This window comes from Vicia villosa, unplaced genomic scaffold (genome assembly GCF_029867415.1).
Source record: "Vicia villosa cultivar HV-30 ecotype Madison, WI unplaced genomic scaffold, Vvil1.0 ctg.000011F_1_1, whole genome shotgun sequence".
Taxonomy (NCBI): domain Eukaryota; kingdom Viridiplantae; phylum Streptophyta; class Magnoliopsida; order Fabales; family Fabaceae; genus Vicia; species Vicia villosa.
The window spans coordinates 1,959,879-2,031,967 of NW_026704941.1; the positions used below are offsets into that span (position 1 = coordinate 1,959,879).

A 72,089-nucleotide genomic window follows, 5' to 3' on the forward strand; every position below is an offset into this window, starting at 1 on the left:
GAAGACTTCTAGAACAAAAATCTTGGAATTTTGAAATGCAAAAGATTGATTTGGATGGTGATACAAAACACGGAGAATCGTGCTGTCAGCGGGTTTGACTGTTAACTGGCTGTCCGGGCATTAACGTTACAGTTAAAGTGAAAATTCAACAGTTAAAGTTAATTTTTTCTTTTTGTTTTTTTTTGTTGTGTTAATGGTGAAATTTTATTTACCCGAGCTGTTAGAAAAACACAAACATAATAAATAAATAGAATATACTGTACGCGAACGAAATTACCGATAATAACCTTGAAAAATATTTAATGCACAGAAAAATAAATATTTAACTAGCAGAAAACACACATAATATTATCTTAATAATTAAACGACAGTACAACAGATAGTACGACATTTAATACTGACAGTACAAATATTACATAATATAATGAACAATACGACAAATAAAATAAACGGTACATTATTTGAAAGCGAAAGATACGACAAACTTTAAAAATGACGATTAAAAACCCATGCTATAAATAACAACATATAGATGAACGGTAGTGTAAGCAACCCATGTCCACATTTTTCAAGACTATGCAGACAGAAAAAGGACATGATCACCACTAAAACAGTGATGACCATAAGAAAAAACGTATCCATCCACTTTGCCATTTTTGCCGGGGAAGAAGAGAAAATAATTATGAGGTAGAAGTTTGAGAAATGAGTGAAATTTGATGTGAGAATTTATGGAAAAAATGAGGGGTATTTATAGAGTGAAAAGAAGGATAGAGACGTTGGGGAATGAAGTGATACCGTACAAAAAAGGAAAATTTGAGTGGTAGTAGGATTTGAAAGAAAGTGTATGGTAGGGTTTGAAAAAGAGAGATGTATGGAATAAAGTTATGATTTGATTTGAAAGAAAGAGATTTGAAAAGAAAGGAAGAGATTTTGAAAATAATAGAAGAGATTTTGAAAATAATAATATAGTACAAAAATTATTGGGAAACAAAAACTAATAATAATTTACTTGTTACCAGTACAGTCTGAATCCCCTGACTCTGCGCCTGCAAAATTTAATTCTGTACCAATTGCGTTAGTACTATTTATCTGCAAATAAATCTCAAATAAATAGCGTGTGTGAAGTGATAAACAGTATTTGGCATTTGTGTAAGAATAAATTCAACAGCGAACCAAAATACCGTATAAGAAATATTCTAAAAACCGAGTATTCATAAAATCATGATATTTATGAAATAAAATCCAAGATTATATGAAACTCCCAATTTTTAGACAGAAGTCTGTTGCCTTCTTTTTTGAAAAAGATGCGGACAAATTTTGGGGTATAACAGGTTCGAAGGGAAGAAGATCTAGAAATCAGATAGCACATATTTATACAAATAGTTGAATGAAAAAACCTTCAAACTAAAATTGATGATGCACTGATTAGGTTTTGGGAGATGAGAAGACATCATTGAAGAAATTGCATCGTGAATGCAATCTATTGAGCTGTGTTGTGAAAACCGATACCAATAACAAAGTATAATAGGGAATTAGAGAGGATAAGAAGAACACAAGAATTGGTTATAACTGCTATTCTTTCACTTTCTCTTAGAACAAGATTACAAGTTTACAAGAATAACAAATAACCTCTCTCACCCTAAATTAGGATTTGCAGCTTAGCAATGATGAGAGACTAGTATGCTATTTATAATAAGACCTAACATACTAACTAATGGGCTTTTTCAGCAAGGCCCATTACACAAGCCAACTTAATAAACAAGCTAACTTAACAAATTAGGGTTTAAACACTAAAACCTAATTTAACATGCTAACAACCCTAGCATCTTCGACATCTGCATGCTAGACCCATCTTCGACTACAACATGCACACTTCGACACCAGCATGTGAACAATCCTTTGACTTCATGCTTAACTCTGTCGAACTGTCGAACCAAGAAGCTACCCTTCGACAATACTAGAGTTCGATCCAATATCTCACAAATCTCCACCTTGGACCTAACTCTACAACGTCAAGGAACAGACTAGCTTTCTTCACGCAGCTTTATCAACTGCATACAGTGGAAAAACTTGCAACTCGGCAATGTCTTGGTGATCATATCAGCAGCATTGTCTTCAGTCGAAACCTTCAGCACTTGGACTTCTCCACGCTCGATTACTCCTCTGACGAAATGCAGCCTCACATCAATGTGCTTAGTTCGCTCATGATAGGATGAATTCTTTGACAGGTGTATTGCACTTTGACTATCACATTTAACAGTGATACCTCGACCTTGAAGTTTCAGCTCCTTCGCAAAGCCTTCAAGCCACAATGCTTCTTTCACAGCTTCAGTGAGAGCAATATATTCCGCTTCAGTGGTTGATAGAGCAACAACCTTCTGAAGAGTTGCTTTCCAACTAATTGCTGTGCCAAACATAGTGAAAACATATCCAGAAATAGACTTTCTAGAATCCATACAACCTGCATAATCAGAGTCGACATATCCTTCTATTGCTGCTTTACTATCTTCACCCAAGGCTCCACCATAAATTAAGACTCTGTTTAGAGATCCATTTATGTACCTTAGAATCCACTTCAATGCTTGCCAGTGAGCCTTTCCAGGATTCGCCATGTACCTGCTTACAAGACTTACTGAGTATGCTATGTCGGGTCTAGTACAGACCATAGCATACATCAAAGAACCAACTATATTAGCATATGGGATGCTATTCATATAGGCTCTTTCGACATCAGTACTGGGACACTGATCAATACTCAGCTTGAATTGAGGGTTTGTTGGAGTCACAACTGGCTTCGAATTCGACATACCAAACTTTTCAAGAATCTTCCGTAGATATGCCTCTTGAGATAGACATAACTTCGACTTCTTTCTATCTCTTCGAATGTCAATTCCAAGAATCCTGGAAGCAGCTCCCAGATCCTTCATATCGAACTCCTTATTGAGTTCAGCCTTCACCCTCATCACATCTTCAACATTGTTGCTTGCTATGAGAATATCATCCACATAAAGCAACAAAATAACAAATGAATTACCAGGTCGAAATCTGAAGTAAACGCAGTGGTCGAACTGACTTCTAATGAAACTTATGCGTGCCATGAACTTGTCGAATCTCCTATTCCACTGTCGAGGAGATTATTTCAGCCCATACAAAGATCTCTTTAAATTGCACACATAATCTTCCTTCCCCTTTTCGACATACCCTTCAGGTTGCCTCATCAGGATCGTTTCATCTAGATCACCATACAAGAACGCAGTCTTCACATCCATTTGTTCCAGTTCAAGATCGAACTGTGCCACCATGGCAAGCAACATTCGAATGGACCTATGATTCACAACAGGAGAAAACACATCATTGAAGTCGACACCTTCTTTCTGAGTGAAACCCCTTGCAACTAACCTTGCCTTGTATCTTTTCGACGTCACTCTTTCAATTCCTTCCTTAACTTTGAAAATCCATTTACAGCTGACTAACCTTGCCCCAATAGGTTTCTTGATCAGTTCCCAAGTATGATTATCATGAAGAGATTTCATCTCATCATCCATGGCCTTCAGCCATTCAGTCTTATTTCGACTCCTCATAACTTCCTTATAGTCTCTAGGTTCTTCGTCTAGAACCTCACTTGCAGAGATTAAGGCATAAGCTATAAGATCTGCATATCCAAGTCTCTGAGGTGGCTTGATGACTCTTCTCGACCTATCTCTCGACAATAGGTAGTCATCGTCAGTTTCCTCAACTTCAGCATCTTCTGCTTCTTCTTCGACTTCATCTGGGATATGCAATTCAGCATCAACATGCTCCACCTCAACAGGAATCTCTACCTGTTCCAGCTCTTCGTCAGATGTTTCTGTACTTCGACCAACATCATTAGTTTTCTTAAAAGCCATTTCAGCTTCATTGAAAACTACATCTCGACTGGTGATACACCTCCTGTGACCTGGCTCTAGGCACCATAGCCTATAAGCTTTGACTCCTTCAGGGTATCCCATGAACATGCATTTCAGAGCTCTAGGTTCGACCTTGTCTTGCCTAATGTGAGCATAGGCTACGCAGGCAAATACTCTCAGTTTGTCGAGATCTGGTGGATGTCCCGACCAAACTTCTTCAGGTGTCTTCATATCTAACGCTGTCGAAGGACATCTGTTTATCAGATATGTTGCTGTCGAAACAGCCTCAGCCCAGAACACCTTTGTTAACCCCGCACTAGTCAACATGCATCTGACTCTCTCCAAAATAGTTCGATTAAACCTTTCAGCCAAACCATTTTGCTGTGGAGTACCTGCAGTAGTTCTATGCCTTGCAATACCAGAGGCAGCACAAAAACTGTCGAATGCCTCATTGCAAAATTCAAGGCCATTGTCGGTTCTCAACCTCTTGACCTTTCTGCCAGTCTGATTTTCAACCAGAGTCTTCCAACTTTTGAAATTCTCAAAAGTTTCATCCTTAGTCTTCTGGATGAATACCCATAATTTTCTGGAATAATCATCTACTATGGATAGAAAATACCTTGCTCCTGAATGTGATGGACACCTTGCAGGCCCCCAAAGATCAGCATGGATGTAATCAAGGGATCCATGTGTTCTTTGTTTGCCTTTGTTGAACTTCACTCTGCAAGATTTTCCAAGTACACAGGGTTCACAAAACTTCAGCTTTTCGACTTTGTCTCCACCAAGCAGATTTTGTTTCCCTAATTCGACCAGACCCCTTTCACTGACATGGCCCAATCTCATGTGCCAGATTTCTGTTTTCGACAAAGGTTTCGTGGATGCAACATATGTCGAACCACTTACAACTTCAGCCTCAAGGGTATACAAGCCTTGTTTCTTCACGCCTCTCAAGACTTCCTTCGAACCCTTCATGACTCTTAGGATACTTTTCTCTCCTTGGAAAACATATCCTTTCTTGTCGAATTCACCAAGAGAAAGCAGATTTCTCTTCAAATCAGGAACATACCTGACTTCAGTCAACAACCTTATTGACTCATCATGGAGCTTGAATCTCACAGATCCAACACCTGCAATCTTGCAAGCCTTGTTGTTTCCCAGCAATACTGATCCACCATCTTGATCACATAATTCCTCGAACAAGTCTTTGTTTGGAGTCATGTGCCAAGTGCAACCTGAATCCATAATCCACTCCTTCTTAGAGTCACTGCTTGAAACCACAAGAACATCAGATGATTTGAAATCATCTTGAACAATGGAAGCGTTGCCATTATCCTTACCTCCATGATATTTCAAGCGTTCAGGGCACACCTTTCTTGTGTGACCCTCCTTCTTACAATGGTAGCATCGAATGCCAGATGCTTCGCCACTGTAAGTCTTCGACTGGCTTTTGCCTTTCTTCTTGTCGAACTTACCATCCTTTCGTAAGAGTTTTCCTTTAACGACCAAACCTTCGCCAACAGTCGAAGGTTTATGCTCCTTTCGTTCATTCAAGTCCTTAGAGTACAAGGCTGATTGAACTTCCTCAAACGTCAGGGACTCCCTTCCATACAAGAGAGTTTCTTTGAAGTGAGCATGTGATCGAGGCAAAGAACACAATAGTAACAGCGCTTGATCTTCATCATCGATCTTCACATCAATATTTTCAAGATCAAGAATCAGCTTGTTGAACATATCCAACTGCTCAGCTCATACTTTGTCTTCAATCATCTTGAATGAATACAAAGCTTGCTTCAGGTAGAGTCGATTTACCAGCGATTTGGTCATATACAAACTTTCAAGTTTCACCCATAACCCTGATGCCGTCGTCTCCTTTGATACCTGCCGGAGAACCTTATCACCAAGGCTCAACAAAATTGCGCAGTGTGCTTTCTCGATCATATTCGTCTTCTCCGCTGCCGTCAATTCTGCATTCATGGCTGCCTCTCCCTTCAACGCTTCCAAACAACCCTGCTGAACCAGTAGAGCTTTCATCTTCAAGCGCCACAGACCGAAATCATTCACTCCGGTGAACTTTTCAATCTCATACTTTGTTGAAGGCATCTTCTCCACGCTCACCGCACCAATTTGTTGTGAAAACCGATACCAATAACAAAGTATAATAGGGAATTAGAGAGGATAAGAAGAACACAAGAATTGGTTATAACTGCTATTCTTTCACTTTCTCTTAGAACAAGATTACAAGTTTACAAGAATAACAAATAACCTCTCTCACCCTAAATTAGGATTTGCAGCTTAGCAATGATGAGAGACTAGTATGCTATTTATAATAAGACCTAACATACTAACTAATGGGCTTTTTCAGCAAGGCCCATTACACAAGCCAACTTAATAAACAAGCTAACTTAACAAATTAGGGTTTAAACACTAAAACCTAATTTAACATGCTAACAACCCTAGCATCTTCGACATCTGCATGCTAGACCCATCTTCGACTACAGCATGCACACTTCGACACCAGCATGTGAACAATCCTTTGACTTCATGCTTAACTCTGTCGAACTGTCGAACCAAGAAGCTACCCTTCGACAATACTAGAGTTCGATCCAATATCTCACAAGCTGAATCGTCGCAGAATAATGGCTGTTGAAAATAATGATAAACCTAAATTCAAATTATAAAGTTATTGTGAAAAAAATCAAGAAAATCCTATAAATGTTGGCTGCTGGTGTGCGTGGAAAAAGGAAAAGATGGAAAATGGAGAATGTATCCCAATCAATTTTGGTTGTTGTTGTTTCACGTGGAAAGGTAATAAAATTAAAAATATATAAATAACAAATAAAAAGTATTAAAAAAAAATCTATCAAATAAGAAGAGTCTACCATTTCCTTATCTCTAACATATGCCACATCAGCCTCTCATCCCACAAAAATCCACATCAGCATTGTCAAAATTAACTTCTTCTTTCATGCAGTTACATCCTTCTATTCTTCAATTTCCACTATTCTCATAACTGTCCTTAATCCCACACTCTTCCAAATTCCAAAACTGTAAAAAAGGTTAGTGCAACGCATTCTTCTTCTTTCACGTCATTTTCCCATATTGTGGGCTGCTACATTTTAATTTTGTAACTGTTAATATTCAACGCACGTCTCTATTTACGACAATTTCTCTTCCAACTTCAAGAACCGTCCCTCACTGTTTCTCTTCCATCTTCAACTTCCTCTCTTATTACTATGCATCTTCTTTTTTATTAGATTTTCTTTTTTAAAACCAATCACTTATCTTCGTGGATCTGTTGTGTTGTTCATATAATTCTGCAGCTAATTTACTGTTCTATTTTAAAAGGGATCGATGACGCGGTTGTGATCCGGATTGATGACGCGGTTTCTTCGTTTGTTGCAAAGTTGCTGATTCCATTTGCTGCCGAGTATGATGGCGATGGTTCTAAATTTGCAAGTTGTTGTGAGTTATTGAAAAAGGTATGTGTAACAGTTTTTTTTCTGCAAATGTTGAAATTTCGAGATCGCGTCGGAGTCAGTGATGTGCGATTTGATGTTGTTATTTGAAGATGCTGTTAATTAATACAGATCTGCAGATTTGGAAAGTTGATGATATGGATTAACACGTTGATGGCTGTGCGGTTGAAGCTGAAGGCGTTATCGAGTTCTATTGATTCTGTGTTGCTGTGTTGAACGAACTTGCTGCGGTGATGATGATACTTGCTGCGGTTAACTATAAAAAAAAATTTAATGCTTATTTGTGTTATTCTTCTTTCAAACTAATGAACAATACTAATTTTGTATTAACTTAAGAGTTTTGGTATTATTTTGTTACATTTAATCTACCAGGCCTTGAACAATCTTGGAAGTGTTTTTGTCGATCATGGGAAACTGGACCAAACAGCCGATTGCTCTATCAAAACATGAACTCGAAGGTCGCAACTTTTAATCGTTCATGAATTCTACTTCTTTATATTTTGATTTCTAACAAATTAGGATATCTAAATAGTGGTCTTCCACAAGACAGAGCAACACATTGTAGCTTCTCTTAGGTAATATTAATCAAAATGTTCATGTTCATGTTTATATCATTCCTTATGATTATGGACATGAAGCCGTGATTCATAGAGATATTATAGCTTCTCCTTCTTTTTTGTTTCGTTTTTCTCTCATAGAGATGGCAAACTTTTTTGTTTATTTGATTTTGTAGCTCAAGCTATTGGAATTCCACTTTTGAGTCCATATCTACCATCAATAGGATCTGATTTTCAACATGGAGCAAACTATGCTACATTGGCATCCACGGTCCTTCTTCCTAATACTCCTTTGTTTGTCTCTGGAATCAGCCATTTCTTCCTCGCTATTCAGTTCAATCAAATAAAACAATTTGTCACCAAACTCTTATGTGGAAGTCCTCCAAAAGATGGTGCAAGGTTGGTAGTCTTATAGGATTTAATCATCTTTTCAAGTTTCTATTATTGTGAATTAAATGGTTTGGATTGAATTTTATTAATTTTTTTGTGTTGAATTGAATGGTTTGAACGTAATTGAATTATTTTTATCAGTATAGCTTTATCACTGTTGATAGGGGTGTTCATGGGTCGGTTTGGGTTGAATTTAGCCAAAACCATAACCCAACCCGTATATGGTACACTGGTTTGGGTGAGAAAAAATAACCACCCACAATATCATTGGGTTGATTTGGGTAAAACCACAAATTTGTGGGTTGGATTGGGTTGGGTAATGGGTTACCCAATATTATTTTTCCTTATATAATTATTAATGATATGTTACATTTTTTCTTAATAAATAGTTTAACATTACTGCTATTTTTTTAAACATCAAATGTCATAATGTATAATGAAATTTATTATAAACATATATTTGTAAGAACCAAAGTTACATTACAGTAAAACCTATAATTACATAAAATACTTGCAATTTATTAAAATTAGCATCAAAATAATCAAAATGTGGCATCCTAAATAAGTTAAAATCATTACTTACTAAATAAAAGATGTTCAAAAAGTTGAAATTGAAGCAAGCAAAATTAAAAACATCAAAATCATCACTTGTCAAATTATAAAAAAAAAAAAAATATATATATATATATATATATATATATATATATATATATATATATATATATATATATATATATATATATATATATATATATATATATATATATATAGTCACTCAATAACCCGTGGGTTGGGTGTGGGTTTACCCATAACCCAATTATTTTGAATGGGTTTTCATTTTTGAAAACCGTTATCACCCAATAACCCGACCCAACCCACTTTTTTGAATCGGTTTGGGTGGGTTTTACTGGGTTTATTGGGTTTACCCAACCCATGAACACCCCTAACTGTTGATGTTTTGGCTTATTAGTATATTAGTTAAAGTTTCAAACATTGATCGCAGAACAACTAGATAAGTTTTTGCTAAAACTTTTCTTTGTGTATGTTTCAGGAGTAACTCTTCTTTATGGTAATTGTAACTCAAGTAGAAGCAGCGGAAGAAACAGAAATCATTTTCCTTTTTGTGGCCTTTTGGCTCTTTTATCTTTAGAATTGCATATATTGTTTGGTAAATTTAATATTAATTAATTTTTTTATAATTGTAACTCAAGTAAAAACACCTAAAACGTTTTCCTTTTTGTGACCTTTTGACTCTTTTATCTTTAGAAGTACATATATTGTTTGGTAAATTTAATATTAATTAGAGTTTTTAATATAATTTATGCTACTTTATGACTGAAGAGTACACTCAAATCCTATACTTTATGAATATTGATTAAAAAATTAATTTAAATATAATTTATGTTATTTAATGACAAAATAGTATAAATAAATCCTCAACTTTAAATTTTTAATACTATTAATTTATTTTTAAAATATAAAACTTTAAAAATTAATTATATTTTAAAATATCAATAAATAATATAAATATAATAAATTTATTGATACTTACTTTTTTTAATTATGTAAAAAAAATTAAGTGATGTATATAAAATAATCTTTATATACATCACTTAATCTTTATATACATCACTTACTTTTGCCTCAAAACCGATCGAGACGATTAACAAGTAAGAAGAATGATGATTCAGGCAGGTAAATTTTACTTGAGAATCGTATCTTATGCGGTAAACATTTTCAGTCTTTTCTTAAGAATTAAGACTAGGTTTGTGACATTGGCTGCTGCGTTCAATTTATTTTGTAATTCGATTATTATGTAAAATTTAAAGTTTTAAAATTTATATTTTGACCAACTAAAAATAGATTCAGTGGATTTTATTGAATTCGTATTAGCATGATCAAAACTTTTGGTTGTTTATATGTGTTAAACAACTATATTTTGGCCAACTAAAAATATTTGTTTGTTTTGATTTGGTCAATCAATTTTTTGGTGAAGTCATTATAATATTTGAGATTTCAATTTTTTTTATTAAATGTTTTTATTGACCAAATCAAAAAAAAAAATAGCATACTCATGATTTTAGACTGAAATAAAATTTCACCTTTAGGTTATGTTTGGATACAATAAACGGAACGGAGCGGGTTATAATGGAGCGGAACGGAGCGGAATGGAATAAATACGTCTTTCCATTGTTTGGGAACTTTACGATGGAATAGAGTAATTTTTTTATTCCACCCAAATCGGAGGGTATAAAAAAGTTGGAAAATGATGGAATGTGATGAAATGCATTCCATCCGATACCACTCCATTCCATCCGTTTTTAATCAACTCAAACGATGTAACATAAACTTATTATATTTCATTCTGCTACATTCCATTCTATTCCATCAATCCAAACATACCTAATTAACTATTTATTATTGTTTGATTTGGTGAAAATGTTAAATATTAATGATAAAAAAAAGAAATAAATCCAATTTTAAGATTCCAAACAAATACCAAAATTGATATGATTTGTTTCTTTTTAATGAAACGAGAATTTATCATATCACCCCTATAGAGCTTGATCCAGCACCCCAACATTTCTTATGCATCTATCATATTAACCCTATCAAATATGAAAATTTCATTTCATAAATTCATTATAATATTATGAAGTTTGTGAAAACCTCTAAACTTTAACGGATTTTTCGGAGCAAATTACTGCATTTATGACCAATAAATATTAATTTTTATCAATTTTTTTCATTCATACAGTTTTTTTTTTTGAAAAATACGCATTTTTATCACATATTGTATTTCAATAAAAACGGTAAAAACTCATGTTTTTTTTATGATTCTATGGATATTCGAAATAACAAGTAAAAATGCTTACATTCTTTTGGATATTTTTAAATAACCAATAAAAAGGCATATATTTATTCGGATTTTTTGAAAAAAAACAAATAAAATGCATGGTTGTTTTTTCAAAAAATTTTGTGGTGGAATAATTGAGATATCACTCCATTAAGATGATGACTTTCTCTTTCCCATTAGAGATCAAACTCTTTCAACTTCAATTTTGGGCTTTAAACAAAACACAAAAATTCATGGCATTTCCCTATTAGTTCTCCAAATTACAAAAAGCTCTGACTTCTCCTGGGGATATGTAGGCATGAGATTCACAAGGAATCTTTGCGAGCAAACAAACAAAAAACAAAAAAAAACAGTCAGTTTCCCTGTCTTTTCATCAATTCACTCTCTCCTATCACAAAGGAGAAATTTTCCCAATAAACAATAAACACAACCAAACCCCGGATAAAAATACATAAGGGTTCCCGTAGAGTACTACGGGTACTTAGGATGCTAATACCTTCTCTTTGTATAACCGACCTGCCGATCCTTAGAATCTCTCATAGGTGCTCCCCACACCTAACCAACTTAGGGTTTATTAAGATCTTTTTCCTCTCCCTCTTCGTAGGATAGATTAAAATTTTACACGTTCTTTTCTCAAAACAAAAAGAAATCTCATAGGAACCACTGGACACTCCTTTTCTTTTTGGAAAGGGTGTCGTTTCCGCGCGCGACACGGTCCAAAGTAGAAATAGAAAAAGCCACCCTCTGCATCTTGAGAGGGAAACGAGCCCACCATTCTGCCTTCCTCGAAAGCTTCCATAATAACATCCTCTTCACTGTCATTGGAAGAAATGCGGCACTTCTCCCGTAGTTTTCCTATTTCGTTAAGGGTCACCGAACTTCTCTTGTTCGCACCCTACACAAAGTCCACGCATGATCCTCAGTAAAGGATCCATCTCTCACAAAGACGGGTTAGGGGTACGGAAACATTCCCACCCCACACTAAAGTACGCTCTTCCAAAGAATGAATGTTTCATGGCAAATAAGAAAAGCAAGTAAAAAGGTGATAAGAATTTACCTGGAGAATGAACAATGAAGGAGGAGAAAGGTTTCGTTTGTGAGAAAGACTTCGCCTGAGAACAATTATGATGGTTGGTGAGGAAGAGGGAAGAGTTTGCAACGTTTAGAATCTCTAAACTAAGGTTTAAAGAAGTTAATAAAGGTATGGAACTGATGCACGTTTCCCAATAAAAACCATCATTACTAAACACGTGTCGGAAAGACAAACCCTTCAATGGTCTTGAAAATCCACAAACGCACGCCAACTCAATTTCGACTCTTGAGTAAGGACGATTCTCCGATTTGCTATGGCGACCCAAAACCAACCTTTAGGGAACCAAAATATCCGTCCCTACGAAACTCTAGATTGGGAGGCTTGTACATATTTGAGGAGTTTTGGGTCGGCTCAGCAAGTCGGTACTTAATGAATAAAAGCAGAGCGGTCCCAAGGGGACTATTGGCCCAACTCGGCAAAAGCACATGGCCGGAGCGGACGCTTAACTCGGATGTGGACTTCTTGTCCAGTCGTAGACGGAACCTGCAAGTCGGCACGTAAGGCGTTACGGATGGACCTTTAATATCCCATTCAGGCCGGTCCTAACCATCGAGCGCAGACCAAAAGGCCCCGCCGTTATGGGGGTTGCGACTCTTTAAAACAAAAATGACAGGAGTTACAACAGTTCGCTCATTATGGAGGGAATCCAATGTCCCTCCATCAATGAGAGCAATCATGGCTCCAACAGTTATAAATAGGGCTCCCAATCGAGGAATAAGCAAGACGCATATTTTCTTGAGCTCGCATCAGCTGTGCTGCTCAAATCCCTAAAGCAATTCACTACAAACTCCAATGTGGCCTCGCCGGGATCTTCTTCCGGGAGGTAATCAAAAGTGTTCTACTAGAACAATTTTTAAAAACAAGTGATAGGTTATCAATTTTTTTTGTGAAAAATGTGTATATTGCCGCGGTTAAAAACACCACATTTTACTGTTTTTTAAAGATAAATAGTGAAAGATTGTGTGAGTTAAAAACTGTCGTTAATTACAAAACAAAACCGACACTATGTACTTTGTATATTACGAGGTTTGTGTGGTTGTTAGTATCCTTTTATTTGGGGTAGGTTAGCCCTCTTTAAGGTGGTGGTCTTATTTTGGCAGCTTTTGCTGGACAAGCTCCCTTCTAGACAGAACATGTTCAAGCGGAAGGTCATAGTTGACCCTAAGGATATTTTGTATCTTATGCGGGGGTTAGGTTGGAATCTGCTTCTTGTTTTTTTATTACTTGTAATTTAATTTCTAGAGCATAATATAGAATCCTTAAGTGGTTAGGGGTACAATGGGCTCTTCCGAGTGAGTATGCGATTTTTTTTGAGTTTTTCTTATCTTTAGAAGTTAAAGTCAAATTTAAGGGGGGATTTGGTTATGATTTAGATGCAATGGTTTGGACCGTCTAATTTGTGTGTAATGATAAGTTGTTTTCTAATTTGTCAACAAACAAACGTGAAGGTGATAGGAAAACATCTTTTTGGCTTTACATTATTTTATCAGCAGGCCAACCTTGAACTCATTCTTCTTCTCTAAATGGTTTCAGAACTCTATCATGTGTCTAAACCTTTAGCGAATCAATTTTTCTGATCTGATCCAATGTAGTTTAGTGGTTTTGATAGTGGGTATGACGGTTTGAGCTCTAGTCGGGTTATCGGTTATATGATGTTATGTAGAATAGAGCGGGTGTTTTGATAGAAATGTCTTTCTTTCATTGTTTTCTAGGAGCAGGCCTTCGGTGCCTTTTAATTTTGAGAATTTCTTAACTCATCCCATGCTTTTCTAGAGCACCACACGAAATTTCAAAAATACTCTTAAAAATTAAAAATGCATTATTGGAATGCACCCATACATATACAATTTTTGTTTTTGTTTTTTAGATACACCCTGTTTTACGACTTAATTTATTTTAAAAATGGATTTTTGAAAATTTTCAGAAATACATTTCCGAGCAAATGTTTAACAAGAGACCACCAAATCTATATGAAACTTCAAAACTTGACTATGACTCACGTATTTGGTAGTGTAGAGGTTTTAAAATTAACAGACCTCCCATTAAGTAATTCACCATATAAATGACCCCTGAAATTAAAGTTGGACTAAATGCCCTAGCTTTTATCGTCAAATTTATTTATTTTTTAAAAAAGAAATTAAAATAGTTTTATCTTCATTTTCAGAGAAAAATTGTAAAAAAAAAAAATATTAATTTCATATTTTTTAAATAAAACTAGTTTTTAATTTTAAAAAATATATATATTTTCATCATACAAAAATTCTAACTAATTTATTTCTAAACAACAAATTATTTCTAGATAATTGAGTTTTGAATCACTTACCCCACACAAAAAGTAAAATAAGTTGCAAAACATTTACTGAATATATAAAACTAGAAATTGAAAATGCATTTTTAGAAAAATAGAACTTATTTCAAACATAAAAAAGTTGTATGTGAGAGAGGGTGCCAATCAAAAATATATTTCCTATTTTCTTAATGATATTTTTCAAATTGCATAAGATATTTTTAAACTGATGGGATGAGTTAAGAAACCTCAACTTTTAATTTTTGAAAATTTCGTTTTACACTCATATACTCTCTTACAAATCTGCGATGAAATTTCTAAAATAATCTAATTTTTAGTCTTGGAATTCTTGGATAGGCATATCCGAAAAAACTTAATAATTTTTAAAATAAAATTAAAAAAAAGAAATATTATCCGAAACTTTTAAAATTAGAATATAAATATGCATCTCCTATTTTAGAATTTTTCAGAGATACTTTTTACCTAATTTTCTAATTTTTTCTCTTTTGTATGTTTAGCTTGGTTGTTTTTCTTAAAAAAAAAAAAATACTCATTTTGCCATTAGATCTATCTAACGCGCACACTAATATCATACACTTACTACACATTATCTTTATCTCACTTCCCATACCTCAACCGCTCCACCATCAGCTCCGCCGCGAACGGCATTGTTCCCACCGCCGCTGTTCAAATTACACGCTTTTGCATCGATTACTACACCTTGCCTCAAATCCCCCTCCGCCGCCGCCAAACCCCTTCTCCGACGACCTACTTTCATATAGTTCCTCCTTCTACAGGTCCTTCTCAAATTCATGATAAGGGTAAATTGCTTAATCATCACACTATTTCAAAAGCTTTTAGATTAAACCATGAAAATTATGCATAATCCTAAAGTTCTTTTTTTTTTTTTTTGCTGATTTTTTGATGCAGAAACTCTTCTGCAAACCTTATAAACATGATTACATTAGAAAGCATTCTAAAAGTGCAAGTACCTACCATTACCAACCACTAGATTCATTAAGCAGAATGAGTAGACTAATGGAAAAGCCAACCGAGTATGTTCTCTGTAATGCACTTAGTTCTTGTGCAAAAACCACGAATTGGCATTTCGGCGTACAAATCCACTCGTATATAATTCGATCCGGATATGAAGATAATCTGTTCCTTAGTACCGCACTTGTTGATTTCTACGCAAAATGTTGTTGCATTGTGGATGCAAGTAAGATATTTAGAGCCATGAAAGTACATGATCAAGTATCATGGACTTCACTTATTGTTGGATTTTCAGCAAACAAATTAGGAAGAGAGGCATTCTTGTTGTTCAAAGAGATGTTAGGAACTCGTATTAGGCCTAATTGTTTTACCTTGACTAGTGTTGTTAATGCGTGTGTGGGGGAAAATGGAGTCGCTGATTGTTGTCCAAGTCTTCATGTTCATGTCATCAAAGGAGGATTTGATAGGAGCAATTTTGTGATTAGCTCGTTGGTTGATTGTTATGCGAGCTGTGGGCGGATTGACGATGCTGTGTTATTATTTAATGAAACTAGTGAGAAGGATACTGTTATATACAATACAATGATATCTGGATATTGTCAAAATCTGTACAGCGAAGATGCGCTGAAACTATTTGTGGAAATGCGGGGGGAGAATATGAGTCCTACTGATCATACTGTGTCTTCCATTTTAAGTGCTTGCAGCCGTCTTGCGGTGCTTGTAGAAGGAAAACAAGTGCACTCTCTGGTTGTTAAAATGGGTTTTGAGAATGTGTTTGTGGACAGTGCTCTTATTGATATGTATTCAAAGGGTGGCGACATTGATGAGGCTCGACGTGTGTTAGACCAGACTTCCCAGACGAACACTGTATTGTTGACATCCATGATCATGGGTTATGCTCAATGTGGAAGAAGTTTAGAGGCTTTGGAATTTTTTGATTATTTATTAACTGAGCAAAAGTTGATTCCTGATCAAGTCTGCTTTAGTGCTGTCTTAACAGCTTGTAGTCATGCAGGATTTATTGACAAAGGGGAGGAATACTTCAACAAAATGAGAACAGATTATGGGCTGTCTCCTGATATAGATCAATATACTTGCTTGATTGATCTTTATGCTAGAAATGGAGATCTAAGGAAGGCGAGGGATTTAATGGAAGAAATGCCTTATGATCCTAGTTGTATAATATGGAGTTCCATTTTGAGTGCCTGTAAGAATTATGGAGATGTAGAGCTTGGAAAAGAGGCTGCTTATCAGCTCATTAAGATGGAACAGTGTAATGCAGCTCCATATTTAACTCTGGCACATATCTATGCAAGAAAAGGTTTATGGAACGAAGTATCTGAAGTTAGAAGCCTTATGCAACAAAGGGTTAAGGGAAAGTCTGCATGGAGTTGGGTATAGGTAGAGAAAGATGTTAGAATATTATAAAATATATTAGGATAATAGGATCATATTTTATATATTTTATATACCATATTATTATCATGATTTGTTCATGATTTTAGTTATATATGGCCTTAATGGCCCTGCAATTTCAATTGCTTAACATGGATCTCTTTTGCACTGAGTAACAGTTTTCCCAAAAACTAGTATTTATATTCATATGTTATGAATGGCAAGCTTTCCCTCTAATAGAGAGTCTTCTTTCCATTTACTTTCTATGCAGGTTAATAGTTTAAAAGGAAATATTATAAGCCTCGCTATAGATGATGGAGCTGATTGGTAGCAGTTCAAGTTCCCTTCAGGATGACAGTTTAGAGGGCTCACATGGTTGCAGCAAAAACAATTTGACTGGGAAAAAAGCCTTTGTCAACCATGATATGTCCTTTTCTGGCATCTATTTTAGTATAGTTATATTTAGCAAAATAAGAATTAGCTCGCCTTAGCAAACAAAATCTCTTTCATGCTTCGAGCCACTTGAAGTGTCTCTGATATGCAGAAACTTTAATATATATTGTGATTTTGCATATGGTCGTATACTATTGTCAACTTATTAACAAAGACTGGGAGATAGGTGTTTGGAGAGGATATTGCAGTACTCTGCACTCCCAATTTGTTTGACAGTCATATGGTCTTGTGTTAGGGAACATCTCAAATGGAAGCAGTGGGTATTTGGTTGTTGAAGCAGAAATGTTACTGTGCAAAGAATCAATCCAAGTGAGCCTAGGATTTACATGTGATTGCATTTTATATGCAGGGCTAAACATCATGCTATCAGGAAGGTTTTTTTTTCTGTTATGGGTGGTAGAGACTAAAAATTGTACTTTCAGGGAGGCTTTTGCTAAAGAAGAGAGTATTGCTTTGAGTAGTAAAAGTAATGGGACTAAATGGCACAAGTGTTCAAATGCAAGGTTCAAGGATATTTTCTTGTTGGACATGTTGAAATTTCTTCTTGTTGTGCATTCAAGATGTTTGATTCAGGGAAAGTTGTGTTTAATGGCCCCACATCATCTTCCATGTCTTGGGCAGAAGTAGGGTTAATTTGCACGTCATACCGTTTCTTGCTATGCTTCGAAGATTCTTGATCCTTCTTTGCTCGAGATTTCCTTTTTAAAGGAACCTCAACATGTTTTTCATCCTATTGAGGTAAATTTTGTGATGAAAAAAATAGTTTGGAGTATTATGATGGTAGGGAAAGAAAAAGATGTGGTTATACCTCTTCAATGAATTTTTCTAGTCTTGTTGGTGGATTTCCATGCGTCTTCTTTTTCTTATTTGAAATGCATTCGGTGTTGCTCTCTATTTTTCTAGGTTTATCGGTATGATTAAATTCTAATTCTATTGCTGTATTTTTTAATATATTGCCTTTTTTTTAATGTATAAGGTTAAGGATTGAGAAAAATGTTATAAAAAATCATAGTATTAAACGGATTATTAGTTTAAATAATAAATATTAATAAATTTCATTTATTCAGTACTAATTGGATATGCTTAATGCTGTATTTATTGAGTAAGCAGCAGAGTGAGAGTTGCAAGCAATAAGCTCTTGTATTAGTAATCATATGTTTACTTATTGAGTGATGATGATGATGATGATGATGATGATGATGATGATGATGATGATGATGATGATGATGATGATGATGATGATGATGATTAGTGGTTTTTCTATAAACTTTAAGATAGTTTAGAATTTGAAGATATTTTGGATGAATATCCTCTATGTGATGTATAACTGTTTTCTTTGTATGGAATGGACCAATTGTTCATTTGTGTAGTTTGGTTGCATTGCTACCAGAGAGTGGAGAAGAACATAACATATCAGGTTGCCCTATGTTTGACTGAATAACTTTTGACCAATCAATGTGGTGTGGGGGTTCTCCTAGTTCAGCCATGAAATGAAATTTTTGGAGGTAATCAATGCTGTTAAAGTAATGTCAATATACTTATAAAATTATGGTGTAGATTGTGCCAACAACTTGTAGCATTGTAGAGTCAACCTAGCTTTTATTCTTGGATTATCTCATGCCATTGCTCTTCCTTCTTTCTAAATTCTGAAAATGAGAAGTTAAGTGGAGCCAGCACCGCCGATGAATTGAAACGATACATATAATGCTTGACATTCATTGTTCAGTTGTTTGCTCTGAGCAGAAACGACAGACTCCTCCTGGTAGAAGAAGCACTTCTAGCACAGACACTGGAACCCTATTCGAGACGATTGAGATGGAACTTGATCAATGGAGACCAAAAGCATGGTATTTTGATTATATTTTCTGTTTCTTCACACACTGTGCTTGAATTCTGTTATTTTGTAAAACACTGTCACTTGGTATTATTAGCTAGGCTATTTTTCGTTTTTTAGTTAAGATTGTCGAGTTGTCATCGAAATTATACTTTATATTTTCTCTTTTGTTTAGAAGTAAATTGAACTCACGAGTATATTCTGAAAAGCAATAACAATGATCAAATTAATATGCGGTATCATTTTAATATATTGTAAAAGGAAAATTGAACTGTGTATGCATGGTATCATTTATTCACACTGCGTATAGAATCATCAAATCCAATATATGTGTTGTGTTGCTAGGTAGCTTAGCATCTAAGATTATCACCAGGTGCAACACCTAATTGACTACAATATTGCCTGTAGTAATCAACACGAGCCGTAACTGCCACCGAGTTTACACCATCACATTCAGATGGACCATTAATGGCCCTAATGGTTGCACCAAAGCCTTGGCCTATCATGACAGAGTGAACATGATTCATCCAATACCATAATGCTGTCTTGAAGGACACTGTAGGATCATTAGCCACTGTTTCAGGAGAGTTCAATCCATCAAAGCCATTGTCCTCTCCTGCTGGTCCGTAGTTGTAGTTCCAAGTTAATTGAAGCGGTCCACGACCGTAGTACCTTTGTTAGGGACACAAGGGTACTCTGTGTTGGTTTCATCACAGTAGTCCTTTGACGCACCATCAATCTCTTCTATATTGCAAAAAACTGGATCAACATTTTACATGTTATGTGTGTTTATAAGCATAACCCAAGAAAAAAGAGATTATGTGATTAAGAAATGGGAGCTTCTACGGTGAAGTCACACAATTGACGTGAGAAATATTTCCAATGAGCGCACACTTCCAAACCAACACTTTGATACTCCGAACAACGTCTCGGGTATTCCACGCAAAACTCTTGAAAATGATTCTGTTCCTAAACAATCACGCAAAACTCTTGAAAATTATTCTGTTCCTAAACAATCACAAACTCCAAACAATTGCCAACCAAACATACCCGATCTTTTCTCATTTAACTTTCTTATAATTACAAAAGGAACTCCATCTCCTAAAACTTTCTTTAAAGTCGCTCGCTTTATAAGCTGACACCTATCCACATATTGTTAGATAAGGTGAGTTATTATCACTGCTATTTGTAATTTAAAAAAAAAAAAAAACTATTTAAGTCTTCTTTGAATAATGGGGTGTCACTCTCTTGCTATGTGTGAGTAGGATTTTTAAATGAGGCGCCCACTTTTTTGTTTTATTTTAATTTTTGCAAAGTTACATGCTGAAGAGGATCCGTTAAAACTTGAAGTAATTGTTGGAAAAAGAAAGATCCTTGCTGCCCTACGGGATAATATATTATTATATTTAGTGAATGATATTTGCCATTCCACGGGATAATACATTATTGGACTTCCACTAGAAAATTCTTATCATCCTACATGGAAATACATTGTTGGACTTCCACTTAAACATTATTGTCGCCCTACGGGGTAATTATGTCGATGGACCTTCACTGAAAAATCCTTTCTACCTCAATAGGCACTCATTTAACACCAACGGGGAATCATTCCCACCATGACATGCGACCTCACCTAAACTATGAATAACGGAAAAGCCACTAAGCCTTTTGTAACAAATCACCAAAAGGCACAAAGATGTGCATTAAAGAGAAACCCTTAGGAGGCGTGGATACAAACCGACCTACAAAAGACGTGAATATAAATAATGTGCAGGATACAAAGAGAAAACTGAACTCGCCTAAAAAAAATGCTTGAGAGACTCGTCCTCTAAAGGACTTAACTTTTCAAGTTTCGTTTAAGAGGCGCCCATGCATAAATTTCACAAGGTAACGACTAAGGCCACCCTAAAAGGCAATACAATTTAGGGATCTTTAATAAAAAGATCCTTGTTGTCTTATCAGGCAACTTGCTACTTGAATCCTTGCCAAAGCATATTCAAATTTCTTTATGCGATATCGAGGAATACACCTCAAATAATAAAATAATATTATAAAGAAATTTGAAATAAGTTTAATCGCCACAAATTATGAGTCTTTTCATCAATAAACATATTGTCAAAGTCGTGAATAGTATCGTTAAGGAACTTTGAGAAACGACGTTATAGAAACCCTCATATAGGGAGGGGAAACAGATAGCGCAAAGGCAAAGGTATAAGAGTAAGATATACTTAAACAACTTAAAGTATCGATTGAGGGACTCAACCTAAAGTCTCCCTTGAGGGACTCAGCTTAAAATCTCGCTTGAGCGAATTAACTTAAAGTCTTACTAGAGAGACTCAACTTAAAATTCTTGCTAAAGGAACTCAACTTAAAGTCTCGCTCGAGTAACTTAACTTTAAGTCTCTATAGAGGGACTCAACTTAAAGTCTCGCTTGAGGGACTCAAAGTTAAGTCTAAGGTACTTAACTTAGAATTTCCCCCAAGAATAAATTACCCTTTTCTTATATAAAATTACTTCATCCTCTTCGAGCCCTCGAGCTTGAGGGATTATATATTAGTATAATTTTATTGGGGTCCTTAAAGATGATAGTCCATCAAAAGGGTAATAAATACCAACACACTCGCGGGGGAAAGTTGTCCTACAAAGTCTTAGGCCGCCCAAATTGAGCCATGAAGTCATGTGGGTATCCATATTGGGCCATCCGATTGAGCTTCACCTATTTGACTTACTTTTCTCACTCATTTATCCACATATGTGGGGTATGACGTGTCTCGCTACAACGATTCCAAAGAGGAAGTCAATAAAGATAATAACCTCTTCCATAATCCAAGGAATGACAAATTCCTTCCTCCAGAGGTATTTATTCAAAAGAGTGTGGGTAATTTCTCTCTGGCCCAGGCCCAAGGAAACCTTAATAAATACCACAACCTAAGAGCTGGGGAGAATAACCAATAACACAAAGAAACACACTTATATAGTAGTTTCTCACCTCACATGAGCTAGCTCTCAATACCCTAACTAGCTTAAAGTCTCTAACATCATGTCTCCATTAGGGATTGTCGCGCTCATTGTACAACATTTTAAATTGCAAATATATTCATGAAATTCAAAGCAAATATTTCATTTAAAATAATATTATATTCATGAATATTATTTTAAATTTGTATATATTTTATACATAATTTTTTTCTATTATATATTTGTTAAAAAAATTGAGAGATACTTAAAAAAATGTTTCATATCATATATTTATTAAAAAATTGAGAAAATCATTTAAATATTTACTTTTCTAAATTATCTATATTTTAAATAATGTATAAATAAATTTAAATAACATATTTAAGCATTTTGAATATCATTAAAATGAATAGTGTTAGATTTCTCAATTTTTATTTTTGTAAGTTTTAATTAATTAATTTCTAAAAAATTTAATAAATATATAACAGAGAGAAAATATGAAGAAACAAATATAATATAGCAAAGTGAAGTTGTAATAAATATTAACATGGAGGCTTTAATCATAAGAGAATCATAGCTCATGTATGTGATAGTGATGCAACACAACAAAAATATTCGAGCAAGTAATCGCTCGAAGGCAATGAAGTCGTCATCGAAGTTTATTTTTTAAAAGGGAAAACATCGATAAAAATCTTAAAGAATAAAAATATGATCATCGCAATCAAATTCAGGTTCAGGAATTGGTTATGCATGGTAAAAATATTAGCATTCCACGACATTTTTTGTAAACAAAAGTTACCTTTAATTAATTTTGGGAATAAAAGTGTTAGTCTAAGGTGTTCAAGTTCTCTTAATTACTATGAGATCTTAATTACTATGAGATATTTACAGGAAAGGAAAAGAAAAAATGAAAAAAAAAGTTTTTTATTATGATGTTTGACGTGATGTGAATCTTGCTCATATGTATCGCTCAGTTGAAGAATTTAATTGAACCGGATAGATATAAATTATAGCATATTACTATATTGATCAATATTTAAGAATAATAAGAGAAATGTATCTTTTAAGATTTCAGATATTGTCTTCGGAGAGAGTGAGTATGAGGGAATTACTACATCATTGTTGTTTAGGATTTTCACTGTATGTTAATGTTTAACGGGGCAACGCTTAAATAACTAAACGATTTAGGATAGAGACATCTTATTGGGCTTAACTGAATGGTCCAACCCATTATGGTGATGTTCATGGGACCTTAAATCCTAAAACACTCAAATGTGTTGCTTACAATCACGGTCCTGGAACCGTTAGTATACTGGAAAGCGCGCGATATCACAATGTTAGTTAACTCAACCGTTGTGATATACCTAAAGGTCTCAGGTTCGGTTCTTAGCATCGATATTTTTGAGTTTATATTATTCTAGAGTTCAATATAAAGCCACAATTAGTTTTTATAACCGTTGTCAAAATATATGTCGTTTTAAAAAAAGGAATTCTCTGCTTTTAAAAAAATACACTCATTTGGAAATTAAATATCAAAACTGGTATTACATCAATGACACAATTCCATTAGGAACCAATCAAGCTACAATGTACACAATTCTATTACATAAAATTATGCATAAGAAGGAGTTGAAGGAATATCAAAGAAGGAAAAAAGAAATTTGAAAAAACAAAGAGATGTAATTATTCAACAGCACGATGTAGCTAGTCATAAGAAGATCTTTCCAACTTTCAAGAGAAGAAAACGTGGAGATTTAAAGAAGTAATAATTAGAAGAAAACTTGACATGCATGTAAATCTTTTGGCTTTTAGACTTTCAAAGATTAAAGAAAAGGAAGAATCAGAAGAACCAATATAAAAGCTGAAAACCTCTTTGAACCAAAACACAAAAGGAACTTCATCCAAAGAAATCAGAGAAGAAGAATCAAAATGAGTACTTCTGCTGAAACTCCATCCAAAGAAATAAGAGAAGAGGAACAACCAAAACACATAATGAGTACTTCATCCAATTCGAGAAAACAAAAGTTGATGTGGCTGTAGAGGTCCAAGTCGTTGAAAGAGAACCTGCTACCAAACTTTTAAGACTCAAGAGAGCTCTCAAGAAGAGGAATTCAATAAGAAGAATGGTAAAAAAGCTAGTCATCATCAATTCTGATGATGATGAAGCATATTATACTTAGTCAAACATTCTCTCCGCCAAATAATTTAGATATGATTAATAAAAAATTATTTAATGAAATTTTTTATTAGTTTTTACATGGTCAAACTTTTTGTAAGTTTATTTAATGAAATTTTTATTCTACAGTTTTTTATTTTTTCAGCTTTAGGTTACATCTAATCCAGGACTTTCTTAAATGATTAAGGATTCTTATATGAATAATCTATCAGGTTTCATCCTATGTTACTAAATTCGAATAAAACCAAAACACAGTTGCAACAAAACGAAAAATAAAGGAAATGCTTCATACACAAAATTTAAAACATAAACAATATAGATTCATAAGAACATAAACATTCTGAATACCTTGTTCTCTAGGCATGTCTTGTCTCTCGGTGTCTGTGGCCATTAACTTTCATTTAACAACACTAAAACCTAAAACAACCCAATAATGAATTTGTAACTACACAAAGTTATTGTCACAAAATCTGCATAAGAACAACCCAATACACATCACAATGTTATTATGTGAAAAAATAAATCCTAGCGAAGAACTTTCAGAAAACATTACTATTACACAACGAGAGCGAACAAGAAGTAAACAACAAACACATAATGGTAATGTATCATAAGTCGAAGAGGATGAAGATTTTACTATCGACGTCGTCTCGTTTTCTAGGACATTCTTTTGTGTTATGAACGAAATAAATTGTGTGTTATGTTTTTATTAAGTGAAAAGTATTTCACAACGGTTAAAAGAAACAATTGTAGTGAAAACTTAAGGTAAAAAAGCAAATGTACGCCTTTACCTTAAAGGAATAAAATATTTGAGGGTGATGAGGTTCGAACCCGTGAAAGCTTGATTGTATCACCACGGTTTATAGAAGAACTGTTATTATATCCTAACAATTTTTAGCGCCTTAGTTTAAAGATGTCACCACAGTGTTTAGAAGAACCGTAGTGAGTTGAGTGTTGTTGTATGCGCGTTTTGGAGCATTGAATCAACAACATGGGCTAGGGCCACAAGTTAGGATATCAGAGGGTGTGGAACTGATGGCTGGTATAACCAACCCAATCAACATCGTTAGTGTTTTTTTTTTATTAATTTTCGTGTGTTAACATATCATAAATTTAATATTAATATTTTTATTCCATCAATCATTATTAAAAAAATCACAACAAGTGCCAATTGAATAATTGACACCGCCTATTAAAAATTACGACCAAACGACAATTGAGTTGACAACATCAGAGACAAACGTTAATTCAATTAACGTCACCTCTTTAATTTTATGTGCATGCGCCAATTCGCCTGACACCAATGCTTCATTGATTTTTTTTTGAAAGTGAAATATATTAAGAAATTATTTGAAATGTGGGTTATTTTAGTTTTTTTTTATTTTTAAAAAAGTGGATTTTATTGATAAAAAATTCAATAATTTCCTGTGTAAATAAATGCGACTCGTACCTAGGGATGACAAACAGACCCAAATCCGCAGGGTCCACCCGCACCCGAACCCGAGTCAACGGGTGAAAACCCGAGTTGACTGGGTTTGGGTTCGGGTTCGGGTGCCACCCGATATTTCGGGTGCGAGTTTGGGTAGTGCGAAACCCACGCCCAAAACTCGAAATCACACCCGATATATATATATATATATATATATATATATATATATATATATATATATATATATATATATATATATATATATATATTATGGAAAGTTGTAAGAAAATTGTAGGAAAAATATATTTTATGTATTTTGTTGTGGGTTTGGGTTTGGGTGAAAAAACCCAAACCCAACGGGTGTGGGCGTGGGTATTATTTTGTCACCCGAATAACTTTTGGGTTTGAGTTCGGGTTCGGGTGGTAATTTCGAGTGCGGGTTTGGGTAGTATAAAACCCGCACCCGCGGGCACCCGTTGCCATCCCTACTCGTACCATTTCAAGGAATGAAGTGGTGATTTACGTTATAACAAACCGTCCAAATTCAGTACCACTATACAATGGTAGACCCGCACACACCAGATCACCTCTTAGTCGGTTTTTGAGTGTTTATGCTTTACAGCGCTATTTTTGTTTTGCACCTCCCTTCAAAATCCGATAAACCACCACCTCTCTCTCTCACCGGAGATATTCAAACTTTTTCACCACCTCCCTCTCCGGTCACCAACCGAAGCAACACAACTTCAATCATCAACAAATCCCTAACGAACCAAACGTTTCATCTTCAACTCATCTTTTCAACCTCCACTGCGTTCTCAACCAAGGTTCGGTAATTTGATTTTCCCAATTACTCTCTCACTTCGAACTTATCCACCTCGCTTCATTTTCCCTTTCAAACCCTAACTCACATTGCACAACTGAATGGAACCATTCTTCGCCAACTAGGGCTTGTAGTCGCTTACAGTTACTGTAACCCTATCGTTTTATGTATTTCAGCTTTCATTGAATCTTTATGATATGCAATCTTACGAACATGTTTTAGTATTCAGCAAAAGTACTAGCTTTAATAGTTAACAATTTGTTTACAAATGACTTAAAAGGTAGGTATTGATTTGATTAAGTTAGCAATATCCTATAATGGAGTTCACCAATTGTAGTTTAACATAAATTATCCCTAGAGCGTTATAATTTATGAATAGACTTGTATGTTGAATACTACATCTCTACGCGGCACCGGCACCTCTGAAAAAAAGACGTGTCAGTGACTGAAACCAACACCGACACTTATGATTACGTTTAACTTATTTTTTTCTTCAAATTATTATCGGTGTCAACGTATTAGTATCGGTGTTGTGTTTTTGATTGATGTCCGTGCTTCATAGCTTCATCTACTCTTTTGGAAATTTGTATTTTACCTCACCTTTCAGTAGGGTTTTGTGTTGCCTGTTATTTGGGTTGCTCTCTGTGTCGAAAGCCTGTTCTAGTGATTTTTTACTGTTGTTTGAACTCAAGGTTGTTGGTCCTATTACGGCTTATATCCAAATGTAGGTTTTTTTTGCCTTAAAGAAATGATAGATTCTCAAAGGAGGATTTGGATTTGAGGAACTGGAAATAAGATTTACTATGGTCAACAACACCATAAGAGTCTAAGTTAACTTTTGTCAAAACATAGAGGCTTTTTGATATAGTCAATCATACAAGTTACGGATATCTGTTTCTTTATGATTAAGGGCTTGAAATAACTGAAAATTTCAGTGAATGCTATAATCCTACATTAAATAGCTTGGCAATGTTAGGATTATGAGTAGGAATTCAGAAGGGAGTCAGGAATCTTTCCATTCTGCAATTCCTCCTAAAAACTAATGTCCTTAGTCTGATTTTATAGCTTTCTTTCTTGAAATCTTAAGTAGAATCTTTGGGATTATAGTCTTGTGAGTTTATTTCATTCTATCTTTTGTCATATTTGATATAAAGTACATTTATAATTAAATTTCTAAGTATTCTATCTAGATCTGAGGGGCAGGGGCTGTAAGTGAGGATGAATTTGCAACCTGGGCAGTCTAAATCCTCTAATGGATATGGCCGTCGTAAATCTGACAGAGAAGGTGCAGCTAAGTTAGAGAATAAGATGCCATCTGAAAAATTAAATGCCAACAGATTGGCAAGCACAGGTAAACTTCGGAGCAGGATAATTTATTATTTATTTGTCATAATATTCACTATGTTAATATTTTCTGTTTGTTATAACAGGTGTGATTTATGGCATTAAAGGTGATAGTTACGGAAGTCCTTCACATGACCGACTAGTATATCTAACAACATGCCTAATTGGGCAGCAGGTGGAGGTCCAGGTGAAAAATGGGTCTATATACTCTGGAATATTTCATGCAACAAATACAGACAAAGATTTTGGTATGTTCTTTTTCTATTAGTACTTAGTAGTTTTGGTGATTCTGAAAGCTATTTATTTGTATTATCGCGTAGCTATCTGGAGGGAACTATGTAGCACAAACATTGCGTGGACACCTATAATATTCAAAACATAGGAAATTGTTGTTAAATATCGGTTATATCGCCGATATACCGGTTTTTCATATCGGAATTTGCCTATCCGATACGATATCCGATATTCCGTTTCAATTTCGCGACGCTCCGCATTTCGGCCGTTTTCTAGTATACCGGTATACCGGTTTGAAGTTCATATCAGAATTTATATTTTTCTGATCTTTTTTTAACAAGTTATATTAAAAAATAATTGAAATATTGAATGTGAAGAGGTGGAAGGAAAAAGTAGGCTACGAAGAGGTGGAGAGGTGGCCAATAATAATTAGTAAGTAGGCTGTGAAGTGTGAAGAGGTGCAGACTAATCAAGTGAAAATTTGAAGAGGTAAAGTAATACTCCCTCCGTCTCAAAATTGCAAAGAGGACACCTATTGTAAGACGGAGGGAGTAATAAAGTGGAGAGCTGTATGGATATTAACATAATCTTGGTAGTCTCGAAAATAGAAGTGAATGTGAAGAGGTATATTAGTTGGTGTGATTATATATAGGACTAATAGGAGTCATAGTCCATCACCATAAATTTCTCTTCACTATTTTCTTTCTTCACATTCATTCTTCCTGGTCATTCATCTCGTCCAGATAATTCTTATTTCTTTTCTGTTTTCTTCTCAATTTTGTTTTTTGGTTTCATTTCTTCTAGTTTTCTCAAACTAGTTTCTTTTCATTCCATTCCATTGGGTTCTCTATTTTCAAGTCCTTAAACCCTCTGTTTTTATACATTTGTTATAGTATGGAAAGTGGCGGTGAAGCATCAAAACTTTTTTAATAGTTGTTTATGTTAGTAGCTTTTATATGTGTTTCATGTTTTATTTTATATATAAATATTTATTTTAACCGCCTTTATGGTTTCCGCTATTTGCCCGTCACGATATCCGATATTTCTCATATCGGGTTTTTGGTGATCCGATATTTTCTGCAATCCGATATTAACAACACATACCGTAGCATACATATAAAATTAAATATGAACCTTATTTATTAAAGATCTAAATTGAGAATCAAGATTTATATATTCTTCATCATAGCAAAAGGACTTGTTAAGTATTGCAATTTTCCTATGATAATGAGTCTCACCAGTTATTCAATTTGAACATTCTATTTCTTTGCAAAAAATATTGTAACCGTGATGAGCTATTGAACTATGTTTTGCACCTTCAATCCATCCATATACATCCAAAATGCTAAAAAGGATTTAATTGGGTCTTTCACCCGCTAATTGATCATCATCTTTTTTGTTGTTGAAAATTTTGGTACCAGCCATGTCTATTTTCATGTCTAGCCAAGTGGAAGTGTCGGCTAGGTGTCCATGCCATGTCCTCGAGGTGTCGGTTTGGAGCTAATTGTTTTTTATTTTGACACTGAAAGGAGTATAATGTAAGGAATGTGTTGTACAAGGGTTGAAAATCAAAATGTGTTGGACATTGGACTTGCATAGAACCCAAAGTGTTGGTGTCTGTTATATACTGTAAAATGGATATACATGTTATTTAGGATAATTAATAATTAATTAATTTTGGGAATTTTTCAATGAGTTTTTATTTTTGAAGTTATTGTTTGATTAGGATTGACTGTTGTGTTCTACATCACTATTCCCATTTTCACTATTTGATTTGTTGGTCATAGAGAACTTGACCTACTATGCTTCGTATATCATACTCTTTTCTAGGAATCATTTTGAAAATGGCTCGCTTGACAAAGGACGCTTCTTCACAAAGGCAGAAGCCTGCTGCAGAATTTATCAGCAAGGCTCCTTCAAAGATTTTAATTATACCTGCCAAAGAACTTGTGCAAATTATAGCACAGGTTTGCCGCTTTTTAAGTATTTGCTATTAATTCGGGAGTTTTGCTAGTTACTCATGTTAAATATCTGCTTGCAATCTCATAATATTTTTATTGAATTCCGTATAGTAGGCAATTGTATTGGAAAGTTTAATCTATGCTCTACGGTTAGTGAAGTATTTTTTGTAAGACATTGCCACTTGTTTCCTGATAATACTTTTGGTTTATCAATTATGGCAGGGTGTTGCTGTTACAAGTGATGGCCTACCTAGTGAACCTCACCATGATAGATATCAGGAAATCATGGTTGATTCATTGATATCTCAATCTCATCATGCTGAGCTAGGAAGAGAACTAAAACCCTGGGTACCTGATGAAGATGATCTACAATGCCCTGAACTGGAAAATATCTTTGATGGCCAGTGGAACAGGTTATTTTTCTTAATGAATTAAATTTTATGAACAATAAAATCATTTATTTTCTTGAAACACCGAAACTTGCCTTTATTCTCTCGAGTTTAGAAGATTGAGAAACAATACTATGTATGTTTTATATTCTATGTTAGGAATTTTCTTTAGAATAAGAGTCCAGATGCTAGTGGTTGATATCATAATGGTCTCTTGGTCTTACACCGTTTTGTTTCTAAACTGAGGATATTTCTCCTCCATTGTTATGAATAAGACTTGATATTTGGTATTATGGACAAATGGAAATTAGATGACAAAAAGTAATGCCTGGCTAGATATTGTGTAATATTATGCGTAGTTCTTTTCTTCTTTTTGCCTCCATAAAACCAATCAATTTCACAAACTGTGTAAGCATACGTTCCCAATTCTTCTTTGTGACTTTTGGAACCATATTTCTTGTTAGGGACCAATCAACCTGTTGTGATTCGCTAAACTCTTGTGTTTGGAACCTGATTTTAGCAAAAGATCTGTCTGACATTTGATGGGCATTCAACTTCTTTCTTGTGCTGCATCATTTATATTTTCAGGCTGTAGGACCATGACCATTTATAGAAATTAAGGATTCTTTATTGGGGATTTATCAAAAGGTTATTTATTGGGGCATACCCATAATCATTGAGGGAGGTTTGATTGAGTATATGAAATTGTCCCTTCAGTACTGTCATTGTGTTAGGTACAGGTTTTCCTTTTTTTACTTTCATGTTTCAATTTCTTCCCAGCATATCCATTTAGCTTTGCATAGGCAATTTCTTTAACCTTTCTTTTTAAGCATTTTAAGGGGATGGGACCAGTTTGAAACAAATAAGGCACTGTTCGGGGTAAAAAGCACATTCAATGAGGAACTTTATACAACAAAGCTTGAAAAAGGTCCGCAAACAAGAGAATTAGAAGTGCGGGCTTTAAGAATAGCAAGGGAAATCGAGGGTGAGGAAACTCGAGATCTTCATCTTGCTGAGGTTAGTGTTGCTCAAGTACCCATGTTCTTGCTTTTTTTTTTGGCACTTGTGAATTTCAGCAGTTTTTGATTTAATTGTGTATTTAAAAATCGCTAACTATATTATTTTTCTTAACAGGAAAGAGGTCTTCACTTTGATGAAGACTTTGATATTGACGAAGAAACAAGATTCTCTTCGGTCTATAGGGGTAAACATGTTGATGATACATATGAGGACAATGAAGATATACTGATCGATTCATACAATTCTGAGACTTTTTGTGGTAAATTCGGTTCAGTCGATGAGAGGTCTGGTGAAATAAATTGTGGAGAAGGCAATGATGGAGCTCATACACTGGCTACTTCCTCTCCCATGGTATATCCTCATTTCATTATTTAATCATCAAAAGTGCTGGAATTTAGTAATTCCCAGTAATTTTCTCAACCATATTGTGCTTTGTAGGAGTTCTTGATTATAATTATTAGAGTTTTGCCTAACTCATCCTTACAAAACCGGCTTGTAAGGTGAGGGGTGCCGTGCCACTCTATATAAATCCTTTAGACTTTAGAGGCTCTACGTCTAACCACAGGTGGGACTTGTGATCTTCCCAATACACCCCCTCACGCCCAACCATATTAGAGTTTGGCCTAATTAATTAATTTTTTTTAATTTTTAGTTTGATACTTTGGTATATATTGTTGGTTGATGGTAACCAACGCATAACAGAATTCAGTTAGGACCTAGCCTTCTAGAGGAGGGGAAGAGAATTGGGCATTACAATGGGAACCTAGCCTTATTCCTAATACTAATACAATATAACTATATAGTACTTTGTATATTACACAATTGTTAATATTCCTATTCCGGCAAAGCGTCTTAATTTATACTTTTAAAATTCGTGCAGATTTAACTTCTAAATACTACTAAGAACTATATATATTTCCTTGGCCAGGAAAATGTTGATATCAATGTTCTTTTCAAGTTTTTGCTGTCTTCTCTGCATTCTTTCCTTTCATCTTAAGAAAGAAGTAACTATTTTGCTTTCTCATTATTGCAATACTTGGTGTATATTGTGTATGCAGGATCACCAACAGTCATCTCAGTCAAGTACTGGTGTAGGTTTAACCAGCACGCGTGCTTATGATCATGCTAAGCAGTTTGCGTCTGCAATCCCATCCAAAAGCTACTCGTCTTCGGATGTGGAAAGCAGGTGTTACCTTTATCTGTTCTGTATGATTGTTTATCAATAGTTGTTTCCACTAATGCTTTGTATTGTTTTCCTAAAGATGTCATTTCAAGCATAAATCTATAACAATAACTATATAACTATATATAAAGGCAAAACACCATTTTGGTGTAGCCTAGTTTTCCCCAAATATACCCTTTTCAGTTTTTATTTTAAACTTTAACTTCTCTCACTAACATTTTCAGAGTAGTTTACATATATTTTTTCTTTCAATAATCTTCTACCATTTATTTGTTTTATCTTAATTAATTTAAACGAATCAAATTTGAGCAAAAAATACCGTTTATATTTTTACTCATGTGCGTACTAAAAAAGTGGACAGACGGGCTCGCCAGTGCCCGTTTGGACACTAGTATCATCTTTAATTTATTACAAATCTTCACAAGTATCCAACAACATTACAGGTTTCAGGAGAACCCGGTTCAAAATCTACGTGGAACCAGTGGTAACACCAAGGAAGAAAATCTAGTGAGTTGAGGTTTCAGCATTACTGCACAAACTATTATCCACACAAACTTCTCACATGAGATTAATAGTATTTCTAATATGACTGAATCTTGTTTTTATTTTCTTCTCTAATTGGTGCAGCAATGTGAGGATGTTCAGCTGTCTAAATACGAGGGTATGTAAAAAAATCTTTCAGCTTCCTCAGATTTGAGCAGCTCTAAAATGTTACATCTGAAGTGATGCATATGAAACTACTCCCTAACTTATGTAGGGAGTTGAGAAGTTTTCTGTTAGTACTCCAGTACTTTTAAACGGCGTTGAGACTTAATTTTTGTGTCTGCTTTTTCGATCATGTGTATTCCTCAAATTTTTGTGCAGATTCACAGACATCACTCTACTTGAAGAAGGACTTATCTCCTAATGCCAGCTCCTATGCCCCATCATCTCATATCTTAACAAAATCTCATGAAAAGATGGAATCCCCCGGGGATTTAGCGTATGGCAAAGCTAATGGAGGAACAGAGTATATAAATTCACGCGGAGTCGGTGCATCATCTGGGTCAGATTCTGTGAGAGATGTGGCAGCATCTTCTGGTCCTGGTTTATCTCCAAGTTCATCTGTTGGTTCACTGTCTTCTGAAAAATCGTCTTTGAATCCTAATGCAAAGGTGCAGTTCAAGAAGGAATATTTCACTAGCTGATTCTTGCATTATAAATTATTTGCCATTGTCTGAGTTTCTCCTGTTTCTTATTCATGTTGTAAGGAATTCAAGCCCAATCCTACGGCAAAGAATTTTATTCCATCACCTGCTCGTCCTTCCACTCCAGTGTCTGATAGTTCCTTCTATTTTCAACCTAATGTAACTACTGTACCAAATATGCAAGGCCTGCCCATGAGTATTGGGGTAAGTCATTCTGAGTATTTATTGAATTGAATATGTAGAAGTGCTTAGTTATGGATTGAAGTTACGGAAGTGTTACTGCTAATTTTGACTTGCATCATTAGACTAAAGAGTTATGACTTAGTATCAAACTCATCTAGCTCAATAACTACTGTCACGTGCTTAAGTTTATTATAAGTTTCTGGTGGCTACTCATCCCCCGTTTTGCGGATAGGGGACTTTAATTTGATATTCTGGAGATGTGATTTATAAAGTTGGTTAAGTTGTTTGCAAACGAGACTATGCAGATGTGTTGGGTTTGACTTGATTTCCTTTCTGCCTTGGTACTGCTCACACACACTCTCTTTTTGCATATGACCTTCAGGCTGGACCCACTTTTACCGGACAACAACCTATCATGTATAATTCACAGGTTTCCCAAATGCCAACTCAAGCATATTTTCATCCAAATGCACCGCAGGTATGAAATCACTTGTAGAATCGTTATTCGTTATGAGAATAATGGTGCTTTACAAATAATTGCTTACAATCTGATTGCAGTACGGACAGCTTCATGGTCATCCTATGCAAGCTTTATACATGCCTAGTTACTTACCTGTAAGAGCTTTCATCTTACCCCTACTGTCATAAATGATAAAATCAGCCATCTCAGTAACTTGATGCATAATGTTCCATGTTGATATATCATGCATGATGCATTCTTTCTTATCATGAATCACTCTGGTGAAACATGACTCTTTGTCAATTAGGCACCTCAACTGGAATTTAACAATTCTAAATGCAATTAATTGTATGCTTTTGGGAGGAGGCATATGCTTAATATTCTGGGAACTGGATCTTTCTCAAATTGGTATTTTGCAGGAAATGCCATACAATGGACGTGATTACTGAAGACTTGACTGACTGTTATTTGCAAATCAACTCCTTGCTCAAAAAGAATAAACTAAGTGGATGTCCTGAACAGTTATAAATGAAGATATCTACAACTCATGGGAAGATTTCAAATGGTCCATTGTGAGATATAGTTTTATGACCTTGTGTGAGCCCATACATCTTTTGGGGTTTCAGGTTTTGATCTGTGTAACAGCGCAACTCAAATTTATCCCCGCACCTTTTCTATTCCCTAATACCATGCAACATTTTCTTTTATCTCTATTTGTTCCTCTTGTACTTGAGCATGTTTGTTTGCTACTGTCCATCTTGTACTTGAGCATGTTTGTTTGCTACTGTCTGTATCAGTTTAATTGCTGGTAATTGCCGTTTTAATCACACAGTTTTTGAAGTATCCTTCGTGTTATGAGAGATTGTGTTGTATGTTTGGAGGCATTTAGTTTCATCCAATGTGAGAGCAAACTTCTTTGTAGGCAACATTAATGGGTTTCTTTCAATTTCTCGTAATTGATCTGAGAGGCCAATAATTTTCATCGGATGCCAATTTGAGCCTCCACATGCGATTGTTTTTGTTGTGGCGCGGCAAGGAGGTTCACGATCCAACCTTTTGTTGGTTATCATGCAGTGTGCCACTATTAATATTCTAGGAATGAGAAACCTGAATCTTCGTGTGAATAGACCTATGGAGGTGTCTGTTAGGTAGCTGGCTTCCTCCTGCTATTGGATGGATGGATGCAGGTCAATTCTGACAGGGCAGAGGTTTATGCCCCGGCCCCCGCTGTGCGTGAAAGAGTAATTTGGAATATGTTAGTATGTGGTTTTGCCTAGTTATTTGCGTTCATCTAATGCACCTGAACTTTGGAGTGCCTATGAAGGCTTGCAGTTAGCCTAGGTTATAAACTTGGAGCTGTAGAGCTTCAATTAAAAGATGTTATTGTTTTTAAGTGTTTGTTCAGTGTGTCAACTTTGAATGATCATGGTTGGAATTCAGTCGAGGACTAAGAGCTTCCTCCAAATAAATTTGATGAATCATGTCTATCATCCATAAGCTAATATGGCTGCTGAAAGTCCTTAATTCAACCCTCATCTAAATAATGGATTATTTATGTTTTTGTCCACCACGGCACCCTGTTAGTTATGTGTTATATCACAGAATTAAGGGACTACATAGTCCTTACCTTATCAATACATTCAAATAGAAATTTTAGATAATCTAATTGATTTAAAAAAAATAGAAACTAAACTTGACACTAACACATTTGAAAAAAGACTGTCTGTGTTGGTGTTGACTACCTACACCAACACTTGTGAATAAGTTTAATTTATTAATTTTTTCAAATTAGTGAATAAGTTTAATTACTTGTGAATAAGTTTAATTTATTAATTTTTTCAAATTAGTGAATAAGTTTAATTTATTAAATTTTTTTCAAATTATTATGTTAGTGTCCGGGATTGTGTTTAACGTTTCTGTGTTTCATAGAACTAAACTAAAAGAAGACATTTTACTCTTTCTACATTCAGTTGCAGCAAAGATGCAAAAGAACCAAACAAAGATACAAAGAAAATACAAAGAAAAGAGACTAATTTGTCCCTTTTTGAAGAATTGATTTGTCATACATGTGCAAACTAATATTCCGAAAGACATTTACACTTAATATTTAATATAATAAATGTTGAATTAAGAATTCAATTGTCTTAATCTATTTTTGGAATAGATTATAAGTTGGAGTATTTTTTTTGTCAAAGAGAATGAGTCATAATTTCTCATTCACATCAAACACACAGTGCAAACGTAGTCATATATCATTGTTATAAGTAGCCGTAGGATTTGATACCAGGTGGAAACATGAGCATCAGTGTTCAATCACTTCAATTATTGTTTATATTAAAATCAAACACCAAAGAAAAATAAAAACACGCATCACAAAACAACAAAAATGTCATGCATTTCACAAGAGAAAAAAAAGGTTTTATAAGACCAGATTCTATAATGTGACAAACCAAGATTCCTTTTCATTCACGTTTTTCATTTAAAATTTTTTTTAATAAAAATAATAATATTTTATTAAGTAAATACCACTATCTCCATTCTTTTATACAAGTAAATTTTATTTTTTAAGTTCATTTAATAAATAATATATTTAGACATTAAATGTATTATTTATTAAATTAATCTAAAAAATAAAATTTATTTATAAAAAAGAATGGAGAGAGTATTATTTTTTTAATTTTATTTATAGTAAAAAATTATATTTTAAATAAATTAAATAATAAATGTACCTGAACATTATATATATCAGACATATTAGTTATTCGAAAAATCTAAAAAGTATAAATATTTTCAAAAATAGAATACAAATAGAATATACTACTATTTTTAAATGATGAGATCAATTTTTAAACACGTTAATGTAAAATTAATTATGATAAATATTTGAAAGAGTATAAAATGGTTGGAAGGTGGAAGTTGAGTGTAGTTGGTGCATTAGTGGTGCGGTGTACATTGTTTTTGTCATTGTCAAGACTTAGCACTAAATCCAAGAGACCAAGTACAACGGGAAACATTCACAAACAATCGTTGGATTTTATATCTATCAAGTTCTTAATAGTTGGAATTTCCCTCAAAATTAATAAATAAAATGAAATGTCACAGATTTAAAATCGCTTAAATGAGATATCGCGGGTTTGAATCTATACTCTCTAATTTAGTGTTGTGTACGATATTGCAAATTTGAACCCGCGTTCTGCAGTATAGACGAGTTCGAATCTATACCCTACAATTTAATGTTGTGTACGATGTTGCAGATTTGAACTTGCGTTTTAAAACATAAATAAAATATCCCAAATTTGAATCGGTGTGATATGATATGATATTTCTGCATAATTATCAATCAAAGTTATTTAACTTTTATTGTTAGCATTTCCCATAGATAATATTAACCATATTTTAATCAAGCGGTTGAGCTCCATTGACAAGGAGCCCCGTCCAAGGACGTACTCGTGGAATACCGAGTTCGATTCCCAGGCGAGAAAAAAAAATATTAACCATATTTTATTTTTAATTATTACTATTATTTTATTTTTTTTATAGATAAAAAAAACATTGGAGTGATGTAAACTGTAGTTTTAGTAGTAGTGTCCCACCACTCTTATGTCAATCTATGAGTCATCACTTTTTTCTTTCCATTTTTCTTATTCTTTAAGATTACAATTTTCATCTATTCTTTTTCAAGTTTCATCTCTTCCCACAACTTCTCCTAAATCCACCAAATTTCTAAGGTGTCTCTTTTCACTTCAACTTTCTTTTCTCCCTTTATATTTTTCACCCTAAGATTATTGAACTGATTTTAGTACTTCTTTTTTGTTGCATGATTTCTATATATGCTGATGCTTGATTTGATACAATAGGTTATTTATTTGTTCTGTTTGTATATTCTGGGAATTTAACATTTATAGAAAGCTTTCCATTTCAGGTGTCAAAAGTTTTGAACTTCAATTGGGAAAGAGTTCCTTTTTCCTTAGGGTTTCATTCATTCTACTCTATATGTTTAGTTTTAGTTTATTCAAACTGTCTTTTTCTTCCTTTTATACCTTTTTTGCAACTCTATTGAAAAGGAAAACATACAAATAAGACAAGGAAATTAAAGGGACTGGCGATGTCCCTGCGCAGCTACCAACTTAATCTTTGATTGATGTTGATTAAATAGATAATTTACTCTGTTTTTCAATTGAATTATTGATGCTGTTGAAGTGCACTATGTGGCATTTGATTAAAGTACTGCATGTAGTTTTTTTGTATGGAAAAATGAGGGTAAGTTGATTCAAGAGTTGAAATGTTAGTTTTTACATGGTTTGAATAATTCTCTATGGAAGTCCTTACATTTAATTCATAGGGGATTTTCTATATCATTAGGAATCAAACTCGGTACCTCGAGATTTACAACTATTATGATATACTACCTTGCACACCAACCATTCGTGATAAACTCTGGTTGTAGTCATAGGGGCTTTTGTAGCGGCCTTGTTCATACAAATTTTATTTCTTTATTGTACGGTTAGTAACATGGATATGATGTTCCCTTATGCGGTGTGTTTATGTTTATTTGAATTCTCAAAAAGTTCGTATTTTGATTTTTGATAATGCAACAATAATTTGGTGAGTCTGTGAGAATGCTTTAGGGGGATACGGATTTCTAATATTTATTTTTCATTTTATTTGGAAGGTAAATGGATTATTGTTGTAAGAAGTAAAGAAATGAAGTGTTTATGTGAGAAAGACTCTGGTCTATGTTCTGTTCATTCAAATTCACACCGTGTTTTCGGATGCCCGTCATGGGGAACTTCTTCTGAACCCGAAGTCCAACAAGCATCCATGTCCAAAAGTTTGAGCTTCAAAATGGATGCTCTGCCACAAAAATGTCCTGACAAGAGTAAGGCACTGAGTTTTCAATTACATGAACTGGATTCATCTTCAACTCAATCGACTGACTCATCACAAACAGGTATTTGAATTGAAACACATTCGTTTGATTCTGTTCTTGTTAACCGGTGTTTTCCATTTTGTTCTGCTTTTGGTGTATATATCTCCGATTGTGAAGCCGAAGTAGTACTATGCATCTCTATATAGCATCGACACTTCAGATTAAAGGTGTGTCTGGTGTCCGACACAACACCGTCCCATGTAGTTACATTTAATTACTTATATTATTTAAATTATTATCGGTAACATGTCTATGTAGCTCTGTATGCTAATAGAAACAAAATGAAGTAATATGATCATGAATATATGATCCTACGAAAGTGGCTATTGGATAAAAGTTAACATGTTAATCCATGTAATACAAGTTTTTCTTAAGAAAGTGGAATTTGTCTTAGATGGCTAAATCAAAGAAAGAAATTTCTAATCAAATGCTTTGGCACGTTATTTGATAACCAATATTGAGAATTCAGCTCAACAAAGTGAGTGCTCAATTTATAGGATAATAAAGCATTATGTCTCAATTATTGATGGGAAAATCAATGGTTTGTATTGTTACATGTCCATGATTTGTTGTGTGTGTGTGTGTGTGTGTGTTTGTGTCTGTAGTATTAACCATTTTTAACGGTTAAGATTGCTTTCTTTACTCCCTAAAGTGAATTACTTAATTTAGTGGAGCTATTTCCCCATATTGATCTGCTTTGGATACTAGGTCAAATTCCTTTCCAGCATAGTTCTTCTACTGGTTCAGCATTTAAGGGAACCGAGGGGAACGATATGGGGTGTCTCATCGGCTCATCATCTATTGGGAGTCCAAATCTCACCATCCATCCTCCATTAGTGGATCCCAGCCAATCACTTGTAAGCTGATATATCTCTACGTTCTAGTGGATGGAACATATATGCAGACACTTTTCTCAAAATTTTGGGTTTCAGGCGCATATTGCATTCCCCTTTGCTGATCCATTCTATAGTGGCCTACTTTCTGCTTCTTATGGCCATCAATATAAGGTAATTTGTACTGATTTATCTTTATCTATTTCAGTTACCGTTTATTCGTGTCACCTTATCTCAATTCCAACGTGTTGATATTAAGGTTCAGTTTCGTTTTAAAATTGAATGGATTATGATTATGACTGAATCGTTCAACAAACTTGTAAATAGATTTTAGGGTTATTACCACACCTGTTGCTAGTTATATGCTTATAGCATCATGTCATCAAATTCTGACCAGCTTCTTTATGGCCAGCTAATGGAAACTGCTTCTGTCCGAGTTCCCCTGCCGTCTGATATGATGGAAGAACCCATATATGTGAATTCGAAGCAGTACCATGCTATACTGAGGCGAAGACAGTGTCGAGCAAAACTTGAAGCACACAACAAACTCATCAAGGATCGTAAAGTAAGCATGCTTACATTTCTATTTCGTTACTTCTGTAAAACAAAATTTCTCTCAAACCAACCACTTAACAATATTTTTCCGCAGCCATATCTTCATGAGTCACGTCATGTACATGCATTGAAGAGAGCTAGAGGTGCCGGTGGCCGCTTCCTCAATGCTAAAAAGCTCGAAGAATCAAAGCTTGCATCACAAAACCACAACCATAGCCAAAATGTTTCCACCAGCTACACTTGTTTGAATTTGAATGCGAATATGCCAGAATCTAAAATGCATGATCAGGTTGAAAACTACAGAGATGATGCTGATGCTTCAGATGTGACATATGGATCTAATAGGAATGAAATGTTACAGCAGCAACAGGAGTTAGAGTTCAGGTTATGCAGTTACCCTTCTTCTCAAACTGGAAGGAACATGCAGGATTATACAACTGACAAAAGTGTTGGTGCGAATCAACGCCACCGACTATCGGTTCTCATGTGAGAGACTTATAGAACACATTGTTGTGGTTATTCTTCATTAGATGAAGACCGCAGCTTGTGTTGTGCTCTCCACCATTGGGAAGTCATCCTTGGCTCATATTTATATCTGTCTTACTGTTTGATTGTTTTAATTTTCCATCACGTTTTACTACTTGTTATTGTGTAGCCTATTACTATCTTTTAGGAAAAATGCAAGCAATGACTTGTGAAAAACACTGGTAATGCTTTTCTATGTTGATGTATGCAAATGGCTTTGATGTTGTAATCTTAAACTTTGTAGTAACTCAACCTTAATCTTTGCAAAGATTTGAGATATGTGTGATGTGAGGTTCATATATATAGTTTTTCATTTTTATAACAAATTTTGCTTACATTTTGAAATCTAATCGGAGTTAAAGTAATGCCTCAAGGCTTAAAGAATGCTTATAGAGGTATTTATAGATTATCCTCTAAAGAGATATTCACATACTGAAGTTTAACTTTGCTACATTTTATTTGAAAATAGTGGCAGAAATAGAGATGACATCAACAAAGACAATGTTAATAACATTAACTAACATGTTATAAGGAAATATAAACATCAACAATCATCATATTTGTTTTTATAAAAAATTGATCTAGATCAGCAGACTAAGAAACAATTCATTAGGATAATTATTGCACATAGGAGGCAGTGTTCCGATAAATAATCCAACGACCAAGTCACTCAAGGATTGTGAGTGTGATATTTTAAGATTTTAGAAATTGTATACCATAACATGAGTTATGAGTCATGCGTTAACATTTGTAAGAAAAAAATTGTTTTGGACTGGCCCAATCTTTTCATTAGGTCCAATCCACTCATTGGCATGAAGCGGCCCAATAAGTATTGGCCCAATCCATAGAATCAGTTAGATGCAACCTCTTCTTTTTTACCGGGTACGACTAACCGTTAGATATCATACGACTAAGGATTATCCGAGCACGCTTGGCTTCCGTCCTCGGCAACGGCTAGTTCCGCACGTTCGGCTAGACAAGATCTAGTCAACGGTCTCCTATATTCTGGGCCGGAAATCACGCCCAGGTCCACGAATATAGCGTGATCCAATCTTCGCCAAGGAGCACTTTATGAATAGCCCTCTACCTCTAGAGGGCAACATAATTCAAACTTTGCCCAAAATCTCATACTTTCTATTGTACCTTGTTGTTCTCTTACTTACTTTGACATCGGAGTACCTTGCAGGTACAACCCTTTTTTTCTCAACCATCACCGAAGATTAAGTCTACCGTTGCTGGCCATCTGTTATGCCCGACGCGAACAAAAAATAAGAATTTTTAAATAGTGAAAACCCTAATTAGACATATATCTTGAAAGATAGATTTAAATAATGATGTGAACTTTATAATACAATCAAGATTAAATCTCCAGATTAGCTTGGGCTTGCCTTTAAGTGTTCAGGGCATGGTTTGTAGTTGGGTTGCGTCTTTCGAGACCTTTTTTATAGGGGATTGTTTTTTCACCCTTATGTATTGACCCACGCCACCGTGAAAAATCTTTAATACCTACGACACACCTTTTTACACATCTCAACGAGATTATTAGAAAACCAATGTTATGTTTAATTTTGTCAGGAAATGCATCTTTGTATGAACAAAATGTGCATTCGAAGATGCATCTATGTATCCCCCTTTAGTTTATTGGTTTATGAGCTTTTCAGAGACGCATCTCTGGAATGTGCTTTGTTAGTTCAGATAAAAAACATGAAGAAAACAATAGCAGAATGAAAAGCCAACATAGATAAACATTATATAAATTTAACATTACATGTCATTACAAACGGATGGTTCAGCACATTGCAACATCCTTATAATATCTTTGGTTAACCTTTGAATCGTTGCATTCACTTCAATCGATACCTTTGTTAAGTAACAGTAAAAGATACTCCACTTAACTTTCAAATCATCATTTGTCTTTAGTTCAAGAATAATGAATTGTACCTCCCATTTGTTATCAATGGAGGGTGAACGATACTCGATCTTGACAACTCTCCGATTTTTTTAGATATCGCAACAGAGTATTCAGTTTGGATTTGAGATCAACGAAAAGTATGTCCTCTGAGACCCTAAAATAAAGTGGGGGATTTGAGCCATTGAAATACACAAATACAAGATAGGGATAAATATTCATTTTAATTATGGAAAATTAAATGGAATGACAGGCCCTATTTATAGAAGATGTAGAGCAATAAGGAACTTATAAACCCTATCTTATCTAGACTTCAGAGATACATCTCTGGATCTGACTTTTTTTTCTTTCAAAAAATAAGGGTTTATCTGGAGATGTGTGTTCGTATAGTCCCTTATTTTATTTTTTTTAATTACAAGTTTTGTCCAGAAATACATCTTTGGATCCACCCAAAAACTATGCATAACAGAGCCAATTAATAATGTAAAGACAATTTTCAAAAACACAAAAAGTGTCCAAAAAATACCATCCAATTTTATAACATTATGCAATGCATTACATACAAAAAACGTGTTATATTGATAAATTACAACTAACAATGCATCAAAATATATGTCACTGCCTAAAACTATTACTGATTCATTTTGCATATCACACACACACACTCCTGAAATTTAGAATAGATTCGGCATATAATTCCCTCATGGAAGAATTTATTATATAATTTCATGCATCCATTATATTTTTCACAACCACACCAAGTTTGACAACTTTACCATCTTCACCTATAACTCGTTTTGTGCCAACTGCAGGTTTTACTCGACTTCTCATATTTTTATTTATGTGATACTTACAAAGTAATGCGGAAGAAGTAGGAAACACCATTGCAATCAAATTCATTAGTGCAGTGTCGCGATCAGTGATTATGACTTGTGCCATATTTTCTTGGTCCTTCAACATAGTCTTGCACATTTCTAAAGCCCATGTAACATTGCTCCTTTTTCAGATTTCAAAAATGCAAAATCGATTGAATAAGTCATCTCTGTAGAAGTGACACCAACAATTTCCAAGAGTGGAAGTATATACTTGTTTGTTTTGTATGGTGAGTCAATTATGAGCACAGAAGGAAAAGTGTTGAACAACTTCACATAATCAGGATGACTCCAAAATATATCTCGAAAAATAACTTTATCATCACAAACTCTATACCTCGAAACATAGGCACCATCTTCTAAAAGTATCAACAATTATTACATATCAGATCTTAATCCTCTTATCGCCTTGTTATCTCGAGCACACATGTTATATATTTTCTTGATATTCTAAACATTTAAAGGTCTTTTCTGTTCAAAGACGCGAGTATGTTTTTCGGCGCAACCATGTTTAATGCCATGTCCGAAACAAGTTCTCTCTCCTTCGGAACAAAACAAAATACAATGGGATGATTAGTTAGCTTGTCAGTCAAGGCATGATTATGTATACCAAAAATGACATTAAATTTCCATGTCTCATCTGCCGTACGATATCCGCGCAATTTAAACGGACACTCACATTTCCTCGATCTTGTGTCATCTCATTTCAACTTCCTAATCCTTGGTTGGTACGTGCCATTTCTTTCGCATATCATTAATACAAATCCTTGTCTTCTATCTAAATCATTGTCACACCTTCCGATTACAAAGCCAAATCCCAATTTCTGGCCTTCCTACGAACTCATTGTAGCATATGTTCACGAATAATAAACACTTATTTATTTGTAAATTATGCACGAACATCTACCTCGACGACAATCGATCGAGCACCCATTTTAACATCGTCATCCGCTTCATCAGATTTAACATCGTAATTCACTTCATTTTGTTTAACATCATGCTTCACTTTGACCAATTTAACATCCATACTCACAATAGCTTTGAGAAACATATTCGAGTACCATATCTATTACCACCAAAAACAGAAAAATAGTGTGAAAACTTAAACTATCAGGAAAATTTGGAGATGCACATTTGGACCATATCAAACTTTGTTCGGATATGCATCTCCGGATTCAACATTCATTTTTCAGCTCAAACACAAAACTAATCTTTACCTCTAATTCCAGCTTGTTTTGCTCCCTTTGAAGTGATGAAATACAATGAATGATGTTTGATGTTGAAAAGTTCATTGAAAATGAGACAAAAAATTTCAAGGATTTTGGATTAGTTTTTTGTTTTAGCATTTAGATGAAGATCATGCAAGATAGTATTTTATCAATTTTTATGTTGGGCATTTTCGGAGATGCATCTTCGGAAATATCACTGACTTGTTATTTCAATCAATTGATTTAATAACAAAACCACATAAATGAGTGGAGAAGGTATTTCAGAGATGCATCTCTGGATACACTCAAACAGTATACAGAGATGCATTTCCAAACTTTTTTTTAAAATCTGGTGTGAAACTAAAAAGAGAGATCATTGACGTGATTTTGGATGCGTGTGAAGATGCATCTCCAAACATATGAAAGGTAATTTTATATTTTCAAGGATGTGGTATGCACATATAAGGATAAAAATAGCATTTGCCTTTGATAGTTTCTTTATAGACCTCCCTAGGGGGAGAACCCCTGCTAAAAACCCTAAAATACCCCTGCTTCGGAGATGCATCTTCGAAGTATTTTTTTCTTCCAGAATTCCCCAGATTTCGGAGATGCATCTCTGAAAACATCAATTTAAGGGTGTTTCCGGAGATGCATCTCCAAAAACACTATTTTCACATTTTTGGATGTTTTCGGAGATGCATCTCCGAAATATGCAGGAAGTTTTTTTTTCCTAAACAATGGTTAGTCCCGTATTTTAAATTAAACGACAATGCTTGCAGTAAATAGTACTTGATATAAACTAAATATAACAAGCAAATTGGAATAGAATACTAATATTATATATATAACAAATAGTGTACGTAAATGTCAAAAAATACAACCCAAATACAAAAAAGTCAACAATGAAAAATAAATAGGCAACTGCTACTGAGTATGCCTAACCCTAACTCTCTGGGACCTCCTCTTCCTCGTATATGCCGCCGCACCGGACGCGTCACCGACCATCCTTTCCACGATGGCAACTGCCTCTGGACCGCCGTGCTCGATGATACCTCAGTCCAATGTGTCCCGCCCAAACATCTTTATCCGCTAGCATATCAGCAGGAGATCAGTGGCATGGTCATCCCCGGTCTGCTGGTTCTCCAAGATCTCCTCGTGTGCTGGCCTAGGTGGATCTTCGGGAGCATCGGGTGTCATCAGAGGATGTGACACCCGATAGAACCATGTCACGTACCCCTCTACGCAAAACCACTCTTGGGTGGCCTGCATACGCCGATACTCCTCCAAGACCAAATGATACACCTAGTCCTCAAATATAGCAGTGAGCTTCACTCGAGTAACTATGTCGGGAGCATCCTCAAACGGTGACCTCAGTATCATCTACACACGTGCAAACTGCCTCATGCACCGCTCTGGCAGATACCTCACCATGGTGTTGGCCCCGCATGCTAACCATCCAGAGTAACACCATTGTGATACTCAGTAAAAAGTCTGTCACCCTCCTACTCGGACTCTGATGCCGCCGCCAAGTGGTTCTCATACAACTCTCTCAAGCTGAAGAACTGGATATGGGCCCCATTCGTCGCCCGACACTCATAATCAGCCATGTTTGGGTCCATTCCTAGATAATCGACCATCCACTCAATCAACAAGGAAGTGTCCCTAGGCCCTCCCGGGTAGCCGGCCTCCTCCTCCCCGTGTGGAGGGTCAGCATCAGGTATCTCCTCCTCCTCGTGTCTCACCTCCTCCTCATCCTCTCGTACCTCATCCTGACGGGAAGAAGACACCCGAGCCAGTCGACTCCTCGATCCAGATGAGGAACCAGCCTCATCCATCTAGACGGGTACTCGTACTCTACCTCGTCCCTGTGTCGATGCCAACTATGAGGCCCGCTCGCGTCGAGCTGACGCTGTCTGGGTCTCTCTGCCCTATCTAAGTCGTGCGGGGTTGTCTGTCATTTTCCTGAAAAAATTGAAATCCGTAAGAAGGCGAAACAATCAAGAAAATAAAAATAAAAAATAATTATGGGTTCATTTCAGAAGTGCATTTTCGAAACTGGTCATGGAGGTGTTTTCGGAAATGCACTTCCGAAACCCCCTACGAACTCCATTTTTGCAGAACCTCCATATCTTGCCCTAATTGCTTCAAAATCAATTTTTTTCTATCTAAACATAGTGGCATATAATAACTTAAACCTACTACGTTATACTAATTTCTAACAATCCTAATATCAATTCCAATCCTAGATTTAAAGTTGTGAGAACTTACAGATTTGAAGTGATGTTGATGGTGCTTTAGAAGTAGTCTTTGAAGGTTGGAGAGCAATTTGATATTGTTTCGAAGTAGCCTTTGGAGTGTGTAAGCGCAAATGCTTGGGGATTTTGAAGTTTTGGTGTTTAGGATAAACTGAAAATGAGGGAAGACTGTTTTATTTATACAGCAAAACACACGTTTTTTTCAAAAATGCATCTCCAAAATGTTGTTTTCGGAGATGCATCTCTGAAAACAACTTTTTTTATTTAAAGAAAATGTCTTCCCTTTTTATATGAAAATTTCTTTACCCACCTCCCTATGGGGGTCACCCCCAGCAAAAAACCAAAACTGCCCCTGCTTCGGAGATGCATCTCCGAAGTTATTTTTTTTTGAATTTTCATACATTTCAGAAATGAATCTCCGAAAACACCAAAAAAATGGTGTTTTCCGAAGTTAAAAAAAATTAAAAACGTGAATATTTTCGGAAGTTCATTTCCGAAAATATTCCTGCATATACAAATTTCCCTCCTTCACTATTTCATCATTTCTCTCCAAAACATCTCAAAACCCTCTCCAAAACCCAATCAATCTCCATCCATTTTTCGCCCTAAAATCAAGTTTCAAACCGTTGATCACGTTAAAGGGAGCATAGAAAGCTACAATTTCAGGTAAACATCACTCATTTCATCCCCTATTTCACTACATTGATTGAAGAAATTTCTGCTGAAAACTGATATGGTTCGGAAGTGCATTTCCGAAATATATTACCTAATAAATTTCGGAAATGAACTTCCGAAATATGCCCTGGCAGTTAAAAAAAATAGTTTTGGCCAATTTTACTAATTTATTCATTTGTTAGGTATGGTGCATCCGGACAACATTGTGCGAGACGATGGAGTATTAGTTCCGGAAATTGTCAATGTTAATAACGATCCGGTTATTGATGTTACTCCTATGATCGATGCGGTCGATGTTCGGCAACATTTTACAAATGATCAGAGCTTCGGTAGTCGCGAACAATTGATTGATTGGGTTCGGAAGGAAGCTAACAAACATGGATTTGGAATTGTTATTTTAAGGTCAGACAACGGAAATAGTAGGCGAAAAGCTTTCGTTGTTTTGAATTGCGAACGGGGTGGTAGTTATGTACAATCAAACTGGGTGCTAAAACACGAGGACACGGGATCGAGAAAGTGCGGGTGTCCGTTTAAGTTGCGTGCTACTCGGAGGGTTGATGATTTGTGGCGGTTAACCGTAATTTGTGGAATTCATAATCATGCATTGGATGTCAAGTTACACGGATATCCAATGCCGTGCCGTTTGTCCCGCGAAGAGAGGAATGTGATATCGGACCTAAGGATAGTCAAAGTGGCGCCTCGCAACATACTTGCCGATTTGAAGCGTAAGAATCCGGATAGCATTTCAAATATCAAGCAAGTTTACAATGAACGGCACAATCTCAAAGTATTGAATATGGGCCTTCGGTCGGAAATGCAACAACTTTTGAAACTACTAGACGATAACAAATATGTTTCAAGCTTCCGAACCTCCAAGGATAAAGTTACGGTGCGTGATATTTTTTGGACTCATCCCGAAAGTATCAAATTATTCAACACATTTCCAACCGTTCTAGTCATGGATTCGACGTACAAGACAAACAAATATAGGCTTCCGCTTCTGGAGATCGTCGGTGTGACCTCGACGGACAAGACTTATTCGGTGGGGTTTGCTTTTTTGGAGTGTGAAAAAGAAGACATCTTTACGTGGGCCTTGGGAATTTGCAAGTCTTTGTTAGTTGATCAAGAGGTTATGCCAAATGTCATTGTCACCGATCGGGACAATGCTTTGATGAATGCGGTCGATACCGTCTTCCCGACATCTACCGCTTTACTTTGCCGGTATCACATAACTTGCAACGTGAGAAGCAAGTTGAAACCCGCGGTTGGGACAAAAGATAGGCCGAATGAAAATGGTAAAGTTGTCAAAGCCGGTGTTGTGGTTGATAGGATAATGGCGGCATGGAGGGAAATTTTGGATGCATACTCCGAAGAGGTGTATACCGAGAAATTGGTACACTTTAGGTCTTTGTGTGGTTCCATTAAGACTTTTTGTCATTGCGTCGATTCCACTATTCTTGACAAAGTTAGAGAAAAAGTTGTGTGCGCTTGGACAAATCGGGTTAGACATCTTGGTTGCACCACGACTAACCGAGTTGAATCCGCACATGCGGTCTTCAAGAGGTGGTTGGGTGATAGCAAGGGAGATTTGTGTCGGGGATGGGACACCGTGAACCAAATGCTTGAAAATCAACACAATGAAATTCAAACATCGTTCGGTCGGAGCAAGACGGTTATGGAACACTGGTATAAGGGCCAAATTCTATTTTCCCAATTGATTTACAACATATCTCCAACGGGTTTGAATTTTTTGTTTCATGAAGCTAAGCGGTCGAAGACCACGGGGACGGATAGCTCATTATGTGGGTGCACCATTAGAACTACATACGGCCTTCCGTGTGCTTGTATAATTTCAAAAAAGAAGAAGTTGAATTCACCAATACGCATGGATGAGGTAGCCGACCATTGGAAGAAACTTCATTTTGATGATTTTGCCCCGCCGAAGGAAAATGACTCCAAAATCATCATCTCCGACGAGTTGGAAGTGATAATGGAGAAGTTTGCTAAAGCGGACGACACAACAAAAATGCACATAAAAGAACAATTGCGAAAGATCGCATTTCCGGAGACCACCGATTTGAAACCGCCATCTCAACCGGTTAAAACGAAAGGTGCACCGAAAAAGTCCAAAATTACACAAGATGACACGTCAACAAAACGATCTCCTTCCTACTTTGAACATGTTGATGCATCATTTCCGGAAATTCATGAGACATCGAAGTCTAAGTGTAGTGGTAACAAAGGAGCCCGTATTTCGAAGCCACCTCGCACACCACCGATCAAAAAATCACCAATTGTTTACATTGATGAGATGCCACTTTTTATGCACAAATATATCGATAACATCGTTGATGTTGGAGGCGACGGCAATTGTGGATATCGGGCCGTTGCGGGTTTGCTCGGTAAAGGGGAAAATAATCACACTTTAGTCCGACGGGAACTCATTGCGGAGTTGACTTCGTATCGGGACATCTACGGCCGACTATATGAAAATCAAGAAAAGTTTGCGAAAATTCATGATGCACTTGTTCCATCACTTACCGGTATCGCTCCGGTTTCGAAGTGGATGTCATTCCCCGAGATGGGTCATCTAATAGCAAGTGCATATGATATGGTGTGCGTCGATTTGACGAGGTTTGGACTAAGTGAGACTTTCTTTCCACTTCATAGTCGACCGCCGTTGGACGCGTCGGGCCGCATCATATGCATCGGGTATCTACGATCGCGGCACTTCGTTCAAGTGTTTTTGAAACCGGGTTGTCCTATACCGGCTACTTCTTGTCAATGGACGGCACATCGTTCAAATGAGGCGGAGACTTGGCCGGATCCGTTCATTTCGAGAATGGCGGAGTTTGAAGAAATGATGAGCAAAGAGCGCGAGTGATCGCAAAAATAGCAAGTGTACTATTTTTGCCTCTGTAGTAATAATAGGGGAAATTACCCGAATGTCGATCTCAAGGACTGCGTAGGAAATACAGATTCGTAAAATATGATTCAATTGAACAAAAGATTAATGTTTTGGTTTTGGGGGATTAAATCCTTGCAAAGTAAAATAAGGAGAAAAATAAATTGATTTTTGTTATCAAATATATGAGATGCTAGGGTGAGTGGTTGATTTGGCATGTAACACTCAGAATTAAGATCTCTTCAACAAGTTCATAACATTCAGTTACCACATCCTTAGGGTGTTTCCTCCTAAGTCCTTGGTGAGGAAACCTTTGGTCTTCCAACCTAAATCCTAAGTCCTTAGGAACCTAAATTGAAACCAAGCTTTTATATAATCAAGATTATGTGGTAATTATAGGGTATCCCTAGTCCTAGGTGATATCTACTATAATCAAATTATGCACAAACCCTAACAACTACAGTCCTGTATTTGTTAGCCATAGATTAATCCTTATTTGACCGATAAAGAAAACAAGAAGAACATTGCATAATTTAACTGAATAATATAAACCAATGTATTGACGAAATCACAAATTCATCGTTATTACAAAAACCAAATCAGGACCACCCCCCTAGCATTGGGGGGTTTAGCCTCTCATAATATTCAAGAAAGACATAATAAAGAATGTAGATATTACTCAAAAATAATGGTGACTTTGATCTTCAATGGTGGAAACCCTTGAATCCCTCCGTCTCCAAAACTCTTGATGAAGCTATCTTCTCTCTTCTGTGATTTTCTATCGTCTGATGCAAAAGTCCCAAAATAATTCTCTCAAACTCAACTAAATAGTCTAGGTACAAATCTCAGCCAAATGAAATGTCTAAAGTGCCCCCAAGGTGGAGATTTAATGAAAAACCCCTAAAATTGGAAGTTTCACGCTCTCAGCAGCACTGGCCGTGCTTGGACGCACGGGTGGCCGTGTTGCTTTTTATTTTTATTTTTGCTCCCAGCCATCCTGACACGGGCCGTGCGTGGAAGCACGGGCGGCCGTGTGTCGTCCCTGGATTTTGTATGGAGAGTGCCATTCTCCTGACACGGGCCGTGCGTGGAAGCACGGGCGGCCGTGTTAGACCCCAGAACCTTGAATTTTCATCTTTCTCTTGCCTCTCCTTCCTTCATAGTTGCTTTGACACTTAAGATGACTTGTTCAAACCTGAAATTCGTACACAACTAACCAAACGGCATCAAAAGAATCTAAATAACTTAAATTAAAACATAATGCAAAGTAAACATAAAAACAATGAAACATGAAATACTTAAACAAAAGCAATAAAACATCGATCAAAGTGTTACCGAATCGACAAATTTAGACCGAATACATGACAGAAATTAGGTAGAAATGGTGACCGATCAGCGAGCAAAATAGAGAGCGGTCGAAGAACGTGCCTATTTTGGACTTAGGATCCACCGATTGGTTCGGTGAATTTTAGTTCGTTCCGGATCGTTTTTGTTTGTAACGATCATTTTTTGTATGTATTGTTGTTTATCATGTAAAATCGGACCGATTCAATACATATATAATATAAGTATGTTTTATGTCATCTTTGTCTAATTTATGTTTAATGTCAATTCCATTTGTTCAACTTACACAACACACTAAGCAATCAACAAAATGTAAAATTTATGTCTATTTCTGCATAATTCGGAAATGAACTTCCGAAATATACATGTCTGCCTCCTATTTTCGGAAGTTCATTTCCGAAATGTCCCCTGAGGCAGGATAAGGTTTGTTGGGCCATCAATGCTCCAATAAGTCTATAAATACTACACACTCTTCTTCATCCTCTTCACACCACAAAACACAAATGACACAAACCTACCCCCACCTAGCATTCGTGTACTTTGAAACCGGCTACCCGATGCCGTTCCAATTTCGCTTCTCGCGCGACACGCCGTTTGCCGAGTTGATACCGTCGCTTAACACGCTTTTGCGCTATCCCGAGAATCGAAAGGTTGTCAAGCTCGAGTACCGCTCGCCATCGCTTAACGACGAGGGAGGCATTAAGTTCACACCTTTTGAGATCAAGAACGACGAAGATTTAGCGGTTTTGTGGACAACGTTCGACCGATTTTCTTCGAAAGGCCCGATCGAGTTGGACGCGAAACTTCAAAGATCGGCGGACGACGTTATCAAAATGTTGACTCATCCCCACCTACCCGTGTTCAACAATATGTAACTTTAATTTTCAGTAATATTATCGTTGTAATCTTCACCCGATTAAATAAAGCGAATTGTTGTTGTTTTTCATTTTTCTTCTGTTCAGACATAAATTCGGAGGTTCATTTCCGAATTCCCTCAAGGGGGGTGCGTTCGGATATGAACATTCGAAAACACCACATTTTCTGAAAAGTAACTTTATTTCGGAGATGCATCTCCGAAATCAATATTTTATATTTAAAAAAACACGTTTTCGGAGATACATTTCCGAAAACACATTTTTTTACAAAAAAAGTACCTTTTCGGAAATGAACTTCCGAAACAAAGGGTAGTGTGGTAAATTCACCAGGGGTGGGCAGGAAAGTTAGGAAATGGGTGAAGAAATTTTCTTTTATATTAGATTGAGCTTGAGCCAAATTTAAAATATTTTGAAACTTAACGACTATAACTTTTAAACGTTTGTCTTTTATCCTCAATGTTATAAATTTAATTTTATTATATGTTTTTCTATTGTTTATAAATCGTCCATACTATCATGTTAGGAAACATCATATTTATGGATGAAGAATATCGAAAAGTCTAAATATGTATTGGTTTGATAAGTGTAAAATGATAAAAATCAATTACTAATGATTACTTCATATTTCTTTATAGATATTCACAAACTAATATCTAACTATTAATGTCTTAGTACTAACTGTATATCTCAAGTAGTCTTCTATAAATTAAAACTGAAAGTTGTATATAACACTTCCAATTTTATATAACCAATACAATTTTATATCAAATAAAATGTACTTTCAATTGGAAATGCTCAAAAACACAAGTTAAAATCAAAACTACAAGAAAAATATTTAATCATCATACATAAGAGTTAAGAAACAACTAAAAGTTTAACCTCTTCAAAGAAGTCAATAATATTACATAAACACCACAAGATAAAAGTAAAAAACAATATATCAATTAAATCCTATAACTTAACAATCAAGATAACTTAATTAATCAAAATAGAAGTCAAAATTACAATATGCAATCTTCCATGTGGCCCAATCAAATTGTTTAACCACCATAGATTGAAGCTCACATCAAAACCAATAAAAAATATTCATTAACAAACTACAAAGAAATAAATTGGCATATGAGCTAAACAAAAATAAGTTATTCAATATATTTGAATAAAATTGCAGTCTCCCTTAATTTAAGTTGATGTTATACAATCATACATATATTAAACCTCCCCAAAAAAAATACTAAAGACAAAAATTGGAATTCGATGCATAAAAATCCTAAAAAAAACAACAACAAAAAGTTGCAAATACTATTTATGAGAGCTCTCCATTAAATAGATTCATATTTACATATATCATTAAAGTATAATAATTTATATTAAAATATTAATTTATAAAAATAACTTTGCATTTATTATAATAAAACTTTGCAATTTTTTTTAACATATGTCATATGTTATAATTTAGTTTATTATATTTTGACAGGGTGTTGTCATACATTTTATGTTTGTAAAAAATGTAAATATGATCTAATAAGAAGGTTTTAGGTTTTTAATTCAACGGGGAGTTGTCATACATCGTAGGTTGTAAAAAAATATAAAGAAAGTTTTAAAATTAAAATTTGATGGCTATCATATATTTTAGGTTTGAAAAAATTGGCTAATGAATTTTTTAAATTAAGTCATTTGGATTCACGGGATGTGAAGTATTTATGAAATACCTGCTGTTTATATAATTTAAGTTAGAGAATCGACTGTACGATTTATTATTAGTACGAATGAATGCTTAAAAGTTGGTGTATATTATCAGCCTATATTTATAATTATGTGAATAACAACCAATTGAAGAATAAAATTCATACTTTATAAATGATGATTTTTTAGATGTGTAATGTGAATCCAAACAGAACTCATGGGTTAGCACGGATTTCTTACTAGTATTTGAATAAAATTGCAGTCTCTTTTAATTTAAGTTGATGTTATACAATCATACTTATATTGAACCTCCCAAAAAAAATACTAAAGACAAAAAATTGGAATTTAATGCATAAAAGTCCTGAAAAAAAAAATGAAAAAAAAGTTGCAAATACTATTTATGAGAGCTCTCCATTAAATAGATTCATTTATTCGCCCCATAGTTACTCTTTAAAGCATCAACTGTCTCTTGTGCTTTTGTCTTCATTTGCTGCCCAGCCTATAACATAAATAATCTTTTGATTAAGAATAAGGTTGTGGTATAGAATCTAAATATTTTAAAATATTAGTATTAATTTGAAAAATAAGTCAAATCTAGATTCACTTTTGCCTTCAATAAGTATTAGAACTAAATTGTATGGCTAAACATAAATCATTAAAACTAAATTGTTTAGGTCAATTTTCTAACCTCTTGACAAGATTCTTTAGCAGATTGTGCAATGTTGTTAGCCTTGTCCATCATGTTGCTTCCTTTCTCCTAAACCAAACAATAATTTCATATCAAACTATCATGCTACAATTATTTAAAATAAGGGTCATAGCAAGATTTCTAAATAAAGAAAATATTGTCTAAATAAATTAATCATTTTAATTTTATACAAATATTTTTAATAAAACATACACTTTGTTACTTAAAAGAAGTCAATTATTTCTATTTCAAATGCAATGAATACAAATATTAATAACAAAAAATACAGTACTTTTTTAAACTCTTAACCAGTACCCCTGAGACACTCAATAAATAAAAGGGCATGATTGTATCCAATACATGTTGGCACTAATAACTCACCTGAGCTTGTCCTGCGACTTGGCCAGCTTGATGGCTTACATTCTGTGATTGATTCATCTTTGATATCTCTTTTAAGGTCTTGAAATAATGAAGGTAATTCAACAATTGCTACTTTGCTTGATGAATGTAATTCATAATTTGTGATGTGAGATTCATATATATAGTGTTTTATATTTATGAGATGATTAACACTTGTAATTATTTTTACCACTTATTAAAGATGCTTTAATTTGTGCTTAAGACTAGGAAATTTGGTAAATTTTTGTTTGTAAAATTAACTATTATTAAAAGCATCATTCTAAAAATAGAAAGTACCTTATTATCTAGTCGTTTAAGGTGGTAGTTAAAGCAATATTTTTTAGCATAAATAAATATTTATGGAAGGGATAGGTAGATGAAATACAAAACACGTCACCAAAAATAAATGAGTGAAATGAACAGTTGTGATAGTTTTTTTTATGTTGCATTTTTATTTATATAATTTTGGAAGAATTCGAGCTAGTTGTGGATTTTTGTGTCAAATGTGATTAAAACATCCGCTTTTTCATGTTTTTGGTACTGCCACAATCTGTACCATTCATTTTTTTTTAAAAATAATATATTTATTTTTATTACATTATTTCAAAACTTTTAAGCCATTAGATTAAGGAAAATGCTAATTGTTAAGAAAATATAAAAATAAGAAAGACAAGAATAAATCTCAACAATTCATTATCACCACCACCTCATGATTTCTATTAAAAAGAAAATTAAATTAAAAATAAATTAAAAAATTTTCTATAATATAAATGACATGTGTTCATTCTTGCATTTCTTCTCCAAATTTTTTCGTACTAAATAGCATTAGTCTTAAATTAAAGGTTGAATGGTTGGCAGAAGGCATTCAGCTGGAGATGATTTGTGCTCCCCGTGCTCAATTTTTTATCTTTGAGGAATTTGTTGGACACACAAAATGAATTCACTCCTCTTAACGAGATTCTCTTCATATACAAGAGCAATGATATGCACCCATAACCACTTCTTAAGACGTTTGCATCACTAATCACCAAATCATTACCAGCTTAAATAAAAATATTAAATTTATCTTCTATTATTTTTCTTAGCCATAAAATATCAATTGAAATTTACTATTGACTAATCTCTATCTAGCATAAGTTAACCTATATAAAAAAAGCTGGTAACACAAAAAGTTGATTCCTTTATTCAAATCAAATTATATACATGCACTAATTAAGTGTATAACTAAACAAAAAGTCTAATATACACCCTTTTTAAAAAGGGTGATTTCGGCATAAGTCCCTCAAAGAGATTAATGAGGTAGCCTCTATTAAACAATGGTAGGAGTTCATTACATCCTATAACCAATGGGATAACTATATTAGATTTAGAGGGGCCGAGAACGAGTATCATATGAACTATAATTTTGATTTCTCTTTTGTAATTACTTTGCTCGTCGTGAGCTAACTCCTTGTGTTATTGAAACCCAATGACAATATTATTTTTATATGTTATGAATGTGTGACCCTAGTATGTTTTGGTCATATGTTGTTATGCTATATATTTATTCCTCTATCTAATCATCTTAGGAATAAATAATAGTTTATTAGGATAAATGAATCTTCTAATAAATTGACTTTGTGAACAAATATGGTAAAAATGCAAGTATATATGGCTAACTTACTTTAGGCATAAAAAAACCAGGGGAATAAGGGTAATTAGAGAACTTAATTTGAAATGTATTAATATTATTGTAAGTTTAGGAATAAGTTTTGTAGTGAATTAGTGTATATTTTGATATTGTAGGCATACACCACTATGTTATGTTCAGACCTCATATACCATGATATATCATAATATATTTATCCATTAGATGAAGCTGTTAATTGGATCATTGTCCAACATGCTATAATACTGTGTTAAAACTTTATTTTTCAAGTTGCGATTTATTTGTTCCTAACCATGTGAAAACAACAAATTATTTTATTACCTTTGCTCATGTTCATTTTATGATTTCTCGTATGAGAATCATTAAAGTTAACACAATCGTCTTTTGAAATTAATTATTACATATACATAATAGTCATCAATCACCCTATTGTGTTTGAAGTTAATTATTCAACAATTAATGTAAACATTACTTGACATTTAATAAAGGGTTAATAGTAGTTTACCCCCTGTAATATGAGCGTGTTTTGGTTTACCTCCCACCGTTGTCAAAGGCAGGTTTTGGCAACGATTTTTTTGAAAAAACCGTTGCCAAAAGATAGGGAGGGGGAAAGCAAAATTCGCTAACATTACAGTGGGTGAATTACTGATGTAGGAGAATTGTGCGTATCAAAGAAGAAATCGCACGTCGGAAAGCATTTTAATATTTAAGCAATTTTAGTTTTAATATTTAAGCAATTTCTATTTTATTTGTTTTATTTAATTTTGTTTTGGATTAAAGGCCAATAAGGCCCAATAGGGTTTATTTGTTTTCTGTATTCAAAGACCTTTGGCATGGCCATAAGGATTATCTTTTTTATTATAATAGAATCCAAAGCTTTCTTTATTCCTGGTGGACTCCAGATCTTGAAACTGGGCATTCTGAGCTTGAAGGTCTTTGACTGATTGCTTGAGATTCATGATGCTGAAATAAACAGCGAGGAGGTGAGAAACCTGTGGTGGAAACCTGTTGTCGCACGCTCGCGAAATGTGAACAGAGTCGCCACCAATATATTTATCCCATCGAGGGAAAGGAATATCAGAAAACCTAAGGTGAATAAGAACGAGGTCTTTCGACCAGAGATAGGGTACGGGAGTCGGTTACGCAAGGGGAAGGTGCTAGCACCCCTCACGCCCATCATACTCGATGGTATCCACCTATGTTTGTTGCTATCTAAAGGTGTATAAATCTAAAGCTTAATTACTAAGGGAATGTATGCAAATGAAAGAAAAGAAACACGGGGAAAACAGGGTTTATAAATAGTTGTGCTCGCTTAGGCCCCGCGACCCAATGCCTACGTATCCTTTTCAGGAATCAGAGCGCCGTAGTTCGGCTCTTTAGTTTTTGTTTGTTTTTGTGTTTTTTAGTGGACAGTTACATTCGCACTCCGCTGCTCGACCTCTGGAGTCTTAAGCTGGGAATGGAGCGGAAATAACGTGTCCGATTAGGAGAAAGAATGCCCTGAAGGCAAGAGAGAAGAGAGAGATTTGTCGAGCGTTTCGGGTGCATCCCTTAAACAAGGGAGACTCGAATTACTCTTGTTGGTGTTTTTTAGATTGGGAACTTCCACTCAAGTGATCCCCTTAACCAAGAGGGACGAGAGTTCCCATTCCCTTTTTATTAGTCTGACCTTTATTAAGCATTTTTTAGGTGTTTTCTTGGTATTTTTTAAGGGAAATTAAATCAAGTATTTGTTAAGTGTTTTAAAGTTGAAAAGGAAAAGAAATGGGAAACTAGCCAATATGAATTAACTAGCCTAAGTGTTAAAATGGGAATTTCTGGATCCTAATGTTATCATGGTTTCTACCTAAAGTTAGGGTTAAAGGAAACATGAAAATAAAGTCACAATTAGAAACAAAAATGAAGAACGATGCAATGATACAAAAAGTTGCACAAAAGCATAAAGTAACAAGTCAAAAATATAGTACAAGAATGAACTAAAAATACTACTATTTTTTATTGATTTTCATGAAAGAGAAAAGAATTCTAAATCAAGTAAAAGACTAAAACAAAATAGCCTAAAACTACTATTTTTTATGAATTATTATATGTCGAAAATTGTGTCAAAGTCTAAAACATAAGGGAAAATAGTCATTTTATTGCCTAAAAGAAAGTGGGAAAAATCTAAGTAAAAAGACCTAAAATTCTAGCAATTTTAAATAGAGTCAGGGGGTGCAAATTGAAATAAAGGTGGTGCTGGAAATAGTAGGGCGCAGGGCCCATCCAGAAGAGGCCCAAAGGAGAGATTTTGTTAGCAGTATTGCAGACTTGTTTGGGTTACAAAAAAAAGCATTATGGGCTCAGAGAGGGTGTATCCGAAATTAGTATAGCCCAAGGTCCAAATTGATTATTCCAGATTATTGTCTTATTCAAATAAAATCCTGGTTAGTGTTCAATTAGCCCTAATTAATTGTAATTAAATTGGTTAATAACAATATTAATTGAAAATGTAATAAAAGAGGAATTAGGGTTTTAGGGTTTTTGTTGTGACGTTCCCAATCCCACTCTCTCAGATTCTCTCTTCTCACTCTCGCTCTGCTTGCGAACGGCGCACCTCCGACGAAGATCATCGGCGCGCCACCGTGAACCTACACGAGGTCTCATCTTCCTCGCTCGTCTCTCCTATCTTGCAACTCGGTTATCAGCTTAACCATAAATCTAACTCACAATATTCTACCAAAATTCAAAATCAAAACTGAATTGAGATGGAACCTGGAATAGCAGAACGAGAAAGATTAGAGAATTCCAGAGGAGCTTCCCAATCGGAGTTGACAAAAGATCGAAGCTTTCAATTAGAGTTGATACGGAATAGGAGTTTTCAATCAAAGTCGACGCGAAATAAACGCGGGCACGGAGGAGAAGATGATGATTCAGGTAATGCTCCTTTCTTCGTTTTTTAGATTCCTCAGTTTCTTCTTCTTCTACTTTCTGTTCTTCTATTTTCTTTGATTTTTCTGTTGAACTGTTTTGTTGTTGTGCGTGAGATTGAGGGATGAAGGTGGCAGAGAGTTGTGATTGAGGTTCAGAAAGTTGCTGGAGATGAAGTTATGAAGATGGTGAGGTTGCAGAGAGACTGAAGTGTGAACTGAGATAACGTGTGATGTTGATGATTCTGGAGAAATGGTGAAGATGATTGGATGATGATTCAATGGAGTTTCTCTCTGAAAATGAGAGAGAAAGCTCTCAGATTTTTGGATGATTTTGGTGAAGTGTGGATGAAAACCGTGAAGTGAGAGGGAGAGTTGTTTATATGGTTGCTGAAGGAGAGAAAGCAATTAGAGGTGAAGAGATGTGAGCCCTTAGATTGAGGGAGGAAGCTATGAGATCAAGGGTGAGATTTAGGCGGTTATGAGTTGTTGAGAGTTTGTTAAATTTCTGTTATGTCAATTATAGGTTTCACTTGATAGAAGTTAGTTATGTGTTGAAAGTTGGTTAGGGTTCTGTTAGAAGGTTTTGAATGGGAACTTGTTAGTTAAAACTGTTGGTTTGTTATAAGTTAATTACTAACTTGTTACAGAGTTAGTTAGTAACTGATTTTTTTCTTCTTGAATGAACTGTACACTAAAACAAAGCTTGCTTGACTGTATGATATTTTTTCCATGGTTAAATTATACCGAGCTGCCCTCAAACGGCAATTTCCCGACCTGTTCTTCGAGCGAGCTGAACTGTTCTGTGTGGAACTGATGTTTCTTGCATTTGATTATGTGGGTCTTATTGAATGAGATAGGAGGCTTAATGAAGTGTGTGTAAATGGCATTGTGAACTATATTTTATTCTGTTTTCGAACTGGTACATCGAGCCCGTAGCATTAGTAGGGGACATATGGTAATGGCGTGATGCTGTAAGATGATTCTCGAACCCTTTATGTATGCTGAAAAGAACTTGTATAGTGGATTGACTTGCTGTTGATGATTGAATTGGCTTGCCCTTTGCTTATCCATAGCTTGGAACATGACTGGATTAATAGGAGACTTCTATCACTGAATGGGTGTTTTTCTGTCATTTTTGCAGGGCTGTTTGGAATGAATGATGATGTTGTTTGCACAGGTTCAAATTGTTTGGCAGCAGCTTGATGTCCATGGTTTGAAAGATGAAGATTGGAGAGTTCACTTGAAAGGAATAGATTCAGAAATTTTGGGTCACTATACTTGTGTAAATTTCAGGATGTTTCGTATTTGTGTAATGAGTTTGAAATCTTTGACTTAATTGTAAGCAAAGTGTACTCTTTTTTTTTGTAATTTCTTTTTGTAATGTACTTGTGATAAGTAAGACTTGTAGTGACTTTTGGTATAGGATTCAGAAGGAGTGATAGTATTCCTTTTTTTGTAACTTCTCTTTCCTTTTTGTGGTGATTTTGTACGTAGACCTTATAAATACATTTATGCAATTCAAGCTTGGATGTCTTGTGAACATAATCGTGGTAACTTATGATTCAAGCAATCAATGAGGATTTTCCTCCCGTTCCCAATGTTTGAATTTAAGTCTCTCCCATTTTGCAACTTGTAATGAGATAATATTAAAAATAAGATGAAAACCCCCAAAGTAGTCTAAAGGTGATTTTGGTCAAAAAGTCAATCCCTTAGGGTTGACTTTGACCAAAAGTCGAAGCTCTTTACCAAATCACTTTAATCTTAATAATGATCCAATACCCATTATCTTCACCTCAAATTCTTACATGAAACCAATGTCGATGACTTGCCATACCAATCACGCACCAATCATAATTGAAGTAGCATTGCAATTTCTAAATTTTAAGAGCAAACCCCAATTTAGTTAACCTCAGCTGAGATATCTTGATGAACTCAATCTTAGGGAGATTGACTCTGAATCTTGATCCTTACTCAGAACGACCTGTTAAGCTCAAGCATAAGGGATACAAAACCCTAATATTTCAAAATCCTTGATCCCTAGCCAGATTTAGTAATTAATGGTGCATGATGTTAGATGACCTAGTATGCGAATGATTATAAAGCAATAAGCCAGATAGAAGTGAAATAGATGGGCAAATTTTGGGGTGCAACACCTGTGATGCGATGTTATGAATGCAGATGCAACATTTTCAAGGATCTTTAGGAAATTTAGTTAGCAACATTGGAAAATGATTGGTCGCATCTTTGTTTGAAGAACTCTGATTCTTGGATGTTCTTCCCTGGGAATCAAGCTCACCATATCGAGTGGGTCATCGCCTCTGATTCGGGATACCTCTGAATTTGAAAGTATATGGCTAGAGGAAAATAAATCCTCTTGCCCCTTGATAGGTGCTGAGCCTTTGAATTGGAAGGTATGTGGCTAGAGGAAAATAAATCCTCTTGCCCCTTGATTAGGAAATCGGTCATTGATAGGAGTACCTAAAATTGTGCGCCCTAAATCCCTAAGATCCTTGAAAGGGTTAGTTAAATCATGTTATATGTATGATGTCATGATGTCATGATGTCATGATGTTATGTAATGCATCAGGCAAAGTGTAAGATAGTAAGGACGGGTGAGTCCCACAAGAGAAACCTGCAAGAAAACCAAAGGGTTAGTAGCAGGCACAGACAAGTCACACAAGTGTCCTTAGGTTTAAAGGCTTGCATGAAGTTCGTAGGTAAGTACCCTCCCCACTGAAGTTAAGTTGGTTCAACCTGTCCTAGAATAGTAACCAAGTTCTATGATGCTCATATCCCTGATCTTTCTCGCGGGCATTGTCTCAACATGGCACTCGATCGGCCAGCCAAAAGCATCCCTAGAGTCCAATCTCAATGAGTGTAGCATCGAGTATCAACCGACTTCAGTCAGGAATCCAAAGCCAGCTATCTCGCTACTTCCTATAGGCCAAAGTAGCGAGATAGTGCTTATGACACCAAATGTCTCCTCGATCATATTCAAGGGCCATCAGGACAAACCAAAGCGTCGCACTAACGGTGGCCACCAGTTCAACCATAACGCTACATTTCGTACAGCCTCCCTGGTCTAATGCCACATACCTAAGATACACTAGATCCGGGTGTAGGATCTTTCACACAGCAGAATACCCAAAACAGCCTTTATAGATAAAGCAAACAAGTCAAACAAATTTAAAGTGATTCTAGCTCTAAGGTAACCCCTCTTTTATTCGAAAGCATCCCCAGCAGAGTCGCCAGTTTTGTAATACGGTGAACTGACTTTTTATCGAAATGTCGCGGTAAGCAAGAGTCGCCACCGACTTTTATTTTATCCAATTGGAAAGGCTAAAAGAAAAGGAAAGACCTTTTTGAAAGAGATTGAGTTCGGGGGGTAAGTTATACAAAGGGGAGGTGTAAGGCGCCTTTTGCATCCATGGTTATCCATGGGCTCTTAATTGCTTAGCTCACTTATTTGTTTGAATTGTTTGAAAAGATTGAGAAAAGTTTGAATAAGAACTTTAGCTTGTAAATAAGCGTAGTCTTTTGAATTTGATTTGAAAAGAGTGGGAAAAGAGTTTTGAATTTAGAGCAAGCAATTAGTAGCAACTACCCTAAGTTTAGAAATTTGTTCTTTTAGCTTTTCGGGCGAAAGAGTCTATCCATACCATAAGAGGGCAGGAAGTCTTTCAATTGGATGTTGAAAGGGTCATCGAGTAATCGTTCGCCATAAGGCTGTCCCTTGCCATAAAGAGGGCAGGTAGTCTAAGGGAAGGATATAATAGTCATTTAATATTTTTAGGCATCATGCGAGGATACCTTAGAAATAGGGACAAATCATTTACCGAGGCAACATCGAGGAAGTTTCAATAACTTTGAAGGCGACAAGTAGGGGTGGAAGTAGGCCAGGCCGATAACAGGGGCCTACAGGCTAGCCTATATAGGCTCAGGCCAGGCCATACATTATTTTTAAATAGTAAAGGCCTAGGCTTTTTTATAAGCCTATTTAGTTAAAAAGGCTAGGCCTCAGGCCCTAAAAAAAGCCTTTTAAGCCTATCAGGCCGGCCTATTTAAATAAATATTAATACTATTTTTATTATCATTATATTATGTTTTGTACTTTGAATTAAAATACATTAAATAAAACTTGGTTATGTTGAAGAACTTGTGAAAATAAGATGAAAACACATTATGAACATTGTTCTCATAAGTTCTTTTAGTTAGTTAGTCTATTTAAATATTATTTTAATTGCTTATTTACATATGTCTAAAACAAATAGGCTTTTATGTAGGCTAACAGGCTAACCAGACCTTCGAAAAGGCCAGGCTCAGGCCTAAAAAATAAGCCTACGACAGGCTACAGGCCAGACTTAGGCTTTAGTTTTTTTGACAGGCCAGACTTAGGCTTGGCAAAGCCTATCTCGGCCCAGCCTATTTCCACCCCTAGCGACAAGCAACATTGCTTTAGGTATCCTCGGAATCGAGGGGCTTGACTATTCAGTACACTTAGAGGCAACAGACAACAATTTAAGGCAACAGTATAAGGCAACAAGAGGGATTACCCTAAAGGTGTGTGTGTGGCACAATCATGTGTTTAATTCAGATATTGTTATCTTGTAATTAGTTATCCTACTTCTGTTAAAGGCTTGCACTCCCTAAGATTACTAACCATGCAGTTTAAAATGGCAGAAATTAAAGGCAAGAATTAAAACCTATTCTATTACAATAAACACCTGCGGGGACGGGGGGAAAAATAAAACATAAAATTAATTTGCACATCTTCAGCCTTGATCTTCCTCGAACCATCGACTGACCCTCGTCTGACCCTGATCATTTGAGAATTAAACGAAAAATAATAGGGGTTAGTGTATTGACCATTCGAGGCAAACCCTATTTTGGGCAAAAGGCAAAAAGTAAAATAATCTTTAAATAAAATAAAATAAGGATTGGAAACTTAGCTCTGATGGTGCGTAGTCGGAAGATCTTGGCTAACCCTGAAAAATGAAGAAGAGAAAGGTAGAAAACTTTTTGTGGCAAGTACAAGGCATTGATAATAAATAAAAGAGGAATTATATAATTAAAAATAAAAATAAATATATGAAAAAAAGTTAGAAAACTTAGCTTTTTAGTTGGTAAGGCGCGTTGTCGGAGGATTTTGATTAAACCTGAAAATTGGACACAAAGAAGAGAAACATTTAGTGTATGAGTGATCTCAACAATTATAACGTGGCAGATCAAAGATTAAAACAGTAATAATTGAGGCAAAAAATGGCAAGGCAAGCCCCAAAAGGGATAAAAGTTAACCAGGGTTAATGGGCAACACCTACCAGTAAACCTAAGGTTATTAAGATTTATAAATGCATCGAAGTTAACAAATTAAAAAAAAATAATTGATTAACATTATATATAACAATAATAATTTTATGATTTAAAGATAATTATATAAAAAAGAAAAATTGAGCTTACGATTAAAATCAAATAATTAATATTACTATATAAAACTAATTCAAAAAAATAATAGTAATCACAAAAGGAAAAGAAATTAATAGATTGAAAATATTTATGCAATTTAATAATAAAAAACAAGTTAGAAAAAGAACTCAGCTTTAATCCAATGTGGTTGAGTCTTGAGAGTGTATGATGGTCCTCCATCTCCAGGTGCGCTGGATCTCGTCCAACAATTGATCCAATGGTAAGTGTGTGAGGGTGCACCATAGGCGTGCGCGCAGTTGGAGCACTGGATTTGCAGAAGATTTTTGAGAAAAATTAATAGTCTTCAGCCAGGTTCGAACCTGGATCCTGAAGATTGCCAAGAGAATTTCCTGCCAATTGTGCTGAGCTCATAATTCGTTAAAGATGTATGTTAGACAAAATAAATATGAATAAAACATGGGTAAATGAAAAGTAAACAAAAACTGGCGCGTGGGGCCCCTGGGAGATTTGACCGGCGAATGGGAATGAGAGAGAGAGTGACATCATTGTTGACCAACCCCTTATCTCGTGACACGCGCGCTGAGAATTTCAAACACTCTGCCTAGCCAATGAAACGAATCCGCGTGGCCCCTTCCATCTTCCATCGTCTTCTTCAATCAGCAAGAACATTTAGCTACGAAAAGGCTATAAAATGGCTACGGTTTCTTCATAACAGGCCTCGTAGCAAAAAACCTGGAAATCTTAAACTCACAAAAAGCGTGTCAACAACAAATAAAAGCGACCCTGATCCATTAAAAACAGGCCTACGAATTCGATGGAGGTGTTATTATGGTCAGATATGGCCTGTAAATAGTAAACTGAAACTCACAAGCTCCATTGCCCTACAATGGCAAGTGTTCGTTCCGGCGTCGATTCTTGCGAGTAATGACTCAAAAACAATACAAACATCAAAAGGAACACGAATATGCAAGCAAATGCCATTTATAATGCATAAATCATTGAGGACGAAGCTTGACAAAAAGAATGCAAACCGTGACGAGTTCTTGCAATTTCCAGGGGCTGCGATTGAGGGTGATGATTGGGAATGATTCTTGGAGGCTTCAGGAGAACGATTGAATGATTTGTTTGGACTGAATCTCGCTGCAACCGTTTTTATGTTGTGCCCTAGCTTTTGAAAGGTTCTTGAATGTGAAACCCTAGCCCTTTTTTCCAAAAAATTTGTCCTCCAATATATCCATAGCCTCACATATTTATATTGCTCAGAAATAGGGCAAAAGATAGCTTGAAAACTAAGTTTATGAAAAGATTGAAATTTGATTTAGAAAAATATATGAAACTTCTATTTTGAACTCAATCTCTTTCCAATCTTCTTGAACAAAATTTTATTGATTTTTGGGAGCTAATGTTGATTGGATTTGATTTGGAATAAGATCTCTAATCAAATATTTGATTTTTACTTAATTTACATGAATTAAAATCACTTTTAAATGATTAAAAATTCATATAAAATCAAATAAATATTGCAAAATTCGTGACATTCAGATTTGAGGCCTTGGATATCTTGGAGATCAAGTTTGGGCCATAAAAGGTTGGGCTCCTTTGCAAAAAAATTCAATTTGAAGCCTTTTGTTTCACATTTTCCTTCTCAAATTTGTCCAACTTTGACAAGGCATATCTCCCTCAATTTTTGAGGTATGGAAGAGTTCTAGGACTTTTTAGAAACCTTGAAGAGTCCTCTAACCATTGTTTTGGTCTCATGTCAAAATAATTTTCCATGCTCTTTGTGTGTTCTTTTGAAAAAGATGACTTTTTGTTGACTTTTGAAAGGGACCTATAATGTTTTGGTCCATATCTCTCAAATGAAGCATTTTGAGACTTGGCTTGTGAGAGACAAAATTGTAGAGAAATCAATTTCCTTAAAAATGAGCTTTGGATGGAAAATTTCTGATGTTCCATGTAGGAGTTATGGCTGGTCAAAGTTCAGTTGACTTTCTCCTATGAAAACCCTAATTTAGAAACTTTTGGAATTGTTGACTTCTGATCTTTCCTTGATGAACCATGATCAATTCTTGATCAAATGGTGGATGACACTTTAATATAAGGATGTTGACAAAAAATCAGGAGTTTTGACTGTGGTTTGACCATAGTTTGACTTTTAGGTCAACTAGTCGATTATTGATCGTTTGGGTCATTAAGTGAGCAATCTTTTGAATCAGGGCTTGAAACTTGGCATGAGGGTACTTTAAATCATAGGAGAAATCATGGAATCCACTTGAGGTATCAGAAGTTCAAATTCCTTGATTAAATCAGAAACCCTAATTTAGAGGTTGTTGTTTAGGAGAGAGATTGCATGCTTCCTTCTTGTGTATCTTTGAGCATTTGAAAGTCAGATGGACTGAAATATGATTAAAGATGATGGGAAAATTTTGGGGTATGACACTGATCAACCGGTGACCAATGCATATCTTGAGGGAATTACCACGGCTTTTACCGCGGCTCTAACTGCTTTGACTGAACAGATGGCGAATTTAGCAAATCAGGCGAACAACGCCAACAACAATGGGAATCAGCGAAGAGACAGGAGAGAGGAACCGATTAGGGTTCTGCGGGTTGGAAACTGTGTCGAAGATTCGGGTTCTGATGAGGAAGAAACTTACGATGAAGAGGTTAGTCGTGGGAATCTACAAAACAACCATGCCTATCGAGTGAAGGCTGATATTCCATTGTTCTACGGAACTATGGGAGTGGAGGAGTTTCTTGATTTTGATTGGCAGATCGATGTCGACAGGTTCTTCGACGTTATGGATGTCCCTGAGAACAAACAAGTCAAGATGGTTGCGATCAAGCTTAAAAGTACTGCAGTTGTCTGGTGGGATAAACTTGTTGTTCAAAGGCAGAGACAAAGGAAGGGGCCAGTCAGAACTTGGAGAAGAATGAAACAATTGATGCTGGAGCGGTTTTTACCGGAGGATTATGAGCAGATTCTTTATAAGATGTACATCGAGTGTGTTCAGGGCAAGAGAACCGTGACTGAATACACAGCTGAGTTCCTGTGGTTTTCTGAGCGCAATGAATTGGGAGAATCAGAAAGCCAGAAAGTGGCTCGATACATCGGTGGCTTAAAGGGATCCTTGCAGGAGAAGATGGGTTTACAGACTGTATGGACCGTAGCTGAAGCATCCAATTTGGCTTTAAAGGCAGAATTGATGGAGAAATCCCCTCGAAATTTCTCGTCTATTGAAAGGTATTCACCCCAAAGTAACTGTGAATCAGCAGGTGACAAGGAAAAGAATGCAACACCCAGGGATTCTAATCTTGAGAATAAGGGGGCTAGCAGCTCTAGCAGTGTGCAGCAAGGTAAAGCACCAATTAAGAGGCCGAATAATCCATATGCTAGATCCGCTATAGACACATGTTATCGTTGTAACAGAAGAGGCCACAAATCGAATGTTTGTCCAACAAGGAGAGTCGCTGCTGTTGTGGAAGAAAGGGAGGAAGATGAAGAAAGAGAAAATCCTACAATTAAGAACGATGAGTATGCCGATGTTGAGTTTGCGGTGGAAGAATCTGATGAGAGGGTAAATTTTGTGTTGCAGCAAATGTTACTAGCATCCAAAGACGAAGGGCAGCGCAAGAATTTGTTCAAGACACATTGTTCTATCAAGAACAAAGTGTGTAATCTAATTGTGGATAGTGGCAGCATGGAGAATCTGGTGTCGAAAAAATTGGTAGATTATTTGAAGTTGTCCACAAAACCACATAAGAAGCCATACAACCTCGGTTGGGTAAGTAAGGGCTCCCAAGTTCGAGTAACACTAACCTGCAGAGTTCCTATCTCCATCAGAAAACATTATAGAGAAGAGGTACTTTGTGATGTTCTTGATATGGATGTTTGTCATATTTTACTTGGTAGGCCTTGGCATTTTGATAATGATATCACTTATCAAGGACGTGATAACGTGATGATGTTTACATGGGGCACACATAAAATTGCTATGGCTCCTGTTTTGCACTTTGATAAGAATCCAGGAGGAAAGAATCCTAGATTCTTGATGATGACGCAGAGTGAAAAGGAGCTTGATGAGGCTGTAAAAGAAACTGAATGTCTCTGTCCAATGGTGATCAAAGGGTTGATGAATACTGTAAAGGAGGAAACAATTCCAGAAGAACTGCTAGGGGTCCTAAAAGATTTCAAGGAGTTGACCGCAGATAAGCTGGCAAACGATTTGCCTCCTATGCGAGATAAACACATGGAAGTTAAAGTTTTCAATGTGGGAGAAGATGTGATGGCGTTTCGGCGTAAGGAGAGGTTTTCAGTTGGTACTTACAATTATAGCAAGCTGTCATATGAAGTTCTTTATCAAGAAGAGAACTCGGGGTCGAGTTCTTCAGAAGTGAAAGAGACTAATGTAGGAGGATTGTGCGTATCAAAGAAGAAATCGCACGTCGGAAAGCATTTTAATATTTAAGCAATTTTAGTTTTAATATTTAAGCAATTTCTATTTTATTTGTTTTATTTAATTTTATTTTGGATTAAAGGCCCATAAGGGCCAATAGGGTTTATTTGTTTTCTGTATATAAAGACCTTTGGCATGGCCATAAGGATTATCTTTTTTATTATAATAGAATCCAAAGTTTTCTTTATTCCTGGTGGACTCCAGAGCTTATCTATAGGATTTGCGCTTACAACCCTGTTTTCATTCAAGGTTTAGCGCTTGCTATTCCTTTGGGCGACTTTCGACTGCGTCAATTACTATTACCTTTTAATAAACAAAGACATGTTCGAAGGTAACACCATTCATCAGATTCCGATATATGATTATTTGGTAAGCTCTCAAAATTTATTTATTCTTCATATGTGCATGAGTTTTGAATCTTGAAATGATTTATGATTACTATTTATACTTCTAAACTTATAAGATTTCTTGGTCTTTTTGCTTATGGTGCTATATTTTGGGATCATTGTGCTGAATTGTTGAGTTGTTGTTATAAACATGGGTGATAGTACTTCTTTTAATTCTAAGTTAATCAGCGCTATAATCTCCATAGAATTTTTTTAGAAAATGTTGGTCCTCTTTGTGGTTAGGGGTTAATTCCTAATTGATAATTTTAGTTTTCAAAATTCTTAATATTATTTATTGGAATGTCTAAATTGAATTGATATTTTCGTAAAGATTTAAGTTTTTGTAATTCTTATATCTTTTGTAAAGATAATCATTGCGTCAATAAGTTTGTTTCTCTTTTTCAAAGTACATATCTATAATATAAGAAAATTAGATGTTGTGAAAAATATCATTTTAACATTTTGCCTTTGTCCGCTACCTTATTATTTTGGGGTATTTTGTATCCAAAATTTACTTTTTATAACTAAATTGTACTTTTGGTTCTGAATTATACTTTTGCAACTAAATTGTACTTTTGATTCTAAATTGTACTTTTGCAACTAAATTGTACCATTTTGGGGTATTTTGTGTCCAAAATTTACTTTTTGCATGTGTAAAATAATTATACACTTTCGGTGCACGATTATTATTCTCTTTTTTTAATTCACAAGTAAATTAGTTTCTAAAATATATGTTATTAGTCTAATTATGTGTCAAATGTTTTTTATGGGTCAAAGTCAAATTCTATTATTAATCTAAATATTTTTATAAATGATGCCTACAAAAAATAATATTTGTGTACAGATAAAATATATTTGATCCATGTATTTTTATAAATGGTGTTATTTTTATATACAGGAACAAAATCTATTATTGATCTAAATATTTTTATATATGAAAATTTACCATTGATCCAAATATTTTTGCAAATGATACCTAAACATAAATAATATTTATATACGGGAAAAAATATTATTATTCTAAATATTTTTATAGACAAAA

At 35.2% G+C, this 72,089-nt stretch overlaps 3 protein-coding genes and 1 pseudogene across 8 annotated transcripts; 3 read left to right on the forward strand and 1 right to left on the reverse strand.

Moving 5' to 3' along the window:
* Window positions 1–15,078: 15,078 nt before the first annotated feature.
* On the forward strand, window positions 15,079–19,677 carry LOC131621881 (pentatricopeptide repeat-containing protein At2g13600-like). Of its 4 annotated transcripts, none has more exons than XR_009289693.1 (4): window positions 15,079–15,368; window positions 15,478–16,941; window positions 17,207–18,893; window positions 19,132–19,677. XR_009289693.1 is itself a non-coding variant. In XM_058892930.1 (3 exons), exons 1-2 carry the CDS (start codon window positions 15,360–15,362, stop codon window positions 16,939–16,941), a joined length of 1,473 nt encoding a protein of 490 aa, XP_058748913.1. In that variant the 5' UTR covers window positions 15,079–15,359; the 3' UTR covers window positions 17,207–19,677. The 4 variants fall into 4 exon arrangements, 2 of the variants coding, with proteins under 2 accessions (XP_058748913.1, XP_058748914.1); XR_009289692.1 differs by having other exon boundaries at window positions 17,207–18,126; window positions 18,759–19,677; XM_058892930.1 differs by having other exon boundaries at window positions 17,207–19,677.
* LOC131621814 (endochitinase EP3-like) lies at window positions 19,543–24,748 on the reverse strand (annotated as a pseudogene).
* A 1,624-nt stretch (window positions 24,749–26,372) lies between these two features.
* LOC131621885 (polyadenylate-binding protein-interacting protein 3-like) lies at window positions 26,373–36,057 on the forward strand. 3 transcript variants are annotated; one of them, XM_058892934.1, is made up of 15 exons: window positions 26,373–26,610; window positions 27,797–27,957; window positions 28,037–28,198; window positions 30,015–30,151; window positions 30,368–30,558; window positions 31,365–31,551; window positions 31,669–31,905; window positions 32,613–32,740; window positions 33,181–33,244; window positions 33,365–33,398; window positions 33,602–33,891; window positions 33,988–34,128; window positions 34,490–34,585; window positions 34,666–34,722; window positions 34,987–36,057. In XM_058892934.1, exons 2-15 carry the CDS (start codon window positions 27,825–27,827, stop codon window positions 35,014–35,016), a joined length of 1,887 nt encoding a protein of 628 aa, XP_058748917.1. In that variant the 5' UTR covers window positions 26,373–26,610; window positions 27,797–27,824; the 3' UTR covers window positions 35,017–36,057. The 3 variants fall into 3 exon arrangements, with proteins under 3 accessions (XP_058748917.1, XP_058748918.1, XP_058748919.1); XM_058892935.1 differs by having other exon boundaries at window positions 26,376–26,610; window positions 31,374–31,551; XM_058892936.1 differs by lacking the exons at window positions 26,373–26,610; window positions 27,797–27,957; window positions 28,037–28,198 and adding an exon at window positions 28,277–28,808.
* A 2,100-nt stretch (window positions 36,058–38,157) lies between these two features.
* LOC131621886 (nuclear transcription factor Y subunit A-8-like) lies at window positions 38,158–41,711 on the forward strand. Its single transcript, XM_058892938.1, has 6 exons — window positions 38,158–38,295; window positions 39,240–39,518; window positions 40,206–40,354; window positions 40,430–40,504; window positions 40,743–40,895; window positions 40,980–41,711. Exons 2-6 carry the CDS (start codon window positions 39,272–39,274, stop codon window positions 41,373–41,375), a joined length of 1,020 nt encoding a protein of 339 aa, XP_058748921.1. The 5' UTR covers window positions 38,158–38,295; window positions 39,240–39,271; the 3' UTR covers window positions 41,376–41,711.
* Window positions 41,712–72,089: the final 30,378 nt, after the last annotated feature.

Excerpts from the sequence above, each read along its gene's own strand:
- LOC131621885 (XM_058892934.1), top strand. The coding sequence starts at position 27,825 with ATGAATTTGCAACCTGGGCAGTCTAAATCCTCTAATGGATATGGCCGT. Across the intron at positions 30,152-30,367 it reads TTGTGCAAATTATAGCACAG|GGTGTTGCTGTTACAAGTGA; the intron begins GTTTGCCGCTTT and ends CAATTATGGCAG. Across the intron at positions 33,245-33,364 it reads ACACCAAGGAAGAAAATCTA|CAATGTGAGGATGTTCAGCT; the intron begins GTGAGTTGAGGT and ends TAATTGGTGCAG.
- LOC131621886 (XM_058892938.1), top strand. The coding sequence starts at position 39,272 with ATGAAGTGTTTATGTGAGAAAGACTCTGGTCTATGTTCTGTTCATTCA. Across the intron at positions 40,355-40,429 it reads TGGATCCCAGCCAATCACTT|GCGCATATTGCATTCCCCTT; the intron begins GTAAGCTGATAT and ends TTTGGGTTTCAG. Across the intron at positions 40,896-40,979 it reads AACTCATCAAGGATCGTAAA|CCATATCTTCATGAGTCACG; the intron begins GTAAGCATGCTT and ends ATTTTTCCGCAG.